Source organism: Danio aesculapii, chromosome 20, assembly GCF_903798145.1.
Source record: "Danio aesculapii chromosome 20, fDanAes4.1, whole genome shotgun sequence".
NCBI classification, from domain to species: Eukaryota; Metazoa; Chordata; class Actinopteri; order Cypriniformes; family Danionidae; genus Danio; species Danio aesculapii.
The window spans coordinates 9,914,135-9,986,223 of NC_079454.1; the positions used below are offsets into that span (position 1 = coordinate 9,914,135).

The following is a 72,089-nucleotide window of genomic DNA, read 5'->3' on the forward strand; positions in this document are numbered from 1 at the left end:
CTTAACCATACCCTGATGGTTTTGTAATGCTCCCATGCTATTTGTAATTGAAATGTGTACAGTTTTCTGTCTGTCAGAATCAAGTCAAGTAAAAACAGGTTTATTGGCTAGAGATTATTCAGTAACTGTTAAAATAAATCATGAATATGCATCTTTTAAACTGGCATTACTGGAAACAGGATGCATGTGTGCATCATTTGAAAAGATTAACCAAAATCACAAAAGATTGTTGATTTGAAGACTACTACATCCAGCAGATTTGTTTTTTTCTAAAATGTCTTCCAAAAGAGCTTCATCTTCAGGTAATAATCAGAAAGAAGTCAGTAAAACCAAAATTATGTTTTATTTTGTAGTGGTTGATTTGAATACTTAAAAATATATCAAAACTGCTGAAATTCAGATTCATCATCACATAAAAAAATTATATTAGCAAATATTTTCAATCTGTAAGTTTAAACTGCAATAATAGCCCACAGTATTGCTGTCTTATCTGTGTGTTTGATGAAAATTATGTAAATTTTGGTCTTTCTAAAAACATAAGAAATGTTAAAGGGATAGTTCACCTAAAAAAAATTACAATATCATAATTTACTGTTGTTTTGTTCTGTTGAACACAAAAGAACATATATTAAAAATGTTGGAAATCTAAAAACATTGACTTTTATAGTATTTGCTGTGAAAGTCAATGGTTACATTTACAACATTCAACAAAAATATCAACAGATGAAATAAACTCAAAGTGCATTTAAACAAACAGAGGATGAGTAAATTGGGATTTTTTTTGGGTGGGGGGGTGGGGTGGGGTTAACTATGATTTTAATTATTACATTTTTTTATAACATCAATTTTTTTCACTGTTGTCTCAGGGTTTTCTATTTACACAGCAGCAAACTCAAGCCAATATCTCCTGTCCAGCCATGAGCCCGACTGGAGGGCCTTGTGCTCCCCTGTTGTGTTTTGGATGTCCAACGGCAGATCTCATGTTTATATCGTCTCAGGTAACTGTACAGTGTTCACTGATTCACACCTACTTTCCCTCAGGCCTCTCATACATCAAATACTGTAATACAAATCATGGTTTTCTTCAGGCGGACGCTGCTCTTTGACCGAGCAGCCTGTCAGTGAGCAGTTTTGTCCATATGTGTACTCTGAGAGTGAGTGGAGGTGAGTAGAAATGATCCAATGTCCTGTCTTATACTGTACTTTTGGCTAAAGGGATAGTTCACCCAGAATAAAAGTTCTGTTATCATTTACTCTTCCTTCATTTGTTGACCCAAAAATTAACTCCAAATTACTTGTTCCAAACCCGAGGTTTTTTTTTTTTAGTTGTTGTTCCGTTAAATACAAACATTTTGAGTAATTTGTAACTGTAGCAATTTACTTAGTTGGGAAAATAAATAACGAAGTTGATACAGATTTCCAACATTCTTCAAAGAATAATATTGTCAGATTGTGAATAAGCAGGCCCATAGCCTTTTATGAACCCATTTATGTTACGAACTCCAATTTTTTAAGGCTTGTCTAGGGAAGTAGTTAGCAACATAAAAGGATACGCAACTCAAAAAGTACAATTCTCTATTTATTTAGAGACCAAAAACACGTGTCTATCAAAATAAAATGGCAACAAAAATATAAATAATTAATTTAACAATATTAACTAAAATAATTACTTAAATAAACAAACATACAAAGACAACATAGATGAAACATGATCAACAAAGATCATGCAACAACACCAGCATGGCTCCTCAGCATCTTTATAGATAGAAGACGGCTTTAAGATACATTTAAATTTTAATTAGAATTTTAATTAGGTGGGTTAATTCTGACTGAGGAAAGTTTAACGAGCTGGCCATTTTTTTTTTCTTTGCCCATAGGGTACAGTTTTTATTTTAAAACAAGTTTTACCAGATTTTTTTTAAATGATGGATTTTATAAATGCTAATCTCATAACAGTATTTATAAAACTGGATTAACTTACAGTTTAAATCCAAGTTTGTAACTAAATACTTCGTATTAAAATAGTATGGTGAGCACTTTGACAAAATTGTAGGAAATATTTTTGGTGCATCAAAAAAGTGTGGTTATGATCACCACCGACAAGCTGATCCAGCAAAGATTAGTTCTTAAAATGTCACTAAAATGCATAATTAAATAGAAAATGAGGCAAATAACAGCAAAAGATCTACTTTTTCAGAAAAAAAAAACCACCCATTTCAATAAGCTGGCTACTGGCCTGATAAGGTTTAATGGAGAATTCATATTTAGCGCCCTCTGAAGGGAGATTTTGTTTTGTCTCGAATAACCAATGTGAACATCAACAGAGGGCGCTGTCTGCAAACAGATTCACATATATTCTTTCACGTCACTTTAGTTTGTTTTTTGGGTAAAAATGTGTACGTTTCAGTTCGTCAGTACCAGCACAAGTGGCCTCACAATGCAAACACAAAACAAGATATCCTGAAGTAAAAATAAAAACAGCTACTGACTTCTATTGTTTTTTGTTCCTTCTATGGATGTCAATGCTGCTTTCCAACTTTCTTCAGAAAATATGTCTTATGTTGTGTTTAAGTTTAGAGCAACTTGAGATTGAGTAAATGGTGAAGAAATGTTATTTTTTGGGTGGGCAAACTATCATTTTATTATAATGCCTCTGTATGTTCAGCAGTTTAGAGGAGGTGGATCTCTGCAATGGTGTCTCCGCACTGCAGCTGCTGGAATCAGAAGGAAACGCAGAATATCCTGAATGTCAGTCTGACCACTGTGAATAAAGTCACTACAAAAATGATGCATAGCAGTAAATAAATAATAAGTATATGTTAATCTGCAGTTGTACATTTAACATTAACAAATGATTTAACAAGTTAGCAAAATGTTTGTCAAATTGGGGCTGAATGGCTGGAATTTTTGAAGTTAATGTTTTAGTTATTAAAGTCTGCAAGAATCAGAAGCTGCTGAGACTTTTATTTCAGTATGTCGATGTCCTTGCAACTGAAACAGAATATTGAGTAGAGAGCGGGGCTTTCTTTTTGCACATTATTGCCTAATAGCAAACCAAAGGTAAGAGGGGCGTGGTTAGGCATGTGGCTGAAGATGTCAAACTGACATCATCAGAGAAGGACTGACACTCCAAAGGCAGAAACAAATGGACAAACTTTGATTGAAGATTACCACAAGATTTTTTTTTTCCAGTAGATAACTAGCATGGATTAATTGCTCACCTAACGAATAAAAATCTGCATTAGCAAAATAAACATTGTAAATTATGATTTCACACAGACTTTTAATTTGGCATCGACTAGCTTCAGGTGAAGTCATCAGTAATCAGTAACTCTCACATGGTTGTCCACTGAAGCTAAGCAGGGCTGCACCCGGTCAGTACCTGACCACAAGGGAAAGCTATAGGTTGCTGCAGAACGTGGTGTTAGTGAGGCCAGCAAGGGGCACTCAACCTGTGGTCTGTGTGGGTCCCAGTATAGTGAAGGGGACGCTATACTACTCAGTGAGGACTGTCTTTAGGATAAGACATTAAACTGAAGTCCTGACTCTCTGTGGTCTTTAAAAATCCCAGGATGTCCTTTGAAAAAGAGTAGGTGTTTAACCCCGGCATCATGGCCAAAATTTGCACCCTGGTCTCTGACCATCCCCGTATCATAAATGGCTTCATCACTCTGTCTCCTCTTCACCAATCAGCTGGTGTGTGGTGTGCTGTCTGGCACAAAATGGCTTCTGCACAATGGTGGTGGATGAGGAGATTCCCCCCAAAAATGTGTAAAGCACTTTGAGTGTCCAGAAAAGCGCTATGTAAATGTAAGGAATTAATTAAAACACAAGATGCAATTGATTTGCAACATGCCACAATTTGCAATTTATTTGCAGTAAAAAAAAAATACAATTTGTGTCAGACAGCTCATAACACATTGCAAAAACAATGCAGCATTAGCGCTGACAAATTTTAGTGGAAAACAAATTCATACTAATTCAACACTGTAGAACATTAAACCAGTGACGAACCAAGGGACTTTCAGAAAGGTGGCCATTTAAGATGGCAGTACTCACTTTGGAGTGCCACTGAAAATGTCATTATGCCGACATGGCTCTCAACCAACCTTAAAATCCCTGAGAACCGGAAGCTGCAATCGTAATTCTTTTCGTATTGTAATGCAGTTCCTAGAGACACTTAGAATTTTAAATATGCAAACCGTGGGGATGACTTGTTTTTTTCTACTGCGAGCTGAATGGATGTAATAAAGTAGGCATTTTATTCAGAATGATCGGGGAAGGGGTTTTAGAAGAGTTTTTACAAGCTAACAGATTCTTCCTGCTCATCATTTCTGTTTATTGTCAAAACTGACAGGTGGAGCAGCGTTAGACACGCCCATTACCTCAAAATCACGTAATCTGATAAATTAACTGAAAACAATAAGGAAGAGCATTTTCACACTTCAATTAAAGTTTTGATTTCTTGGGGACTTTGAGTGAAGTTTTATAAACTAATTTTGAGAGGAGCACGTGATGTGATTGATCACGACTGGTCTCTCATCCGTAATCAGTAATAATCCAATCAGATTGATCCAAGCTTTCAATGAATAGACTGATTTCCCCCTACTACCTTATCTTCGCTTTGGAAGAATCCCCCTTCCACCCTATCTCCTCCTTTTTCTCCCTTTTCCAGGAGGAGCTCTCGAGACCTTCCTGAGCCTTGGGCTCAATTATCGCCGAGCTCAGGGTTCTCACCCGGGACAGCATGTCAAATCTGCTATTAACGCTAAGCATATCTCAGTGTGAACTATTGAAATTACTTTAAAAGTATTGTAAGTGCCCAAATCACAAGGATGTACTGTGCAATTGCTACTATGTTTGTTTAAATTAAAAGTAATGTAAAATTGACCAAAAAACGAAGTCATAATTTTGATCAAATCTATTTGATCAAATAAAACTTGAGAAGGGCGTCACGGTGGTGCAGTGGGTAGCATGATCGCCTCACAGCAAGAAGGTCGCTGGTTCGAGCCTCAGCTGGGTCAGTTGGCATTTCTGTGTGGAGTTTGCAATGTTCTCCCCGTGTTCGTGCGGGTTTCCTCCTGGTGCTCCGGTTTCCCCCACAGTCCAAAGACATGTAGTATAGGTGAGTTGGGTAAGCTAAATTGGCCGTAGTGTGTGTGTGTGTGTGTGTGAATGAGAGTACATGTTTCACATTGATGGGGTACAGTTGAAAGGGCATCCGGTGTGTAAAACATATGCTGGATATGTTGGTGGTTCATTCCGCTGTGATGACCCCTGATGAATAAAGGGACTAAGTTGAAAAGAAAATAAATGAATAAATGAATGAAAGAAAGAAAACTTTGAAACCAACATCCACACCTGCATTTCATTGCCTTGTACTTGTACATGTGTGATGACAATAAATTGAATCTAATCTAAATCTAATCTAATATCTCTAACTATTTATGGCCATAAAATGAAATCAGTTCATATAAATAAAACTTTCATTTTTAAAAAATCATAAATTGAGCTGAAATACACATCATTAGACTAATAAACAGTGGTGGAAAGAGTAATGAAAAATCTTTCTTCAGTAAAAGTTCCATTATTTGCCTAAAAATGTAGTACAAGTAGAGTAAAAAGTAGACCTTTTAAAAGTACTCAAGAGTGGTGAGTATTACGTTGTAAAAAGCTAATGCATTTACATGTAATTTGTGGATGTGTGTAAACGTAATATTCTGTAGTGCCCAGCAGGCTAAAGACGCTAATATTAGGCTAGGTTTAGGTTGTGATGTCAGGTGACCAAAATTCAAGTCTTGCCAGTGTCTAAGGACAACATTATTTTGATGTCCAATAACAACATCAAATGACATTGATATTTGGTTGATTTTGGAAATTATATTTGTTGTAAAGTGACCAAAATCCAACGTTGAGCCAACATCTTAAACCAACATCATATTGACATCAAATACTGACAATTATTTGTCAGGTATGGCAACCAAAATCCAACATCTGATAGACGTCATTGTGATGACATCCACACAACGTCAAGCTATAACATCATTAGATGTTGATATTTGGTTGATTTTAGATTGGACTTTGGACATTGATGTAGGCCTGATGTTTGGTTCTGATGTCAACCCAATTTTTATTTACAAACAAAATGCAACGTCCCCATGATGTTGGGGTATAACGTCAGTCTAACGTCATGGTGATGTCTTGTGCCTTCTGGGTTTTTAAGGCCAGTTCGGTCATCATAAAGTAAACATCCATCATCTTCTCATCAGTGACATGCATCTAAACAGTCTCTGGCTCATTGCGTGTAAAGATATTAGAAATCTTGGACACTTTTTAATGTTTCCAAACAGTTTGCTGCAATTATAAATCGCCCATGTTTTGAGATAGTTCATTACGATGCTCACATACCTTCTATGTGTGATTTGATTGGACAGGAATAGCAGGACTGATTTTTCTAATCCCCATAGACAAGAAAAAATTAAGTAGTGACTGCAGGTTGAAGGAAAGAAGTGGACTAAAAGTACTGATACAGCACCAAAAATGTACTCAATGGAAAGTTAAAGTACACATTTTTTAAATGACAGTAAATTACACTTCCTGAGAAAAACTACTCAATTACAATAATTTCAGTATTTGTAATTAGTTACTTTACACCACTGCTAATAAACAATGAAAATATATATTTATTTTTGATTTAGCTTACTTGAGATGTTCAAACTCATTCCATGTCACTTCAGTGGTTCAAACGTAATCATACGAAGCTCCAGGACCGTGTCTGTGCACCAAATAAAGTTAAATAAAAATGACTTTGTTCACCTATTTCTTCCACATCAGACATGGTGCACATTTACTAGGGGCTATATGATGCTTGTTTTTGACCGCTGACTCTAGTGCAAATACTGTTTGTTGTACTGCCTGTAGTAAATGTGCTCCCTGACCTGATGTGAGAGAGAAGATATATTTTCTGGTAAACAAAAGTGTACTTGGATCTTTTTATGATTACAGTTGAAGAAACTGAAGTCACAAGGAGTTTTTAAAAATGTTTTTGGTTCCTTTTCTCGAACATTTCAGGACCCCTGTGGTCTATGGAGGAGCTCTCAGAATTCATCTAAAATATCTTAATTTTTGTTCAGAAGATGAACGAAGCTACCATCACACTGAAATGACATATGGGTGAGTAATTAATAACCCCTTATTAATCTTTTAAGGTGCAGTGAATATTCTTGACCTTTGTTCCACAACACCTCTCTTTATGCTCTTTCTATTCTATTCATCACCATAACCGACAGATATAAGGCTCTTTATATGGCATGATACATGAATCATGAGATCTGATCTGCTGACTCAAACATAGCAGGCGCAAAGTATGGAAAAGGCCACTGGGTTTTGTTAGGTCATGGCCTGCTGTTCAGAAACAAATCAGATCACAACGTCATGGATGTGTTTCAGTCAATTTTGCATCATCACACCATATTTACAGGAAATTGTTCTGTTATGAAAAAATGTGGTATATTGTCATCAACAGCAGAAAAATATATGGATTATAAAAACGTTTAGAGTTTTTTGTTTACATTTTAGGAAGAGGCTTGGGAGTTCTAAAACATTTCAAACAAAGTCAATAAATGTCATTTAAATGTGTTATTAGTATTATTATTAATAAGACATTAATTAGACATTTAAATATTATTATTCAAATCAGAATTTAATGTATTTACTTACAAACAGAAAACTATTTTGTCCATTTTTTCTTTCTTTCCAGCAAATCTGTAATAAACAAAAGCACAAAATAAAAGCATAACTGCATGTATAAAAAAGCTGATAAAATCATCAAAGCATAAATATATAAAAACAATGAATGAATTCATTTATTCATTAATAAAAGCAAATAGATTCTTCTTCTGTCACCATGAAAAGCCCATTTTTTAAAACACGAATGCGGTTATGAATATATTAAAACACGTGCTTGTTTGTTGTAAAAATTCATCATAATGACAAAAATACTAATTTGTGGCTCTCCTTACTTCTGGGTGTAACTATCCTGCCGTTGTGGCTGGTGTATTCTGGGAAATTTTCTTACCTCTTGGTTTCGAGAGTGGTCCTGAAAAATCTCTGTTCGAAGGGCCCCTTCCCCTTAGCACTATGCCTTCAAGCTAAAGAGAATTGGGACACCCCCACTTCTTCACGGGAACGCGCAAAATGAGGGGTAGGGGGAAGGGCTAAGGGGTAGAACAGGGATTGGGCCTATGTTTCTAGTAAGGATTTGCATGTCGTAAGTTTCTCAAGCCACCATTCATTCATTCATTTTCTTTTTAGCTTTATTAATCTGGGGTCGCCACAGCGGAATGAACCGCCAACTTATCCAGCACGTTATTATGCAGCAGATGCCCTTCCAGTCACAACCCATTACTGGGAAACATCCAATCACATTTCTTCACACACATACACTACGGACAATTTAGCTTACCCAATTCACCTGTACCACGCTTTTGTACTTGTGGGGCAAACCAGAGCACCCGGAGGAAACCCATGCGAGCGCGGGGAGAACATGCAAACTCCATACAGAAATGCCAACTGACCCAGCCGAGGCTTGAGCCAGCGACCTTATTGCTGTGAGGCGACAGCACTACCTACTGCGCCACCGCGTCACCCTCAAGCCACTATAATAAACAATAAATAAATGAAAACAAATAAAACCATAAATAAATACCAAATTTAAAGCAAATAAAAGCATCAATAGCCCAAAAGTTATGAAGTAAAAAAACTGTATATGCATGACTTAAATTGTGTATGCATGTACACCCACACATAAACACAGACATATACAGTTGAAGTCAGAATTATTAGCCTCCCTTTGAATTTCTTCTTCTTTTTTTAAATATTTAAATGTTTAACAGAGCAAGGACATTTTCACAGTATTTCTGATGTTTTTTCTTCTGGAGAAAGTCTTATTTGTTTTATTTTGGCTAGAATAAAAGCAGTTTTAAATTTTTTAAAAACCATGTATATACACACACACATATATATATATATATATATATATATATATATATATATATATATATATATATATATATATATATATATATATACACATACACATGTACATATAAATATATATATACATATATATATACATATACATATACATATATACAAACAAACACACACATCCTTTTTATATACGTCAGGTAATAAAGAAAAAGTACCTTAACATGCTGCACTAAAATAATAATACAATATAACAGCATTTGTTGCCCATAGCAACACAACACCGCACCAGAAGCGCTGGTTGGCTGGTTGTAAGGGAAGGGAAACTGAGGAGTGGGTGGATTTCACACTTCAGCTTCTGGAACAAGTGGTTGGAGGGTTTTCCTGGTATGCGCGTTCTTCTCACACCAGAAGAACTACTCTTTGTTTACTGGAGGACTTGCGCAACTCACTGAGTCTCAGCGACACCCCTGAATAGAAGCCGGGTCGTGACTCACGGTTCAGGTTGAGAACAGGTCTACCCCAGATAAACACACAGCCCACGCTGATCTCTAAACCCTCTCAGACTAAGAACAGTGGGTCAAAAGTGTCGTCCCACAGAGAGATTCAAACCTGGACCTCCCAAAACTCCCTCCATTCAGAACAGAACTGAATCTTCCGCATGCGCAGGAAAACACTCATTCTGTTAAACAGCTCCAGCCAGACTTAATGATAAACCCTAGCCAAACCTTCCAGCTGGAACATAGTGTGCTTTAGAGCTCAAATGTTGAGCAACAATCAGAGGAATGTGCCTGTGTCTATTTTTCACTGAACTCCAAACAATGTGTGGAATTCATAAGGATCTTTGTTTCAGTGAGGTATTTCGAGTACCTGCATGACAAAGCATGCATGTTGGTTCAAGGCGAGTCTTTTCGACACACTTTTTGACGCACAGAGTTGAGTAGGTATCGCCATTGTGACATAAGAGCTGTTGGTAGAAACGGTTGCTATTGTTTTGGCTCCTCCTTTATGCAAACAGAGGCAGTGAGAATTTCAGGTGTAGGAAGGTGTTATAGACAGTATCACATTAGTTAAAACGTTATATATTTGGAGTTTTTTTAATTACATGGCCCGTTCACCTGACTTGCTCAGTTTGAAGGGATATGAAACCATGCAAACATTGAAGTCTTCTGAATGCATATTTGCTAGCATGCACAATTAGTTTCAGTTGATTGGTTGCATGTTTTTTGCTTTGAGTTGCATTATAGGCTGCTTAAAGGTGTAGTTCACCAAAGCTGAAAATTCTGTCATCATTTAGTCATCCTCCACTGATTCCAAACCTGTCTGAGTTTCTTCTGTCAAACACGAAGGAAGATATTCTGAAGAATGTTGGAGAAAACAACCATGGACTTCCTAATTTTGCTCCTATAGAAACTGTAAAAGCAAATACTTAAAACGTGAATACACCCATTGCCTTTAAAGAGCTGATTTTACTTGAAACAAATTAAGTATTTCTGATATAACTTAGAACTATTAAGTTCACTTAACTTAATTTTTTCAATTAGGCACTTAGTTCATTTACTTGATAATTTTAAGGGAAGGTTTACTCCATTTTTTTAAAAAAGTAATTACATTAGTAAAGTAACAACTAATTGCTTTTTCCCAGAGTATTATGGGTGCCAATAAATCAGAATACGTTGTTTTGTGTTCAATAGAACAAAATAAATCATTAAAGTTTAGAGCCGGGGTGTCCAAACTTTTTCATATGAAGGGCAAAAAAACAAATATCACTGATATCCGTGGGCCACAGATAAACCATTTTACGTTAAAATTGCCATGCGTAATTTCCTAATTCATTTCATAATATTAAAAAATAAATAGAAAGCATTACTTTGAATCATATTAACTAATGCAGTATAACTTATATAACTTAACTTAATGCAATAAAAACAATCACATTTACAACACAGTGGAGTTCAATGCTGAATACACTAGTCAAGCAGAATCTGCCTTGATTTGCTCTGCATTGTCCTCTCTCTCTGTCGTATGCACATTTTAAACTAAATCTGATTAATTTACACCATTTACATTAAAACATTTAATTTCAGATAGCTTTTTTTATAGCTTAACAATAAAACAAACAAGTATAAGTTTACATCAAATTTGAAATGACAATCCCTAAACCATTCTCAGATGGCACGGGGGGCCAAATTAAAGGTATGGGAGTTTGGGCATCTCTGGTTTAGAAGCACTTGGTGAAGTTTGTTCCTCGCCACTGTCACCACTGGCTTGCTTGGTTTGGGACTTGTGGAGCTGCACATCGATGGATTTGCTCTTCAGTGTTTGGATTTTCATTTCAGCAGTGAAAATCAAACCCCACTGAACTAAACTAAACTGAACTTTAACTCTGAAAACTGGACTGAAGCAGTTTTAATTTACTAGAACTTCTTTGTGAATCTGCTTAGACACAATCTACATTGTAAAAGCGCTATAGAAATTAACATGAATTGAGTGTGAGTAAAGAGTGGTGTTATGGAAAATTGTAAAAATTATGTGAAAAATGTCAAATATTTTAAGGGGGAGTCCTGTACAAAAGTGCAGGGGAATATAGTGGATCCCCCCCTAAACTTGTGGAACATTGTGGGGGCTTCCAGGTGGGACGTTTCACTTCAGTCACATTGAACTGACTCAGCCAGTTTTACCCTGTTCATATTCATAAGATGTCAGAAATTAGAATTTTGGGGGCGGTGGGGGGGGTTGATTAGATTCAATGTATTTAAAAAGGATTGAGATTTAAATGTTCAAATCACAGAAATCAGTTTAGTTCTGACACAATAAAAATGTAAAGTTATTTTTCATTTAAAAATTCGGACAATTTTTTTAAAACTTTGCATTATAACTTGCAGTTGCGATTCTTGCAATATAAACTGCAGAAAAAGCCAGTTTTGCATGATGTTAACTTAAATTGCAAAAACAAAACAAAAAAAGATCAATTTTTTAGGAAAAATTTCCAAAATGTAAAACCAATAATTCTTAGAAAAAAAGTCCCAAGTGCAAAATATCGAAAATAATATTTCAAAAACATTATTTTATCTCACACAATTGGGAGTTTATATTTAACAGCTCAGAAAATGGTCCGAAGAAAAAAAAAAATTAATAATAATAATTGTATTAAACCCCTGAATGGAGGAAATTGACTTCCATAGCAAAAACTTCCTTGATCCAAAAATCTGCATTTCTTTCATCTGCTCAAGAAAGTCCAGTAGAGCACAGAATGTGTGTCAAGGTAATTTTTGGTGGATAAATACAGTCAATTCCCCAGTAAATTCCCTCACAAGACCAGCCAGAGGATCAGTTCATAAACTACATGTTCCACTTTATTAGCCCATCACAAAATCTCCACTTGTATCTTTCACATCTTGCAAAATCATTTGCCTTTTTGAGATGTTATATTGATGTATTTTTAATTAATCATAATTGACTGTTTATTTTCTAAAAATACTCATTTATTTTAAGTAACTTCAAGTCATCGTGCCAAAAATGAACTTAAAAATGTAACAAATAAAAATCTGACATCCAGTGCTATTTCTAGGTGAGCGTAAATATATATTTCCTGCATTAATAATAGTCTCCTTCACATGACTTTCATTCATAAGCCACTCTACAGCTACTGTCATTCATTTTACCCCTGACTGCGGACTCCCAGGTACATTCGTACATGTGTAATAGGAAAATACAGATTTTCATTCTTACTTCGCGGAGTCATCTTGAGGGAAATTCTCTAAATAAAAGCCCGCGATGAGTTCCCCTTTAGGACTAGAGTCAAGATAAGTTAAATGTGGAAATCCCCCGAGGAACCGCAGGCGCAAATATAAAGCAGGTCCCGCCTCTCTCGGGCTTCACTTTCTTGCTGACAGCCGGAGAGAGAACATGGATTTACACAAAGCCGCAGTGCTGAACTTTGTGGATTGTAATGTTGATGAAATGGACACGAAAAACAGGAAAACGCAGCAGTGCGAGGATCGCGTCGACAGCGGCGTGGACTCGCTAAAAGAGGAGGAATATGTGGCGCAGCAGATTTTGGAGGAGATGGAGAGATTGACTATGAAGACAGAAAGCCTGAAGGAGACCATATGCGAGCCTTGGGCACAAGAAGTCACCGAGGACGGAGACACGTAAGTTTTATTATCATTTTAAGATTTCAAAATGTTTTGCAATGCAAGTTTTTAAGAGCATTTCAGTTCTGCATGCGCGTTTGTCAATTTAAGGCGAGGCAAAAAAAAATTTCATGCAGCTTTTGGTTTTAATTCAATATACTGAAAAGCAATTATGTAAACGTGTATTTATTTAGTATATTTATATATTTATATCAACTTAATTGTTTGCACTATAATTGGTGCATTTATAATTAAATATTTTAATTATAATTTCACATTTTAGAAACTTGCATTACAAAATAAAATGCAATTATGCTTGGCAAAACACAGCCTATTCTATATTCACATGCAGTGTCTTGCCTTGATACATTTTTTGAGAGTCTAAAAGTTGATTTTATTAAATGCAACAAAGTTGATCTCATTAATTTTAATGTCTGATTAAAAAAGCCAAGACAGTTTAAATGTTCTTTAACTTAAGCATACTAACTAACTTTCAACAGCTGAAAACAATCCTGTACTTAAGAAAGTTACGAAACGTTTTCTAAAACTTACAAAGTATTAAGTGCGGAAGTAAACAAACAAGCTTTGGAACGCGCCCAAACTGGGCGGAGCTTAAGAAAACAAAGTGCGCAGGCAGGAAAGTCCCTGGCGCGCGGCCAGGCGCAGATACTGTATCAGATGTGTGGAGCCACACTGGCTGGAAATAACCTTCAAAACTCCATTCTTGCGAAACGCCGCCTGCTTGTACTGTGTGTCTGCTCAACCACATCCTCTGAGTGTGATCTTAAAATATTCTCTGCCTCCTACATGATTTTCCAGGTATCTGCACCTTGCCATCATTCACGAGGCAGAGGATTATGCTGTGCAGATCATCAAACAGTGCCAGAACGACCCGTTCCTGAACAGACAGAATAACCAGAGACAGGTAAATCAACGAAAAATAAAAGCACAATTCACTATTGGTAGTCAATGTGCCACAAACAAACACGTTCACTACACTTTTAATATAATACAATTGTTGTTAATGATCATAATGGTACACATGTAATAAGTATAAGTATAACAGGGTGATTACATGCATACACTTAGTACATTTAGGGATAGTACAGACTTCTTACCTAGTTTATGTAACAATTACAATAATGCACAAATTAAACAAGAATATAATATAAAGTGCTACCAAAAGTTGAATGTCACACTCACCCCGTGAACCTGACTAACAAAAGTGCACTTTTCTGTCCTCAGACTGCTCTGCATCTGGCCGTTGTCACAGAACAGCCACATATGGTGGAAAGACTCCTGAAGGCCGGCTGCGACCCTCGGCTAGTGGACCAGAGCGGAAACACAGCCCTGCACATCGCCTGCAAAAGAGGCTCACTAGCGTGTTTCTCAGTCCTCACTCAGATTCAGACCCAGCACCTGCACTCCATTCTCACCTTCCCAAACTACAGCGGTGAGTTCAGTCTCATCTGAAAGTCAGAATATTTGAGTTTGCAGTATTAAAGTGCAGGTTTTGACGTATTTTGTTCCTTTCTTTATCACAGGACACACGTGTCTTCATATAGCAGCCATTAACGATTACCTGTTAATGGTGGAGAGTCTGGTCCAGCTTGGAGCGGATATAAATGCAAAGGTACGGTATATTTGACAATTTGCAAACACTTAAATTCAAGAAAAAAAATATAATACTGTTGAATTTTTGGCGATATAGTTCGCTGTTGATTAACTTTCAAATTACTTCATTTTGATTCAGTTTTTTAAAATATGTACGAGCTTGTTATTAAGCTGCATTGAACATTTCTGATGTTGTTTTTCATGTGTTTAGGAGCAGTGTAGTGGCCGTACGTCGCTCCATTTGGCCGTAGACCTGCAGAACCTGGATCTGGTGCGCATGCTCATAGCTCTAGGTGCCAATGCCAATAGTTTAACCTACGGCGGATACACGGCGTACCACCTGACCTTCGGCAGACACAACAGCGAGATCCAGAAGCAGCTTTACAGCCAGACGGCCCTCGAACACACAGTCATGCCAGAGAGCGAGTCTGAGGAGAGCGAAGATGAGCTCATGTTTGAGGATGATTGTGTAAGTTTTATCAGATTACAAAAAAACTATGATGTGTTCGATAATATTTGCTTTGATAATTGAGGAAAGTGCATCATTTAATAAATAATTCTGTTTTGTTTTGAATTATAGATATATGATGACATCCGGCTCTGTGGGAGATAGTTTGGAAATCAACACTACATCACCCACAATGTAAAGCAGCTGTAGGTGCTCAATGTATATGTCAAATCCCGGGATGCCAATCCATTTTTGGAACTCCAAGAAGTGGATAAATGCTGCCTCGTCCTGGGACATGACAGCAGTGGTGCTGTTAAACACGGATGAACTGTGTGGACCAAAAAAATTGTACCAAAGTGTTGTGAAAATGTGTATATTTTGTGAATATCCAGAGATATCTATTTTTATACGTGTAAATATGTCCAATGAAGAACACTTGTTAATAATGTGTATAGTCTCTATATAAATATATATTGCACAGTGAAATTTTGTTTTGTTAACATTAAAACCTAAAAGATGAGAAGTGAATTCTGGGGCTTTGAGTGTTTCTTGTGTTGACTGATTTCCTGGAAATCTACCGAATTGTGAAACTTGCGCAAAAAGCCCTGAAGGGGTGGAAAAGCAGCAGAAGGTTGTGATGTTGGTTCAGTCAGTTAAAAAAAGTCCTCGATGTGTACAGTAAAAACCATCATTTCCTTTCTGGAAAGCGTGAGTCAGGCTGATGCGTCACTGTAGTTTGAGTAAAATTCCTTGGGTCTGCTAAAGTGGAGTCATGAAGAACTTACTCAGTATAGAAAGTTCCCCACAAAGTGAGAGAAATGAGTAGACCACCAGTGTGATTATAAAGTGATCATCTGTAAAGAGGGCTCAGAGTAATTAATGGATTATTCAAATCGATTATTCGGATTTTAAGTCATCGCTTGCTTTGTTTAAAAGCATTAATCATAATGAATATAGCAGGATTTGTGAACCGTAGGGAAATTCAGTCTCTTTGTTCTCCTGACAATGAGTAACAGGCTATTTAAGCTACCGGGAAACAAAATCTGTATCACATGCATGTGTATGATGATCATCCTCATTTTAGTCACATGACGACTTGGTGAATTCCAACATGCACATGTACATCTGAAGAAATAGTTATTGGCCTTCCTGTGAAATTTTCATTATTTTTTCAAATATTTCCCAAGTGATGAAGAAAAAACTTCATAGTTATTTCCTGTTATATTCTATATTCATTTCTTCTGTGGAAAATTTCTTTCAATTAGATCTCCCCTGAAGTTTTTTTTTTCTGATTGGGTACAGAACAAGCCACTGTTGTGCAATGCCTAACTAACGTAACTCACCTAGTTAAGTCCTTAAATTGCACTTTAAGCTTTGTAGTAAAATATAATGTACTGTTATCACAGCAAAGACAAAATTAAAACATTTTATAAATGAATTTGGTAAAACTATTATGCTTAAAAATGCGTCAAAAATATCTCCATTAAACATCACTTGGAAAATACTTTAAAAATAAAAAAAGTTCTGTGTTTATTGGATTTGATAAGAAAAATGTATGGTTAAAATGGTAATGTTTGTTTTATATTAACATTTAGAAAGGTCTGAACATTTCTTTCAAAAAAGTTCTGTCATTTATTTTTCCAGAAAATTACGTTTCATTTAAAAATTGCAAGTTACAAAATTGGTACGTTCGAAATTTATTTTAAATAAATGTCTGAAAGCACAACACCTTTTTTCCATTTCATATAAAAAACAAAACATTTATCTAAATAAAATAGTATTTTTCTTTGAAAAATGTCATATGGCCCTGCAAACATTTTCTAAAGGCGATAAACCTTAAATCAATGCATTTATAAGAATGTGATAATCTTAATCTGATAAACTTTTGCTTTACAGATAAAGACATCAGAATATCAGTACATTCAGAACTCAACATCTTCCAGGATGTATGTTGTTAAAGGGACAGTTCACCTAAAAATGAAAGATCATTTATTCACACTCAAGTGGATGAAAACATTTATGAATTTCCTTCTACCACTAAACACAAAATAAGGAAAATGAAGAATGTGGGGGGTAAAAAAACATAGTGGGAAAATAATAAATTGCAATGCCGCATTCTTCAGTGCTTTCCTCAAACGCAAACATGTTTAGAACAAGAGGAGTATAAGGAAATGCCGAGTACATTTTTTTGACTGAATTCCCCCTTTAAAGTATTGTTTGCTATTATTTCCTTATTATCCGTAAAGCATTGCCTAAGAATGTCTTCGAATTTCCCATAGAAAATAATTCCACCGTTTCATAGTAATGACTAAACAAAAAGTTAAGTTCTTAATTTAAATCACACTGCAAACTTGCTGAGCATAAGAGAGTCTGATCGACATGAGTGTGAATGAACACAATAATAGTCCGCAATAATTATCTTGCATAACACATAAAGACGCTCAAAGTTCACCAAGTATTCCACGAAACCAAAAGCGGGTTGATGTTGATGATTTTCCAGTTATCAAACCTACGAAAAGCTCAGGACGCTGTGAAAATGAAAGACATACACACTGGGGTTTCCCACGCCAACAATGACATATATGAAAAAAAAAGAGAAAGCAAATGTCTTTTTTTTTCTCCAAATGTCTTTAATGGAACAGGAAATTTACATGAAAACAGCAGGAGACTTCAGTCCCTCTCGGACAGAGACACCAGATGAGTGTCCACCTCTGACTCTGACAGGATCCTGAAACACAAGCACTCATTTCAGCGGCTACACACATACAATGCCATCTGTAGAGTACGGGTGGGCGGTATGACCAAAATTCTATTTCACGTTATCAGTCACGGTAGGTGGACTTTTATTAATGGCGGTAATTCATATATATCTACTGAGAGACAAAAAAGTCTTGTATCTTTAGAGAAAAGCATTAATGTTTATTTTACCAAATGATCCAATTTACCAAATTATTTTACCAAAAAAGGGTCTTCAACCCTGATCTTGGATGCCCACTATTCTGCAGAACTCAACCATAATCAAACACATTAAAGAAGCTGGTCAAGCTATTTAGGATCATATAAAATACACAAGCAGATGTGCTGAAGCAGGTTGGCTATAAACCTTGCAGGACAGGGGGAAGAGTTCGAGACCTAACACAGTGTTGTGAGCATACATTGAAATGTTGTTTCTGTTTCATTCATACTAGCCGCTAGATGGCACCCTTGCGCACAATCTCCACATATAGATTACTGAAGAAAAGACGTCAGCTATCATTGCAGGACAGCAAAGAGAATAAAGATGATAGAAACAAATATATTATTAATATATTAATTAAACATGACGACAATAAACAAATGCGTGTACCATTAAGAGGTATTTTATGAGCATAAAATATTTTAATATTGCAATACTAATTGACCTAGCTTTCAAAACAGTATTAAATACTAACGCCCGTGTCACTTGGGGCTTCAGCATAAATGCTTGATAGAGGGCGTGTCTAAAGTCAGGGCTGATGCGTTCGTCTTAGCAGCATCGGCCAATGAAATTAATCCGCAATCGGCTACTGTCTGAGCTGGAGTATTTGAATGAAGCAATCTGATTGGCTGACACTTCTGTTGGCGCTTGTCCTTGACGTCAACCATTCAAAGTGAATGGGAAGCATTGATTCTGGAGCCCCGTGTGAATCGGGCATAAAGAATTGGCAAGATTTCTTCTAACACAAAACAATCGCACACATGCTAGAATAATAAAATTTTTTTTAACTAAACTATGAAGTAAACTCTGACATATTAAACCAAAAATAATCCTCACACATTGGACTAAAAACCAAAAGAAAGTGGAGAAGCTGCTAAAACGTGTCTAGGGTGGGCGATAAAATCGGTATCAAAATTTATTGACTGAACACCATTGTCAATATCAATAAAAAAAATGTAAAAAAAGAATTGGTATGTGGTTTCGTTATAAAGAGCTATAGTTTTATTAAAATGTGGCTGCTGAGCATGCGCCTTTGAACCACTGCCAATAAGCTTTGTCACTTCAGGTCAGAATAACAACATATGGCAAAATGAGTGCCGTATAGCAGCAGAGAAGAGATTGTAAATAAAAAGGGATCTAAGGCCAAAGTGGCTTTTTGATTTCTTTTCTTGTGCATCCCAGCCACTAGATTCCCATCTGATAGAGTTTTTAGCATAGGGGGTAATATAGTCATCCAACTTCACAATTTGTAATGTTGCAGTATGTATTTGAATAGTGATGGTTAGTTCCTTTACTTGAAAGCTCAGATTTGATTATTATAATTTGTGTTGTTGACAGAGTTTACCAATGCTTTACCATTGCACACACTTAACATTTTATTTATCAAGTTTAAGAGTCTCTTTAAAGGCTGGTACACACCGAGGCGCTTTTCGTTTGCGTTTATCGTCAGCGTTTTTTCGGATTCAAACCCAAGCGATTTTCACTAGTGTGGAATGAAAGAGTATGCAAAATCACTCTTTGACGTTAGATGGCGCAACACAAATTTAAGCTTCTGACACCTGCTTGTAACACAGAAGATGAAGACAGACAGTTGATACCAAGCGGCAACCTCCCGCTCTCCCTCGGGAAGCCAATACGGAAGTAACTGAAATTGCAATTCATCAAAATTCCGCTAGTCCTGGCTCCATAATAGCGCAAATTGCAATTGAGCCCACTGTTAGAATGGCCAACTTTACAGCAGAAAAAAGGTGTTTACAGCCTGGTACAAAGAACGATTTTGGTTCATATAGCTATTATTACCCTCCATGACAACTGTGAGGGGGGTGAATTATTTTATAACTCATCCATTTCCTTTATATTAGGTTATATTATGTTTGCATAATTAAGGGCGTGGCCACTTGAGTGACAGCTAGGTCTCGCTAGTCGCCATCACGTCACCTCAGCTGAATCCGGCAGATTAGCCACTGATCTCGGCATATTCGTATTTTTGTTTTGTTTTATGTGGCTTTACAGTCAGCTGCCTTTTGGACTTATTTCTTACAATTATCAGATGATATGGCATGCTGTGTGCACTTAATTGTGCTCACAAACCATTCATGTGGCCTTGTTTCCCATGTGAGTAAAGTACTTGTATACCATCCCTATAAATGTATTTGTTTTATTTAAGATCATTTATCATTAATATTTTTCTTTAGACCCGTAAAGCACTCCAGAATGTGACAGATTGATTAGCTGTAGGTTCTAGAGCAGTCATCTGAAGCGTTGTCATACAGTGTTGTGCTGGATTTCATCAATAGTCTTGCATTTACTAACACAGACTATATTTGAAGTGTTTGGACGTATTTCGTGTTTTCCTCCTGTTAAAAAACGTCATAAGAACAATGTTTAGTGGCTCAATGTATTACTACAGTGTTTTTAAAAGTCTAAACACTTTATTGATATAGTGTACAACCAAGCACATGTGGTCAGAACACAAACGAGTCGCAGGTAATAAAGTATTAAGCGTTTCTCCCAAAGTAAAGTCTGTCTGCCAGGTCTAAGGAAAGTGCCAGCAGGTGTCTGTAGCTCCGCTCACTCTTCACCTCTTTGCCCTTGTTTGGTATCCCGCCGTGGGTGCGATGACGCGCGAACAAAATGGCGACGGTTGGCCATGCCTACTTTTAGCTTTATTTGCGCTCTTCAGAAACCTATGGGTGACGTCACGGATACTATGTCCATATATTTTACAGTCTATCGTTGATACGCTTGTTGTTAAAGTTACTGGTGATTCGAACAAGCATGGATGGCTGTATCGATGAAGAAATGCTTGTATACTTCAGCAAGTTCTGACACAATAAAAATTTAAAATAAGCAAACATGCAGAAGAATTACATACAGGGGACAAAAAAAAAGCATGAGCACACTATCGATCAGTGTTCAATAGTCTGATTGACACCAGGATAAAAAAGTTCTTAAGTCTGTTCCGCTTCCAGCGGAAGGTTCTGTATCTTCAACCAGAAGGTAAAAGATCGTAGAATGGGAAGAGTGCATGAGATAGATTGTTCAGAATATTTTTCGCTTCATCCAGAGTGCATTGCTAGTAAAGTGTTTGAATACTAGTATAAGTTTCAGATCTCTTCACATCTTCTTCAATGTGCGCTCGCATTGACAGTTTTGCGCTTGAGCGCCTCCAAGTGCTGTTTATTGTAACTTCAGCAGCTCCGTGCACGTGAACAAAAGTGCCAATCTGATTGGTAGAGAAGGTTTTGACGCGGCGTGTCAAAACAAACAAACAAACAAAAAAAAAACAAGCATGAGGAGGCGTTTCTTTAAAAATGACGCTTTTACGCCTGCCGTTTTGGGCGTTGGTATGTACGAACACATTGCTGCTTTTTATTTAGTCACGAGGCATTAAACGTAGATGGAAAACGTGAGCAAAAAGCATCCCGGTGTGAACGGGCCTTAACACTTATGTTTATTTTATTATAAAGAGATCAGATATTTTGTTTAAATATTTTTTATTTTTTGACTAATAAAACTATTTGCCTTAGTAATGTCCATTCATTCATTTTCTTTTTGGCCTAGTCCCTTTATTAATCAGGGGTCACCACAGCGGAATGAACTGCCAAATTATCCAGCACATGTTTTACGCAGCGGATGCCCTTCCAGCTGCAACCCATCACTGGTAAACTTAGTAATGTTGGTATAAAGTGGTTAAATAATAAAAAAAATCCTAATATTCATAAATGTATTGTTAAAAGTATTCAATAATTATCAATATCGAATGACATGAAACAAGATATTGTGATTTTTAATTTTTTTTTGCAATATCGCCCAGCCCTAAACGAGACTGGGAAAATATTGACTTCAGGTTTGATGAATATGATTGACTGCAGGCTGACATAGAGCAAGAATGAACCAATAAAAGTATCAATAGTTGTTTAAATATAGTCATAGGCTGCGTTCGAAATCACACACTTCCATACTATATAGTACGCTACAAAAGAATGCGAGCTGAGTAGCACATAAAACAGTATGCGAGAAGTATGCGGATGACCTACTTCTTTTGGTGAGATTCTGAAGTGTGCATCTGATGGACGCTACACTATCTCATGATGTCACATGAGAGAAGCGATGCAGCTGACATGGGTAGGTAATGTGATCATGGCAAAATGGCAGATGTAGTTCAGTATGTCCATTAAGTTCCATTCATACTACTGACATTCATACTGTATAGAACATTCTTTTCTAACCATCGAATTGTAAATTCAAATGCAGTACTTACTGAGTAGTGGGCGATTTCTGACGCAGCCATCCTAACAGTTTTTCTGAACTTTATTAGGTTGATTGTAATCAATTGCATACTGCACATTTCTATCAAGGTGATATGACGCTATCAAGATGAGTTTATTTAATAAACCATAGCAAATAAACTGTGCTAAAGAAAAACATTTAGGGATGACTGTATGTGATCAGTGTGTGTGACAGTCATGAGGAGTGTTGCATCACTGATGAGTATCAAAACTGCAGTGATCCACTGCCATTCTAGATTTGATTTTCTGGATGATGAAAAATGTTTTTTTGCCGCCCACCTGAATTTCGGATCCTCTGCTGTAATGACGCCTATTTCCAGCTCCGATGGCTTGAAATCAATCGACAGTACAGTTGATAAACAAGTGATCGCCGTCTAGTGGATGAAAACATTTTATTAGTGCAAATCTACTTCATGGTAAATAATTACAAAAAAAAAAAAAAAACAGCAAGTTCTGGTTACACTTTGCAATTAGGTTTTGTTGGTTAAAAATAATTATTATTTATTAGTACTATGTAAGCTATGAGCTCAAAAGACCACTTGACACTTCACAGTTTCTCTGGATTTATATTTTTGTGATTTTAAGCACTATTTTAGTTTTATTCGGTAAACTACTGATGCAATTTTTTCCCCAATTCAAAATAAAAGCTTTTTTTTGCATAAGATAACAAAAGGTGAGATTTTTCAGATACATTTATTTAAAATTTTCACACAATACAACTCTATGAAACAAGTATAATTTACATTACTTCTGACTTGATTTGAGGCTGTAATTGCTGGCAAAGGTGCATCAACAAAGTATTGAGCAAAGGCTGTGAATACTTATGTACATTTAATTTTCAGGTTTTTTTATTTTAAATAAATTTGCAACAATTTAAAAAAAATTGCATAAAGATAGATTCTCAACTTTGTCACGTCGCTCGTCACGGCCATCTAATTGCCAATGGTCAATGTCACTTGTGTAGATGAAGGTCGCCGGAAGTCGCTCACTCTCTGTTGAAATTAACAGTTGATTGTCGATTTGCCGCAGCAAGTAGCTCGTAGTGTGAATGAGGCTTTAGAGAAACTGATTCCTATACAATAAATTGCCGTTTTGAGCCCCGCTCAGAATGGGTTTGGTGCAGTAGGACCGGTGAGTTACACGTGTGGGGGCTTGTCCGGGATGGGAGTGAGGTTTAGGGGGCTGAGTTTAACAGAGGCCAGCTAGCGAAGTTCTATGCTCTGGCTCTGACCTCTATTCGCAACGTAAAATGCAACAAAAAGTTGATTTTATTTGAGATTATTTGATGTTAAATGTTTTTAATGTAAATGTAAGTATTCCAAAAAACAGATTTCTGATATAAACTTTGTTTCAAAAATGTTGAAATACACAGATGTGCAATGCACTTCTGTAATATCATTAACTACATTATTGTGCAAAGAGGAAGTTGATATTTCCATTCCAAAGAACTAGCTCTACAGTGAAAAGACAATGATCTACTAAAACCACCATGTGACTATTTGCTTAAATATGATTACAAAATTAGTTCTTAGGAAAGTGAGCCGCATTAAAAACACAAGGGTGCTTTCAAATCTATTTTTTGATGCAGAGTACAAATGCAAATATCTGGGTTTATTTGTGCATCAAATTACAGCGGTCATCCTCGGACAGATGTGTGTAACGTAGGCTAAGAGTGAAAAACCATGTCAATTCTACATTTACCAGGTATATGATCTGATAAATCAGCGAAGGGCAAAAAAGGACAGAAGAAGAGTAGTATTAGCCCAGCGTCAGGAAACGTTTTTATTGATTGATTGATTGTTAGTTTATAAGGCATACCTAAAACACTTAATTAAGACGTGACTAATGTGCATTTCGAAACTAAACACTGTGCAGTAGGGGTGTAATGGTTCATGTAATCATCCTGAACGGTCACAATACATGCATTACAGTTCGGTTCATGTATACTAATGATAAATACAGTCAGGTTTGTTTTGCTTTTTACATCATCTCACTCTCCTAAACACCTCTTTTCCTTCCTTTATTCCTCTCTGCAACTTGTATAAATGCGTGTGTGTGTTTTGTGTTCATTTCGGTTTTATTTACTGTAATAATTTTGTATTTAAGGAAAGATGGCTGGTGTATATTTTTATTGATTTACTGCTTTAAACTAGATCTTGTTACCCTGCTGAAAGGGTTTTTACTATATTTTGGATAGCAATCATGTTAAGTCAGCAGTTAAAATGAGCCCTGTATGATTCATTTGTTCAGTTCAAAAGAGTTAATTCTTTTCAAAGTCACCTTTAAATTCATGTTAATCCCCTTTTGAGTAAATTTTACAGTTGATTCCCTACATCCCATAATTGTCTTCTGCATTACAAATTATAGGCTGCTTTTCCAATTTAAAAAAGTTCATTACAAAAAAATTTAAGCAATAAGGCTGGCCCACAAATAGTCCCTTTAAACAGGGAAAATTGGGTAAGAGGTACATTTGGATCTGTGCTTTATTTTTATCCATCATGAATATAACATTATGCATGGTATTTTACCGTGACATTGGAATCACAGAGAGAGTTTTGTTTTTATTGCCATATCAGCTTCTTTGGCTATTTCATGGCAAAAACATATCAAATTAAATAACATTTTATAAAAATAACAATTCTATAATAGAGTTTACAATAAATAGCAATTACCAAGAAGTCTATAAAAAAATCTTAAACTTTTTAAAGGTTTACTTTTGATAAAAATCTTTTTTAAGGATTAATATTAAAAAAATATTAGTTTAAAGACTCTTCAGAATAAAATCGTTGTCAGATAGCATTAAATATAGGTCAAAAGGGTGCATTTCATTGATATCACAAGCAAATCTGCTCTTTTGTGTATTGTGTTTTGCTCCTCCAGATTATTTTCTCTACGTATTCCCATACAGTACATTAACAGTTCAATATACATCTGCAATATCATGGTCTTGTTTAGTAAGACTAATGTTTGGGGTTAGTCTTAGCCTTGTTATATTTTCCCCAATTATAATAATATTTTTAATATTCAATAGATGAATTGTTAGGAGAATAATACCATCATGGTTGAACCTTTCCATGTGTAAATTTTAAATACTCCCATGGACCCCTTCTGCATGAGGTTTTAAATGTGAATATTATTTAGAGAGTATCAATATAATGTTTCCATGGTGATGCGTCAAGTTTATCATGTAAAAAAAAACCATTGCCTCACTTCTTCTGCAAATATTGACAAATATCCTAATAATTTTCTGAAGTATTTGATTTTCAGAATTGCAAATATTAGTAAAAACATGCATTTTGTAATTTAAAGAGCTAAAAGAGATCAATTTATTTGATCTATGAATGGGAGCTATTATAGTTATAGCTGCTGGGTTTACAACATGTTAAACCATCACATTTTCCAAAATTCATTAAAGTAATTGGCTGTTTAAATGTGAGATGGACATCATCAGATTGCTGCAAACTGTAAATGTTATGTTTTGCTAGTACTTATGTGTATATAAATATCTGAATATAACATAAATGCTACTTAGTTTTGAAACGCTGATATATTGTTATTTACGACAAGCTCTGTGCATGTCTTTCTCTGGCTTAGTGCCAGCTAAATTTTAATTAGAAAAATTATTCTGCACTTAACGTTCTAATCAGATCGGTATGATTGTATGATTCAGGAACCAGCCTGGACTACATTTGCATTTAGTCATTTAGCAGACGCTTTTATCCAAAGCGACTTACAAATGAGGACAAGGAAGCAATTTACACAACTATAAGAGCAGCAGTGAACAAGTGCTATAGACAAGTTTCAGGTGTGTAAAGTCTAAGAAGCAAAGCATTAGTAAAAAATGTTTTTTTTTTTTTTTTTGGAGAGAGAGAGAGAGAGAGAGAGAGAGAGAGAGAGAGAGAGAGAGAGACTAATCACACCGGTGTGATCACATGCGTCAAAAATGTTAGTTCACACAACGCATCATGGAGCATTAGATAATGGTGAATAGAAATGTCTTGTTGAACTTTGATTGATGTGATTTGCCAAACGGACTGTACCTCGACTGTCTGCTCAAATGTCCAGTCGAGTTTCTTCTTGACTTTCTTCTCCAGGAAGCTTGTGGCCTCTGTCTGCTTCACACCTGCAGCCGTGGCCTTAAAGCCGCAATAATAGCCTGCTGGATCACATTTATACACCTGCGGGCCTAGCTCCTCATCCAGACCAATCACAATCATGCCTGAAGGCAAACACAAACACAAATCAAACACTCACACAAGATACTGGAAAAGAAAAAAAAAATCACATATTGCAATATTTTGTTCTTTTATACTGTATTGAAACATGAAGAAACACGGGAATATTCATCAGATGACTTGAATAGATATATCTGTAAAGACTGAGTCACTGTGGAGTGAGTGGGAGAAAGTTCTTGTGCATTACCAAGAACGAACTTAAATAGTTTTAAGAAAGCCTACAGAAAATTCTTAGATTAGATTACAAGTCAATTTAATTTTTATGTATGTATTTTGTATTTATTTATTGGGCATATTTTCACTCTTTTTGACCAATTTATTGTAATTTAATAATTTATTTATTTAAAAAAACATTAATAAATATTATTTTTATGATTATTAATACAAACACGTTACAATAAATTACCAAAATGCTGTAATAATACTACAGTATGATAAACTAAAAAAGTGAATATTAAAAATTATTACTTTATACCAATTCAAGGACTTAATTTCTTAAACCTCAAACTGTAAAAAATTAAACCTTTATTAAATTGAATTGTGTATTCGTTTACATGTTTGCAGTCTGAAATAACTTCATTATTAAACTAAATCACTGCCACACAGTTTGACAGTACCAAATCAGCAATTTCACAATACAGATTTTTCACAATGTTGACTTGATATATCACGCAGGCTGACATCGCAGATTGTAAAACTGGGCATACGTAACCAATGTGTAATGTTACACTATAATGGTGCACAATGTTTGAATTTTCATCACACAAAAAGTAAAATCATGAAAATTGGTCTTAACAAATGTAAATATCCCTGTTAACTAATTCAGGCAAAGTTTGACCCAAAAGAAAGAGAAAAAAGCAAGGGGAAAAAACATCTTTAAGAGCCTCAAATATACATAACTGATATAGTTATATCATTAATAAATAATAATATATTACTCTATCAATTTATTAAGTGTGTCTGTAAAATGTAGCAAAATTGTCCACTTACAGCAGCCAAGTGGCCTCATCTCTGCATTTTGTGTATAAACCTGAGAGATGTCAGCGATCCTTTTACAAAGCATGTCTACAGGAATCTCATAGCCGTACTTGTACTTCCAGTTGGCGGCCTCATATCGAGCTCGCTGTACTTGAGACCGGCTGTCAGCTGAACATAAAAAAAGACATTAATGAGTGGATGAGCACATCCACTGCCGCAGACATCATTCACAGCATTCATCTGTACCTGTCATCCCGGACATCACACAGCCAATGTTCTCTGTGATTCTGAATAAGTGTGTGACGGTGGACGAATCCAGCAGCTTGTCCTGGAAAAATGGAAACCATGTTTACATGCACACCAACAAGTTAGGGTTAGCTCAAAAAATTTAAAACTCAAAAATTTAGCTTATTAAAATAACCTGTGATTCCTGGCTTACATGCAAACCAATCAACCACTAATGCAAGTAAAGCACATGCTGTATACAAGACTTAGATTTCTGAATCTGTACATAGATTTCCAGTAGTAATCAAAACCTAATAATTTGTTTATTAAAACTTCACCTCCACCTTTTTTATTTATTTATTTATTTTTTGAAAAAGGCCCATTTTATATGTCTCCTAGAGTTAAACAGCTGACTTGAACCTGAAATTCAGCTGATTTTTTGTTCTGGCTGAGTCACTTTTAGCTTAGCTTAGCATAACTAGATTTGACCATTAACATTTCATTCAAAAATTAAAAAAAATAATTTGGAAACTTTCCTAAAGTCCTCTGTAGTTACATTGTGTAATAAGTCTGCCGGAAAATGCAAAAAAATATTATTTTCTAGGCCAATATTGCTAGAAACTATGATCTCAGTCTGGCACAATAGTCAGGAAATGCTGCTGCTGAACCTGAGCTGCACGAGGCGGAGTGATATTACATGATTATAAGAATTGGCTGTTTTCAGAGGGCAACTCTGACTATTGCAAAACGTATGGTCATTTGTCAAGCCTTTCTCAAATGACCATTACACCGTGTCCTAATTACACACGACATGGCAGAGTTTTTGTCCTAACCATCTGCGATGTGCAAATTTCTATTTTAGAAATAGTTTGTATTTCCGCAACATCATGGCAAAACAACAGCATAAACTACAATGACAATTATCACCTCAGGTACTGATTATGTGCTTTATTCAGTATTAAATGCTGACAATGTGAATTTGACCACTGTTTATGTGACAATTACTGTCAAACTACTGAAGGCAGTTTTGAAAATTAAAAGTCAGAACATCAGTCACTCAGCCAATGTACTTTTATTAATGTTAAATAGGTTAACCACGGATTAATTAGATTATAACACTTACCACTACGTTGGGAGTGAAGTGGATGATATTTAAATGCATGGCTGTTATTGAAACGTTTATGTTGTGTAGCATCATGTTTAGTGCAGACAGCCAGACTGCTTATCGCTGGAATGTTGTCGCGAATGAATCAATCAATCTATCAATCAATCTATCTATCTATCCATCTATCCGTCTATCTGTCTGTCTGTCTGTCTGTCTGTCTGTCTATCTATCTATCTATCTATCTATCTATCTATCTATCTATCTATCTATCTATCTATCTATCTATCTATCTATCTATCTATCTATCTATCTATCTATCTATCTATCTATCTATCTATCTATCTATCTATCTATCTATCTATCTATCTAATAAACCACCAGAAAGCAGGTTCACACATTTAATGCCTTTTTAGAGGCGAAAATCTAGTGATGATTAGTGTATGCTATTTATGGCCTTATATTAATAGAAACAACAAAAGGTAAGGGCCTCCAATAAAGCAAAATAGATTAACTCGTTTACACGAGCCTATGAAACATAATCAGGTTAAGAACATGCATGCGAAAACACTTTAGATCCCATCTCATTTCAGCAGCACTATAAGAAGTCACCAATAACAATGAGCTGAGATCCATCGAATGACTGATCTGGGATTATTTTGTGCATTTAAACTACAGTATAGGTTATTCAATTACTGTTAAACTGTTGCTATTTATTTTTTTGTGGCCTTGTTCATTTTTTTAGTGTGAAGATGCAGGCTGATTGTGAGAGACTCTACGGCAGGCATGGACCAGAAGTTTCTGATGGTATGATAACCTTGCACAAAAATATCAGTTTCACAATGTCATGGTATTGTGATTGATGCTCTAAAAGAAGTCATTTTAAATGTCAGCATAAACAAAACAAAAACACTTTTCCCCCAATGAACATTTTATTTTACATTTTATCATACATTAAAATTATTCTTTTAGGAAACATTTATAATATTCTGGAACAATAAACATGTCAGGCTAAATAATTAAAATCAATTATTGATCTCTGCTCTCTGCGTTAGTTTCAAAAACACAGATTTTTTACAACACATAAAAAATACAAATAAAAACAATTACATATACCATAGGAACGGTTTAACAGAAAATTTTAGCGGTTTTAAAACCTTGACTTTTCCAAAACGTGGAAAAACTTGAAACTAGTTATTGTCCCATGCCTACTCTCCGGTCAATCAGTTTTTGGTGAATAATGGTATGTGTGCAGCAGACTTACTGGGACTTTTTTCTGTGTGACGACGATCGCACAGTCTTTCCCTCGAACAGCAACTGATGTCAGACCACCCTGGTTTATGGCCTTGAATGCATATTCTGTAAAAAAAAATTATTTTTTATTAAGTTGTAAATGTGAAAATTGTAATTTACCAACAAAGTCAACAAATAACATGACATAAAACCACCAATGACCACATATTCATTTATGAACAGATATAGAACAGATAGAGAGATAAACAAACAGAAAGACAGATAGATATTCACCATCAAAATAATACGTCAACAATTATTTTTACTTAAATTTATGTCAAAAATATGAAAAGCAAGATGGATAAAAACATAAAATAGAAATGGCTATTTACATTTTTTAAAGAACTATTTTTCCATAGTGCTTTCACGGTCAAAAACAATGACAGTAGAATGTACTTTATATGAGTTTATGAGTATTTCAGATGCTGTTTTTATCCTATAAAGAGCCCTAAATATATATAATTTAAAGTAATATGTAAGCAAAGGTCTATTTTTTTTTTAATCATTTATTTATTTTAACCAATTTATTATTTTTCCATTATTCACCAGATGTTGCTACTGCAAAGACACTGCTGGCATACTACTTTTCAATAACACTGATTTTACTTTTTAATCAACAAAGAAACAACTACTCGATTTAGGTGAGAAATGTAGTTGCCATGGTAACGTTAAAGTTTTATTATGAAATCTAATTAGCCCATAGACGCATTAATTCTACCGCTGCATTAGATCAACTACAACTATAATACATGTACAGATTTTAGGCTGCACAATATATCGTTTCAGCATCGATATCGCAATGTGCGAGTCCGCAATAGTCACATGAATCTGCAATGCGGTTGTGTTTATAGTTGACCAAACATTACAGTTACAACATTGTGGAGTAATTACACATTTTAACCTTCAAGTGAACGTTTATTATTTGCATGTTTTTAAGACCTGACTGTAGGATTTGAAGCAAACTTGAGCCACTAGGGCACAATAAATTACTATAATAATTTGTAGCCTAAAGATTAATTGAACATTACATATTTTTTACTAAATTAAAATAATAGCATTATTATTATAACTGTTGTTATTATCATTATTATTATTATAATATAGTGATTATTTAACTTCTGCTTCTGAATACTGTTCGACTTCCCAGAAAAAGATAAATTATTGTTTATTTGTATCTTTTGTCTATTGTATTTAACAATGCTTGTTGTTTTTTTAAATAATGCAGATCCGCTTCCCTACAAAATAATCCAAATCGATCTAAAATTATGAATTCTTTATAAGCTATATATATATATATATATATATATATATATATATATATATATACATATACATATACATATATATATATATATATATATATATATATATATATATATATATATATATATATATATATATATATATAGTGTGTTTGTGAATGAGTGTCCATAATATTAGGTAAATAGAAATATGGATTAACAACAAAAAACATTCATGTTGAGCAGCATAATTATTTTATCCTAGGTTTACAGAGCTTTAATAGTAAGGTTGTGGATTAAGCACCACTTTCTCAATAAATAATGCCACACTATGAACACAAATAGTTCCAAACAGTAAGTTAACTTATATTGCATTTTTAATCAGCATCATAAACTAATGATATTTGACTAAATTGGCCCACAACAGAAAGACGTCTAATAGGAGTCAAGTAGTGTAACCAGTTACATCGCTTGACATTTCAACTTAAAATCTATTTTGACAGGCATTATCTAAACAATGTAAGCACATGGTCTTGGTGGAAATATTTCAAATGTAATTTATAAAGATAACACTTATTTTTATAATAATGATTAATTATCAGGGTCCCACATTTGACATCTATACCTAAGAATAGCTGACCATACCTTAAAAAGGTCAATAGTATCTCACATTTTAAAGAGAGTTAATAAACTCCGCATGCAGAAATGAGTCTTATCAAGGGTACTTCTCTGTGATACACTTTACTGTGTAACGGTCTTATGCACAATATTAACATAATGGCTTAATAAATGGTGGTTACGTCATCTTGACGCTTCAGGAATTTGAGTTGACAGACATAACTCCCCAATCAATTATAATATTTAGAACAATTGTGGTACATTTACATGCCAAGCTGATAAGATGTTTCATTGAGAATTTCACATTTGTGAAACAAGATAAACTATTTGGTACCAATTTTTTTGGGTTACACCACATTGACACACTTGCAATAATTATCTAATAAATGGAATAAAAAAAAAAGAAAAAAAAAAGAAAAAACAAATTACTTGGTTCTCAAAAGAAAAAAAAAATTGTAAAAAAAGTAATTTGCTTATTCGTTTTGATACTGTAACCTTTTTGAATTGATTTAAACCACATGGACACAAAAAAATGAGCCACATATACATATACATATATATACATATATATATATATATATATATATATATATATATATGCCTGATAATATTTTTTCATCTGGAGAAAGTCTTATTTGCTTTATTTCAGCAAGAATAAAAGCAATTTTTAATTTTTTAAACACCATTTTAAGGTCAATATTATTAGCCTCTTTAAGCTATATATTTTTGATAGTCTACAGAACAAACCATCGTTATACAATAAATTGCCCAATTACCCTAACCTGCCTAGTTACCCTAATTAACCTAGTTAAGCCTTTAAATGTCACTTCAAGCTGTATAGAAGTGTCTTAAAAAATATCTAGTCAAATACTATTTACTGTCATTATGGCTAAGATAAAAATAAATCAGCTATTAGAAATGAGTTATTAAAACTATTATGTTTAGAAATGTGTTGAATGAAATCTAAAAAACAGAAATTGGGGAAAAAAACAGAGGGGCTAATAATTCAGAGGGGCTAATAATTCTGGCTTCAACTATATATATATATATATATATATATATATATATATATATATATATATATATATATATATATATATATATATATATATCTGTTGATGTGTGGAAAAAACATTAGGGCATAAAACATTACCGACCCTGTTCAATACTATTCAATCTCTGCTAGTGCTAACTGTTTAGCTGCTACGCTAAATAAGAATGTATATGAACTACATAAAAACTAACGCACATTTAATTGAAATACATTTTATTAGACAGAAGGATATTATCAGTTGACAATAAAAGCTTCAGTAACGGACAATGAATAGGAGCTCACTGTAGTCAACATGACAGTGCACTTACTAGGTGTAATTTAAGTCCTGTAAAGTCAGCCGTACTCACCTACTTGATACAGTCTTCCCTCCGGAGAAAAGATAGTGATGTGACGGTCAAACCCCGCGCTAGAGCCCCGGGACATCTTTATAACAAATGTATTAAACGTAGAAAAGTAAAAGTATTACAGGCTAGACTGAATAGCAACATGCAGAACGAATGAACCGGAAGCAGACTTCAGAGAGCAGGGGTTGTTTTTCCGGGCCAACACCGAACACGAAATATATATATATATGTTTGTATTCGTTTGTTTTAAACAAAACAGCTTTTAAATGCATAAATATTGCGTAATTTTTTGCTTAATGTTTTCTAATGTGTACTTTTTTTATGTACACGAATCGCTGATGCAAATACAAATAAAAAAGCGGAAAAACAAGGATCTGTTAAAGACTTGCGTATGAATATATTTGAGTTGACATTTAGAGGTGAAGTCTATATTTAGACAACAACATTTAATTATAAAATAATGTAATTACATGAAATGGGTTGTTCTTTCATCAAAAATGTACTTTAAATGTGGAATTAATGTATACAAATTTGACAAATAAGGCTTTTGGTGTTAGCCTAGGTTAGTACTTTTTAAAGCTACTTTGCAACGTGTGTCATCTTGAAATGATTTAATAACAGCACTTAATTAGAATATAGATTTTGATCGGATTGGACCAACTTAATTCATGTGGGTGTGGTTACCACTCCAGTGGGAAAATATCTGAAACAATCAGCCACCTTGTTGCTAGATCAGATATGGTTGCGGCTGGAATTTAACGAGAATTATTTATATTATTTATTAAATTTCCCATTTATACAAAGTTGTACCCACCCCAACCCTAAACCCAACCGTCACAGTACTGTAAAAATATTAATTATTGTTATACAGTGTCATGCTACTATAATTAATGTACATATCGCACTTGGATTTTTTCAAAATTTCGGTGAATTGTTTTATAACTCCGTTTCCTTTATATTAGGTTATATTACGTCTGCATAATTAAGGGTGTTGCCACTTGGGTGACAGCTGGATCTTGCTGGTCGCCATCACTTCACCTCAGCTGATTCCGGCTGATTAGCCGCTGAACATCGTATTTTTGTTTTGTTTTGTGTGGCTTTACACAGTCAATTGCCTTTTGGAATTATTTCTTACAATTAGATGATATGGCATGCTGTGTGCACTTTATTGTGCTCACAAACCATTCACGTGGCCTCCATTTCCCAGGTGAGTGAAATTATATACTTATATATTATATCTATAAATGTATTTGTTTTATTTAAGATCATTTATATTTTTCTTTAGAGCTGTAATGCTCTCCCGAATCTGACAGATTGATTAGCTGTAGGCTGAAGCATTGTCATACAGTGTTATGCTTGGATTTCATCTATAGCCTTGCATTTACTAACACAGACTATATTTGAAGTATTTGGAAGTTATTTGCACTTTTCTCCTGTAGAAAAACGTCATAAGAACACAAATGAGTAGCAGGTAATGAAGTATTAAGCAAATTGCTAGCAGGCATCTGTAGCTCCGCTCAAGCGCCGCTTTGCCATTGTTTGGTTTTCCGAAGGCGGTGTAATGACACGCGAACAAAATGGCGAAGGTTGGCCACGCCTACTGGTAGCTTCTTTTGGGTTTTTCAGAAACCTATGGGTGACGTCACGGATACTACGTCCATACATTTTACAGTCTATGGTCTGAAAACACACATGGTCTATACACAGTTATTGCAGTCTGTCGAAATAAGTTGTATTGTTTTTTAAAACATTTTAGAAAGACAGTGAAAGACTTTTTATTTACAAAACATGTCAGGCAAAACAAAGAAAGACATAGAAAAATGAAAGGGCCTTAGTGAGTAGGCTACATAGATATATGCACTAGATATCTCATACGGACCCTGAGCATGAGGCAATACTGCCGCCATATTTGTACAGTGCTGCCAGTACAAATGTCATTCAACTGCACTTAGTCAAGACCAAAGCTAATCTGAAGATGCTGGACTTTAGCTCTGCGTACGGTTGTAGTAAAGAGCAAACAAAGAAAACTAAGCACAAAGGCAGAACATTTCAGATTTAGTTTTTTATGTGTTTGTATAATACAAACTTTGTCAAGTTAAACGTTATTGATAATAATACAGTCTCTTACTGCACTGATTTTTTAATATTTAAATGGACAAATTCTGACCAAGGAAATGAGCTGACCAGATAGTTATTTGTCTATAGACTACAGTTTTTAATTTAAAACAAGTTTTAACAGATTCACAATTTTGTGTTGTTTGTTTGTTTGTTTTTTTATGATGGATGATAACAAATTTGCATTTAAAAATTAAGTATTTTTTCATATTTCTAAAATTCTAATCTCATTACATTATATTTAAAACTGTAATAACTTAGTTTAAATACACATTTGTAAATAAACATACATTTTTGTAAACAAAAAATAGTATGATAAGAACCTTTATAAAAATGCAGGCAGCAGGAAGTATTTTTGATGCATCAAAAAGTGTGGTAAAGATAACCATCCGACAAGCTAATCCAGCTTAAAATGTCACTAAAATGCAGTATTTTAGCCTTGAATATCTGCAAAACGGTCCACTTTTTGAGAGAAAAGAACCATACCTATAATAGGCTAGCTACAGGCCTGGTGTCTTACTTTCCTACTTTTTAGTGCAGGTGTAGATTAATCTGTATTTAATTCACAGTTTATCCTGCAAATAAGAAAATATTAATGAAATAAATAGCCACTTAAATGTATGTAAAGTCTTTCATGACAGTGTTTTTAACACACTAAAGTACACTTTTAAAAATGTATGTCATTGGTGAAGTCGACTCATCGCTGTATAGTAAATGACATTAAAAAATCTGATTTTGACAGCTAAAAATAGCATATTGGTTTTGGTTAAAGGAGAAAATGTGGTCTCATACTTCCTTTTTTTTAGTCATCTGGCTTTTTTAATTCATATAAAAAATGCCCCATTATAAAACATTCAACCACTAAAACCCTAACCCACTTCAAACTCCAAAAACCTCATATAAACATTTGTTGCCTTACATATTTTCTTTTTTAATTGCACAAATACACAAAGAGCATTTGGCTTCTTATTAAATGTATCAGCGTATCTACTCAGACGTTCATATCTCGCATATGTTGGTTCTTGTAAAGGATTATTCAGCGTATCTGAACATGAGGTGAAATGTTCTTGACCCCAAACCTCTGCCATGACTTGGTGTTTCAGAAGCTGTTGACCACATGCTTGCGAATGCTCTCTATCTTATCTATTAGCCTGCTCTGTTTCAGAGAAAAGGCTTCAGATGTATCTCGAGTCACATCCTTTATATCTAGGTATTTGATTCTTAGAAGCAGACCATTCCTGCAGAGAAATCACATGCTTTAGGAGATTAGACTAAAATGTTTTACTGTTTTTAAATTAATACTATTATTATTATTAGTAGTAGTAGTAGTAGTAGTAGTAGTAGTAGTAGTAGTAAATGAAAAATTATTCATTGGATTTACTATTTTTTTAAGATAAGTGGTTGCAAATTGGCTAAATTAAAAAAAATTAATTAAATTTAGTAATGTTTAACTTAATCTGTTTAAATTCAGCCCATATAAATAGTTTGCAACCACTTGCCTTAAAAAAATAGTAAATCTAATAAATATATATTTTTTCAGTGTACTTATCTCAATTAATTAGTAATGTAATCAGAGAGGTAAAACAATTATTTTAAAAAGGATCTGAAGTGCAGAAATTTATGAGAAACAGGCCATTTCTGAAATACCTACCACACTGAAATCCCCTGTGTGACCCGGTTGAGTTTTGGAGAGTTGAGCCGTGGGAGTGTGTGTGCTCTCTCTCTCTCTCTTTCCACAGGTTGCACCGCAGTCTCGCACTGACTTCTGTGTGGTGCTGTGAATCTGGAGGCCTAAAAAACCAGAACACTCATAATAGTCGCAGTCCAAAATGTAGCAGCTATAAATGGCAAACCGATGACTATTAGTAGAAGGAGTGTGAAAACTGGATGCATCAAACATCAATGACATTTTTAACAATCAACTTGAAATCACAGAAAGGAAAAGTCCCTGTCAGCACTTCCTATTTTATTAATCTGTGATGAAAATGTGAATGAACTCTGTTAGAGCAAGCTATTTTTTCCCAAAGAAACTTTTTATTCATCCATCCATTTATCAATCCTTCAGTCCTTCATTATTTCCTAATTCCACCTATTCATTCATTTTTATATCACTCCATCCATTAATCTATTCTAATATCCATCCATACCATCAATCCTTCCTTCCTTCCTTCCTTCCATCTATCTATCCATACTTTATTATTCCTTAATTCCATTTTTTTCTACCATTCCATCGATCTGTCTATATCTGTCTCATCCATACTTCCGTCCATCCATTTACAGTATTAATCTACCCTTCTATTCATCCATCCATCCATCTATTTTTCTACTATTTCATCCATCTGTCTGTCCATAAATCTATTAGTTTATCCTTCAACCCATCATTAAATATATCCATCCACCCTTAATTCCATCAATTCTTACATTTTTTTTTTTACAATTTCTTCCACTTGTCCTTTGGTGCATCTATCCATTAATCTATTAGTCTATCCTTCCATCTATAAATCCATCCATCTTTCATTATTCCTTCATCCATCCATTTCAGTCTGTCCATCCATCCAGTTAGCAATCCACTTATCCTTCATTCCATCCATCCATCTATCCCTCAGTCCATCCATTCATCCAGCCATCCATATCTACCCTCCCATCTATTCATCCATTAATTTGATTTTTGTCCATCCATCCATCCATCCATCCATCCATCCATCCATCCATCCATCCATCCATTTTTTCTATCACTCCATCCATCTATTAATCTATCCTAACATCCATCCATCCATCCATCCATCTTTCTACTATTTCTTCCACCTGTATGTCCGTACATCTATTAGTTTATCCATCCATCCATACCTCAGTCCATCCATTCATCCAGCCATCCATATCTACCCACCCATTTATTCATCTATTAATTTGATTTTTGTCCATCCATCCATCCATTAATCCACCCATTCATCCATTTTTTTCTATTACTCCATCCATCTATTAGTTTATCCTAACATCCATCCATCCATCCATCCATTTTTTCTACCATTTCTCCATCCATTCATCTGTCTATCAATCTATTAATCTAATCTTCCATCTATAATTCCATCCATCTATCCTTCATTATTACTTCATCCATCCATCCATTTTCTGCCATTCCATCTGTCCATGCATTCATCCATCTATCCATCCATACTTCAGTCCATTCATCCATACATTATCCTATTCATCCATTTATCATCCTCTTCCATTCGTCCGTCCACCTATCCATACATCCATGCATTCATCCAGCCATCCATGTATCTAATCTGCCATCTATATCTAGCCTCCCATCTATTCATCCACCCATTTGATGTTTGTGTCCATCTATCTATCCTTAAAGGTGTTGCAAACCCACTTCCCACATCAAGGTAATTATCAAAAAGATCACATTAGCTTGATGTTTGATGAACGTAGCCATGAAAATAGAACCTTTCCTTCGTTGACCAAGGATTTGTTTCTCCCATTCCAGCAAAACATTGCAACTGTCTTTGCTCTATTACGTGATCTTGAATTTCACTTATGAAACATGACAAATGATGTTATGCTTTGGTGGAGTCAAGTATGAGACAACTTCTGTTAACTGAAAGCCTTTGAAAAAAAGGTGGACATGTGTCCTGACATGTTGTGAATATGACATGGCAACGCTTAGTAAAGCCATCACGAGTGAATCATGGATATCCCAAAATTCCCCTCACACAGTCAACATGAAGTCATTATTGAAGCTGGAATTTTGTTGACCGGCAGTGAATTGTGCCAAAAATAAATGTGTGGTCATTTTGTAAAGAGAAAGAAGGAATATATGGGGATCTCTGTCATAATGGAGTATTCTTTGTTTGTTCATATATTTATTTATCTGATTTTTTGGATGCTATATTCATATATTTTTTCTTGTCTGTGCATTGTTACCAATCTACCAATTCATGATCTGGTCAGGCAAGTACCCAGTTAGTGCTTTACTGAATTTAGATAATAGTAATCAGTAGATAGAAACACTGAAATAGGTCTATGCTGCAAAAATAAATAAATAAATCACGTACACATCATTATGCAAGGCGTAGTTACTAAGTTTATGAATGCGAAGTGAATAACATTCACTCCTAAAATTCAGCTTCCCCTTTAATAGTTACATTTCCTCTTTTATAAAATCCCCTGAAGTTTCCCTGTCATGTTTGGTCCAGGTGCATGATAATGCACAATCCCAAAACATCATTCAAGCCTGCTGATGGCTTCAGCAAAAACAATGACATTGCCGAAACAGGACTCTGAATTGATCAAGAGTTTGTTGACCCATCACTGGTGAAAACGAGAAGCATTTTTCAGATCAGCTGCCAGCTGCTTCCCAGGGCAGAGCGAGGACATTGTGCTGCTGTCAAAGGCAGGAGATCTGCGGAGCACATGGAGTGGGGATTTACACATCTGTAATTGTTCAGCCACTCTGGGGAATTCCCTCGCGCATGTATCTATTTGCTTTTTAAGACCGAGGCATATAATATAACATGAACCAAACCACAGCGGGCAAACGTTTTTTTGTAGTCAACATCTGCTACTTCATTTACACCTTCACACTGATGTCTGAAAAATTGTATGAAGTTTGTATCTTCACAAGCCTTCAAGTCGATTAAAACTTACAGCACGCTCTGCAATGTGTGAAACTGGGTTTTTGAGTTATGGGAACGGGGCTTTTGATTTATGCAGCACACAATGTAGCAAGAGCATTCACCACAAATCTTTGATGTGGATAGATCTTTTTTTCCCCCCAAAGACATGAAACAAGACTCTTGCCTCTTTATGTTCCCCATGTGACACAATGTAAGAGGAACCAGGCCTCTATAGGGGCTCTTTTAAAAAGGTATTCTTCTAGTGGCGTCAGCAGTATATAAGCACACATATACCACATTAGAGATAAGGGGAGTTCCTTGCTTTCTTTTTTTAAAAACGATAGGTGACTTCTTTTCAGCAACTTCTGTCTTAAAAAATTAAGAACAGTCAATTCTCTGAATGCAATAATGGACGATTTGTGCATGGACTGTTATGACGTGGTTTAGGAAGTCCTGAGATTACGATGGAGAACATGTGAACAGACGATGTGTTTAAATATGCATACTTCCAAATAATGTAGGACATTGAAAACAGCAAACTTATGGCATTTGAAAAAATGTCAGCAAAAAGTAGAACCAACTACTATTGATATGCTTGAAAGAAAAAACTTTATTAGGCAAATATTTATTTTGTTCAGTGTTGGGGAGGTTACTTTGGAAATAGAATAGATTACAGATTACAAATTACCCTATTTAAAATGTAATAAGGAGTGTACCTTTTTGATTACTTTATAAAAGTATAGTAACTGATTACATGGGATTACTTTTTCATTACTTTTAAGTTTCTTATAGATATATTCAACTAAATTATTTCAAGCATTTATACCAAGCTGGTATGACCTTACAGTAGCTTTGTTTACTGTTAGAATTTCAAAATCTCTCATCACTTCAATTAGGATTATATGAATTTATTTTTAAGTACAGCCACCACAAAACCAAACCTTATTACAAAAACATTGTTCAGTTCAGTTATTTACTGTAAATAATATTCTGTACTAAACAGAAACAAATTGTAAAATTTAACAGCAAAAAAAAAAAAAAAATCCAATAAAACCAGGTGTTAATGTGTTACTCATTTTTTCTCAGTAACTATAACGAATTACTGTTACATTTGTTTTGTAATTAAATTACGCCACACCGTTACATGTAAGGGTTAACACTGATGCCGTGACCTATTGAGAGTATATATGGACAAACATTTAAATATGGACAAGCCCAACACAAGGTCGCTGGCTCGAGTCCCAGCTGGGTCAGTTGGCATTTCTGTGGAGCATCCTGGTGTTCCAACACAATCTCACTGCAATTCGTAACTTTTGGATTTAGTTGCTAATTTGTATAAATTCGTACGATCTAATTCGTACATTTTCATACAATTTGCTCATCCCCCAATGACGGTTGGGTTTAGGGGTGGGGTTAGGTGCCACGCCTCCTTTTTAAAATTGTACATTTTCATATGAATGAACTCGTACGAATTAGCCACTAAACTGACAAAACGTAAAACACTTACGTTTTCTCGTGAGATCAGACTGAGATAAGTTTCCCCCACAGTCCAAAGATGTGCTAAAAAATTGCCCCCCTCCTCTTCAGTTCGCGATCGCCATTCAACCCCACCCCCAACATCCCCTCCCGGCTCTTCAGTTCGCGATCATCAAATCTACAAAACGTAAAACACTTACGTTTTCTCGTGAGATCAGACTGAGATAAGTTTCCCCCACAGTCCAAAGATGTGCTAAAAAATTGCCCCCCTCCTCTTCAGTTCGCGATCGCCATTCAACCCCACCCCCAACATCCCCTCCCGGCTCTTCAGTTCGCGATCATCAAATCTACCCCCCCCCCCCCCCACACACACTTTTTTATGTGCCTCGAAAGGTCTCTGCACAGCCCTGTGTTTGAATGTTTCCCAGTACTGTGTTGCAGCTGGAAGGGCATTCGCTGTGTTAAACATATGCTGGATAAGTTGGTGGTTCATTGCTCTGTGGCGACCCCTGATGAATAAAGGGACTAAGTAGAAGGAAAATGAATGAATGAACTTCACCCAATGTTGGAGTACAACAACCCAGCATTTTTTAGAGTGTATGGTTGAAAGGGTCTGAAGGTGGTCTGCTAGTAGGAGCTGTATGAGTACTGTAATTCTTATTCTCCCGGGCCCTAGGAGGCACAGCAGAAATGATGTGATCTATAACATCACTTGTAAGTGTGACGCCTATACATTCTGGATTGGGGAGAGTACAACAGAGGACTTACACATACGGTCTTGCAAAATTTCACCTATTTGAATGCAATCAAAGCTGAAAACTGATAAGAAAAATCCACATAAAGAACCAGTCAGATATGCATATGTAGCATAGGAACTCCACACAGTTCCTGCACTACACTTTACAAGAACTAAACTTTCAGGACTAAAAATAAAAAGTGGCTAATCGTATGTGTAGGATGGCAGTTTTGCTTGGATTTGCATTAGTTCATGTTTACAACTCAACGATGCAAATATGTCATGTGCTTTATTGTTTGCTGGAAACTGGAGCACTTTTAGATGTGATTCTGACTAAATTAAAGGGTCACACTTTATTTTGATACTCCGTTTGTTGAATTTAAGTTACATTGCATCTACATGCCAACAAATTCTCATTAGATACTAAGTAGACTGTTAGAGTGGGGTTAGTGTAAGTTAACATGTACTTGCAAAGTTTATTGTAGTCAGTTAAATGTATGTTTAGGGAGCAGTATCAACAGATATTAAGCAGACAGTCTACTAATACTCAAATTGACCATCAAAATAAAGTGTTAGTTATTAAAGTATTGAACATTTTGTATTTGCAATTTATCACAAAGTAGTTAAAATGAATGTTGTATTAAATAGAAGTATAAGCTAAGAGCAGTAAAGAGAGCAAATGACTAAAATAATAGTGAGTAGCGTCTAAGTTTGCCCATGTCTCTGTAATTCTTCAAGTTAATTGGCATTGCTAAACAACTGTGAAGAGAAGAGAAGATTGCATTTTTTTAAAATAACACTCCACCTTTTTTGAAAATAGGCTCATTTTACAAGTTTCTGTGTTAAACATTTGAGTTTAACCATTTTTAAATCCACTCAGCCAGTCTCCTGATCTAGCAGAAGAACCTTTAGCTTAGCATCACCTAAATCAGATAAGAATATTAGCACCTCACTTAAAAATGACCAAAGATTTTCAATAATTGTGCTATTTAAAGCTTGACTCTTCTGTACATTGTGCAACAAGACTGATGAAGAATAAAAAGTTGCTGTTTTTATTATGTTGTTGCTATTTTGAGCAATGATCTATGCTAAGCTAAAAATGCTATCGCCATACCCGGCATCCCCCATCTTCTCAGTGAATTAAAAAAATGGTAAAACTCAACTGTTTAACTCTAAATGAGCCTATTTTCAAAGCTTAAGGCAACTCATTAAGATACACACTGGAAAAAACGTGTTAATGGTGGTTATTACAAGACTTTTGAACTTTTCTAATATTGTAATTGATGTCATTGAAGTTACAATAAATGTGATTTTTGCGCCACCATAAAGCAATGTGTGTAATTTCCACACCAATATAAACTGTGGAGATTAGCTAAAATAATGATGTATTAATGACTGTACAGTCAGTCCCACACCAAAGTCATTAGAGTAAATGTAAACACAGTAAAAACAGCTGTGTTGGGCTGGTCAGGACATTCAGACAAACACAATACTGTGATAGTAGCATACTGCATTTGCATTTATGATGCATATTAACCTTATTTTTAGCTTTAGCATACTAAGGTGGGAACTATTTGATCATTAAATAAATGATAAACTTCACCTTTAAAGCACAAAAACAAAGCCTTCCTGTTCTTATAAAGCATACACGCTGTGCTGTGCTGCTGAAAGCAATAGGTTAGACAGGAAGAGGAAATGCTTATTTAAAGGGCTGGTACTCTGTTTAGTGCTGGACAGAATGTCCCTGAATTTCCCCGACTAACAGTGCTGTATGAGTGAGATCATTTATGTCTGGAGTGACTGCAACGCCCTGTATTCGAGTTTTTGATGAATGCAATGCTTGTAATTTATTGTGAAATGTACTAATTAAGTATAAAAGTATTTTTTTTCAATGCATAGAAAAAAGTGGAATCCTGCTGTTGCTACTTTAATAAGCAATTTGTACCATATTTAACCCATACAAATGGAGTTGTTATTAAAAGTTTAGATATTTTCAATTAATTCAGTTCATGTTCATTTATATAGACCTTTCACAATGAAGATTGTGTCAAAGCAGCTTAACATAGTTCTAGTAAAGTCCAGTTTTCAGAGTTGAAGTTCAGTTTAGTTTAGTTCAGTGTGGATAAAATTCACTGCTGAAAGTTTAAACACTGAAGAGCAAATCCACAGAAGCGCAGCTCCTCAAGTTCCGATCCAAGCAAGCCAGTGGGGACAGTGGCAAGAAAAAAAAAAAACCTTAACCACTTAAAAAAAACCTAGAGAGAAACTAGGCTCTGTTGGGCACGACCATTATTCTTGTGGCCAAACTTTCTGTGTGGAGCGGCAGTCTAGGTGCCGGAGGATGGAGAAGCTGGACGTCCATCGTGGAGAAGCTGCAGGTGTGAGTAGGGCACCGGCAGGAGGTCAGGCTGGAACACAGGACCAATGCGGTGACTCGTTTTTCACAATGGTCTTTCAGGAATCAGTCTCATGCACTCCATTCCTCCATGACCACCACAGCATCAGTTCGGGATATGGCCTGGTCCAGGATTATGGATACCTTGGGATCATCTCTTCACAGGTCTTGGATCGCATCAATGGTGCTGCATAGTCTCTAGGGACCTCGGAATGAATATCCCCAGGTGGAAATAGAGAATAAAGAAATAAATTATATTATTACAATATTCTATATATTATATTTTGGTATTATGGATGGCAGAATAGATAAATGGATGGATGGACAAGTGAATGGGCTGAAGTATGGATGGATGGATAGACTGAAGATTGGACAAATGGATGGATGGTAGGGGAAGATAAATAGATGGATAGGCTGATGGATGGAAGGATAGATTAATAGAAGTATGGATGTATGGACAGATGAAAAGAATAGTAGAAAATGGATGAAGGATAGATAGATGGATTTATCCAAACACTTTATTTTAAGGTACAATTGTTGCCATTAACAAACATTGAAACTAAACTATGCAGGCCTGCGGCCCTCCAGGAATTGAGTTTGACATTCCTGCCCTAAACTGTAAAACCCAACAGTCAACTTTATCAAATGAAATGAGTGTAGTTAACTCAAAATTGACTGAAAGTTAATTCTACTCATTTGAAAAGAGTTTTGAAGAGTGTTGAATGTAATGAGTTAATTAAATACCTCATTATTTCAACTTAAATGGAGCAAGTTCACAGTACTCATATACAGTAGATTAGTTTTTTTTAACTCAAATGGTTTGTAGCAATCGGTTTCCTCAAACGGTTTGAGTTGCCTTAACTTTTTGGGTTTTACAGTACTCGGTTCGAGTTCTCTTCAATTATTGGGTTTTACTGTGCTCAAATTGCTTCGTTTACTCAAATGGATTAATTTCAAAGTACTCATTAGGATTAGTTTTGAACTTAAATGGTTTATGCAATCGGTTTCCTCAAATTGTTTGAGTTACTTTTTGGGTTTTACAGTGTCTAGGAGACTGTGAACCATTTGCCCATATGTTGAAATGAATCCATAAGTAATAAGTTGTCAAAACCAAAAATGCATTGATGAATGCTGCAAAAAAATCTCTAAGTGTATATCTGTTGTGTGCCAAATATTCAAAAAACTTGAAACGTGGTGTGAAAAAGTGTTTGTCCCTTACTGGTTTCTTTTTTTTTTGCATGTTGTCACACTTTGTTTCAAATCATCAAACAAATTTAAATATTAGTCAAATATAACACATGTAAAAATGTCATGCAGATTTTAAATGAAGGTTTCTATTATTAAAGGAAAATAAAACCTAAACTACATTAAAGTGTGACAAATATGCAAATCAATAAGGGACAAACATATTTACACGCCACTGTTTTTAATAGAGCAAAGAGAAAAATAGCTAGTTAGAAATAAATCCCTAGTCAGTATTCACTTTTAGAAAAAACGTTTTTAATTTAAAGATTATTTTTGCATTTTATTTTAAAGCTCGCCTACTCTCTCAGCTTTGTGGTTTACTCTGTGGCTCTGACCTCTTGCCTTTGCAAAAGTTTTTGTTCTGCGCTCGAAAAGCAGACGGTGTCTGGTTGGGACTTTCCGGGCTCAGGGAGAAACAGCGTTTTATCTTCAGTGCTGTCTTCCCACAGCATGATATAAAGCAAGTAGCATATATCACATCAGAACCAGACACATTAACAATAAAGACTTTAACAATACTGTTCACCCACAATGATAATTGAATGTTTATTTACTTTGGGCTATCTAAGATTTTGGTGACTTTTTTTGCAAACTATAACATTAAGGATTTTTTTTGTGTTGAAACTCAAACTGTAAAAGATTGCTGTGAATACAGTAAAATATTGTAAAAAAAAAAAAAAAAAACAGTAATATTCTGTAAAAATAAAAACACTGCTGGCAACCAGTAGTTTATTGTAACACCCCCCCCCCCCCCCCCCCCCCCAAAAAAAAATAGTAAAACCAGAGTCAGATTTCTGCCATCTCCTTTATGCATTACTCCTCATAAAGGAGATTAGAGCCAGATTAGAATACTTATATTTCCTCATGAGATCATGCTGAACAAACGTATTAAATAGAGTTCAAAATGCTTTATTTCAGTGTAGATTTGGAAATAATAAATCTTAGTTTCTTGTGTTTCATATCCTACAGTACATGTAGATTTTTGCTTTGAATCTGCATTTTTATTCTTTATAAAATGACTATGCATGTTTGTCATTGTTATTTTTTTTTTACAGTCCAGTAAATTTGAGTAATCATGAAATGGTAGAATTTGATCTGTTCTGTTTGAAAACCCAATTGGCATTTGCAGTAAAGTTATAGAAGATTGGGAAAAGTCTGCGGTGTGCTGAAAGAAGAGCTTTGGGTTTTTCGGGCAAAGCAGCAGGAAGGAGGATGGGTGGTGGAAATCCCCGTCGCAGAGGATCTGCACACTCGCTGAAGAATCCAGCTGCATTTCTGGAGTGGTGAAGATGTCTTTTGTTAAAACCAGTTTTTGTGGTTTCTCCTGTTTGGAATGGGATAGATTCATTTTCAGTTGCTCATTTTCAGTTGCTTACAAAGTGTTATTATATATATATATATATATATATATATATATATATATATATATATATATATATATATATATATATATATATATATATATATATATATATATATGATTAGCTACACTTCTCTTCACATTCAAAAGATACCTTCACTCCCAATCCTGCACAAAAAAAATTCAATTTAGCTTGTTTAGGCTGAGTTGGGCCGGCGTGTTTTTAGGCACCGATGTTCTTCTTGCCAACCAAAAATCAAATCAAATCAAAGTAATGTCTGTATTTCCACTTGAACAACCGCTCTCGACAGCAGCTATTTCAGCTCACGTTCTCCAGCAATTTAAAAGCGCAGGCTTATTAACTGACATTGCAGCAGAAAATGTGATTTACAAAAAGCTTTTTTTTCTTCTATAAACTATATTTGTAACGTAATGCAATTACATTGACTTTAGTAACTGTAATCAAATAACACTCATTTAAAATGTAATTCAAGAGTTCACACTTAACTGATGATTGATTATAAAGCTTGTTTGGCATGCTGTCCTGGGAGAGAGCCCTGAACTCATAAAGATCCTCGAGCTCGGAGCTCCCTCTCGTTTGCAGGGCGAAGGGGAGATTGAGCTCAGGTAGATCTCGAGAACTCCCCTGCTGTAGTAGCTAATGAGCAGATAGTGATTGCTCTTAAGAGATACTGTAACTACTTACTAAGAGCATGTCTGTGGTGCCAATTTGGATTAGTCAATTAACTTAAGTTGCATGTTTTTGGATGTGGGAGGAAACCAGGAAACCCGGGAGAAACCCACGTGAGCACGGGGAGAATGTGTAAGCTCCGCACAAAAACGTTGGCTTGCTTTGTAAGGACAAAAACCAGTGACGTTCTTGCTGTGAGGCAACAGTGCTAACCACTGGGCCAACGTGCCACCCATCTAAGAAAGGAGGAGGAGTAGGGGTGGGAGGGGGGAATTCTTCAAAACCAAGATGGCTGTTATATGGAACTTAGGGTAATTATATTGGCTTCGGAATCGTCTGATTGGTGTATCATGAATTGGATAACACAGGACCAGCTGCAAGCAATCATAACCACATTATCCTCTCGAAATTAGTTTATAAATAAACTACTTCATTACTGCTTTCCCCTAAAATGTAATTAGAATACAGTAACGTGTTACTGTGAGACCCGTTAGACCCAACTCTGGTGGTGAGTGAGAAGTACTCTGAAATGTTGTATGTGTGCAGCACTAGTTTCCCTTTCATGGAATGACAATAGACACTGCCATCTGCAGGCATGGAAAGACATATCCTCTTAAGCAGACGCTTTAGTCAAGTGTTGTTTGTTTGATGTGTTCACGTGCACCACTTTGGTTCAGACAGGACAAGACTCCAGACATAAGCGAAGCGAGGCGACAACACAGTCTGTAACCACTAGTTCTTTGATGTACACTTCTGGGGTTTGAGCCTTTTTGTTGAAACCCGCAGTATACAGCACACCAGGAAACCTTATGTATTATTACATTTGGTTGAAAACAAAGACTCATCTTTCATATTCTGTCCACTTTATCAGGAAAATCAGACAACAAAAAGGTTGTTTTGACAGCTGTTTTTGAGGTGTTGTGACCGATCATAAATGTCTCATGCGTGAACAACAACATTCTTTTGCCTTTGTTTACAGGCTATAGCTGCTAATAACCATAAAGGGACAATTCCCATCACAGTTAGTCCTAATGAACTGGCCCTGGTTCAGTTTCTGTAACCACCAGGTACAAAAGCCTCTATAATGCAGTATGACTTTTCGTTTTTGTCTACACTTTGTTTAAATACACTTATGTTTTAGTTAGAAATGCCATTCAGATGCAATTTATTGATGGCACACACAACACATCATTATTTTTGTCAGTTATAGAGGTAGGTTAACTTTTTTAACATTGTTTTTTGAAGGGGAAATACTTTAAATTCAGTACAGTACAGATATTACATATTATATTACTTTGCTTTATTATATATTATTTAAGTATATTATTACATTACTTTGGCATCATCTAGACAAAATCCAGACATCAGTGTGTGTGTGGGATCAGGATTTTAATAAAAGGAAGTTTTCCTAATCACACAGCGGGGGTTAATGTTTGTGTACAGCAATTTTAAGCTGTGGAGTCTCTGCACCGTTCATTCATGTCTATTTTTTCTTGCTTAAAAAAAAAAGCCCAGAATCACCTACTTTTTTTGCAGCTGTCTGACGCAAAGCCGTGGCGGAAAAGGTGAACAATTTGGTGTGTGCCGAGTCTAGACGGATGTAAAAAATAACCCAGAATCCCTCTGCTAGTTTAGAAACAAATCTTTGCAAAGGGCACAAGGATGTGGTGTGTGACCTATTTTTGGAAGCTAGTGAACTGTGGTGTGTGATGCATTCTGGGGATTTAATGCATGTATGTTTACTGAAGAAAAGGGTCAGCTCCATTTAAACTGTGGCATTAAAGCAGATTTTGTTTTCAAGATAATATCCAAAACCACTAGAACAATGGTCTATATTTTGCTGATTATGTACTTATATTAATCCAAATATTTTAAAGATTGTTCAAATCAAGAGAAATTAGCAATTTTAACTAGTGAGACAGATTTTTATTTTGTATTTTTAAGATTGTTTCTGTGTGTGTTTTAGCAAAGAAACATCAAAGATGCTTTAATAAATTGTGCTTTATTAGACTGCACAGAGCAGCATTATAACAGAACTGTATAATGTATTTACTGTGATAAAACATCACTGCTTCTTCAGCATGTGATCATGAACAGAAAAACCATAAGAGGAGGACTGTGGCATAATAAAAGCTCTGCTGCTTTCTTTGACAGCTTTCAGCCTTAAGGCTGATTTATTCAATGTGTTTGCTAGTTCGCTTGAGTGCGCGCGGCGACTGTGACGTCATCGTGGTGCTTGCGGAGGTTCACTTTGTGTGCACGCGACATGATTTCGGCATTTCATTTGAGTTGAATATGAAACACTTTGGAGACATTTGGTCTGAAACAGGTACGACTACACAGACATCTATGATCCGTCCATGCGTGATCATAGGGAGAACCAGATGAACAATAATTCTTGGCTAGAAATTGCAACAGCAGTGGGAAAAGAGAAAAGTTTTTATTAAAAGTTTAGAAAAACTTGAGGGATAGGTTTGTTAAAACTTAAAAAAAAGGTTTTAAATAAACAATTACAGACAGTGGCGCCCCCAGAAAATGTTCTTAGGGGTGGCCAGAAGAGGCCACACCAAATCTTGGGGTTGCACACAAAAAAATTATGAATTTGCATGCACCATGGGTCACGCCGATCACTTGAAGCAGAAGTACAAACCAAGCTTAAATTGTGGAGTGGACTCAATCTTAAAAAAAAAAAAAAAAAGTCTCCAAAGTGAGTTTAGTAATTTACTTTTTTTTGCTTTTATTCTTTTCATAATAAAAAAATATATTTGTAGAACAACCCATGTCCCTGTCATTAATACTTAAAAAAAATATAATAGGTAAAACTGTTCGAGATATGAACAAAAGCAAGTGATGCATCAAAGTTTGATTAAAAAAAAAAAAATAATAAATAAATAAATAAATTCTTAAATGGTTATAAAAATCTTTATAATCATTCGGCACTAGGTCAAAGTAAAAATCAGCCTTTACTGTTACTTTTAGCTTTGGAACTATGCTGCAGAAGAGTGATCCTTTAAATAGAAAAATGATAAAAACTCTTAATTTTTTATTTTAAGCAAGATGCTAATGGTCTAATCTGATTCAATGACTTTTGCTAAGCTAAGCTAAAAGCATTTCTGCCAGATCCAGAAATCAGCTGAATTATAAAAAAAAAAAAAAAGGTAAAACTCAACCGTTTACCGCAGGTGACTTTTAAAATGAGCCTATTTGCAAAAAAAGTGAAGTGTTCCTTTAAGAGACTATTGAGTTTGGTCTAAAGCAGTTTGTTTTTCCCACTGTAAGAAAACACAGATTTCACAATAGCAGATAAATACTGCCATCAATGTTACTAAATACTATAATTAAAAGATTTGTGTAATCTGGGTTTTCCCACTGATTATAAACCGTTGCCAATGACAGTGTAATTGAGCACAACTAACTCACAGGCTAACTAACCAGAGATCAGCAATGGAGGTTGTCAAATCTGCAACAGAAGAAAAGCTGGTCTGAAAACAAAACTTGTGTTACCTCTACGTTGAACAGACACTTTTACATCTTACTCATGCAGTGTCTGAGAGTATGTGTGGTTTAAATTAACTAAATTTAGTCATTTTTAGCCATAATTTAGTTTTGTTTGAGGCTAATCTAACAGAAATATTGTGTTATGACTTTCCACATCTTTTGAGAAACCTTTTTAAAAATCTCTCAATACAAAATTCTTATTCAAGATTGGATTGTCTTTGTAAAATAATGTTTGATCATGATGAATCTTGTTCTGTATTTGTGTGTTCATAAAGAACAGCAACACATCCTATGTCCAATCACATTTCTGCTCTGTAGTTCCCAAACATTAGGACCAATTAAATGAATAAATTAAATCTGTTTATCAAGGTCTGTGTATTTGTATATATTCAATGCATCTATATTTTTAATTATTATGTGTCTTGCCTTTCCAAATCCTTTTGTTGTTTATTGAAACACAGTAGATTTACTAGCTATTTTTTTGTTTTGTCTTTTTTTTTCCATTTAGTAAAAGTCAATGGCCATAACCCTGGCTAACGTTCTGCATTTTAATCTTGTATTTAATGATTTCCCAAGTAAACGTAGAGACAATTAGAGAACCTTTAAAGAAATAAAAGACTGAATGTATTTTCTTCTGCAGATCTGTGGTGTTATATTGCACATCAACCACGACATGGGAAAAAAACGACATGTGTACCTGTTTCAGTATATTTAGAGAGCATTCAAATCTCATAAAAACTACAAAATTATTAAAGGGAATGCTACATTTGTTCATAACTGAATGTTAACATCAGTAAAACATTTTTCTTTTAGGATCATTTTAACATCGTTTAACATTTTTCAAACAGATTTTCTTCTTATTTAGATTAGGCCGTAACAAATGCAGGATGAGCTCACCAACCTAGAGGAATGTTACCCTTTTAAAGAAAGCCTGCTGCCAGACCCACCAATCATGTGTCTCCACACACACACACACGCACACGCACACGCACACACAGACACACACACACACAGAAAACAGCAAACCACACAAGAACACAGATGGTGAGGATCCAATGACCCTAAAATAGCTAAGGATTGTCCAGAAATGAACATAATAGCTTAAATGTAGAATAGCTCAAAATGACCATAGAAAGTAAAGTATTATAGAAGCCTTATATTTAAATTAAAAGTGTTAATAGTGTTAATGAGAAATAGCTTGAAATATACATTTTTACATCATTTATTCATTTTTAATAACATCATTAAACTAAACATTCATAAAAGATCACAGACAGTGATGTGTGTTGTCTTCTGTTTTATTGATTTGTTTACATTTTTTTATTGAACAATGGATGTTTAAATCTATGGTTCGTTCATTATTGAGGAATACAGCCAAAATCTTAAATGTTTTGTTTTGCCCATAATTGGCTAAAGGTCTTTAATACACCACTCATGCTGCTACTTTGTAATATGCTATTTTGAATGCTGTGTACATGCATTGGAAGCACAGAACATTCTCACAAGTTATATTTTTGGAAATTAAATATTCTCTGTAGACTTTTTGTTTGGGAACCCAAAAGCAAGTGGTTCCCAAAAAATAAATAAATAATAATAATAAATAATTTTAAAGGTTTATAAACAGAACAAATATGAAATTATAATAATATTCACAATACCTGGTTGCTGCTGGAAGGGCATTCGCTGCATAAAACATGACAGAATAGTTGGCAGTTCATTCTGCTGTGGCGACCCCTGATAAATAAGGGACTTGGTCGAAGGAAAATGAATGAATGAATCATAATAATAATTGAACTAAATAAATAAGTGAACTGTCCTTTTAATGAGAATGTTCTGGGAATGTTATCGTAACCCAGAGGAAACATATTTATGTAAAAAAACTAATAAAAATAAACTCTTTTCTGGCAAACCAACAGTGTTAATGGACGTTGATCTCTGCTCCGACAAATATGTTGTTGGAATGTTAAACTTACAGTTTCTGAAAATGACTTAATATTGTATTAAACAGTTTACATTGCCATCTGCTGGCTCGTATAAGAAATACATTTGTATAATTTCATCAGTTTCGGCTCATTGACTGTTATAAAGTTAATAAACTTCAAAAACAATCATATATCTGGTATCGTTGCAGGAAGGGAAATCTGTTTCTCCGCCATTTCCGGTTATTTTTTCTAATGCATTCGTTGCAGAGCCTTTCAGCCAATCAGCTGGGAAGAACTTAATTGCCACGACAACAGAACACCGCGGAATTCTATTTTGGCGCACATTCCATTGAATGCTCCTGATACTGACAAGAAACAACACACAAAACAACTCAAAACTCTCTAAATCTTGCCTTAAGTCTAGCATTAATAGCCAGAGTGCTGAAATTTGCATCTCGCCAGAGGTAGAGCAAAAGTGCCATCGTGTGGCCAGTTCCGGTGTGATCTAATGTAACGTTACATGTTTGATGAAAGTACAGATTTCCCCCTTCGTTATTTTTATAATTATAGAAACAACACACAGGAATACAGGAGATGAAGAGTGAGGAAAATTTCAATTTAAATTTTCAATTTCAGGTGAGGAAAAAAAAACAAGTTTAGCTTGATAAGAAAATTCTGAATTGACATTAGCTATGTTTCCCCCTCACCATGAGTATTGAAACATGCTACATTTGAATTCAGCGTTTTTGAGACGATCTTAAATTCCAGGTAAGAAAAAAGACCATTTTTAAAGTTTTTACAAGAAAAAAAAACTAGATAAAATGAAAACTATTGTGTTTTATAATGTGTACACTGAACTATAACATTAAAACATCCTAATGTAGTCTGAATCTTATGTTTGGATGATTTTCAGTTTTTAGTAAAGAAAAAACACCAAGTTAAGGTTTGTAGTAAAACCTGTGTGTCGTTAAATATACTACACTAGAAATAGCTTAAATGAACCATCTTAAATGCTTTTTTTTTTTTTTTAGATCATCTTTAATAAAAAGTTAAGAAGATTTAAAAAAGATTTTTGTGTACATGAAATTACAAAATTTCAAGGTCCCCATGAAGCATCCTGAATCATTTTTGATGATCTTCAATTTCAGGTAAGAAAAAATACAAAGTTTGGTTTGTAAGAAAATTCAGAACTTACACTATTAACATAATTGTGTTTTTCCCCATGTGTATTGATACGTAACATTTGATTAAAGCAGATTGAATCTTTTTGTTATCTTCATTTTCAGCTAAGAGAATTACAAATGTTTAATTGTTAAAGATTATTCAAAATAAATACTATTGGGTTTTTTTTTCATGTGTACATCAAACTACAAAATGTCAAAATCCCAATGATGCAACGTAAAAAAATTTTTGTGATATTCTTTAATTTCAGGTAAGAAAAAAATAATTACTTTTAAGCTATTTTAAAATTAACACGATTTTTCAGGTAAACGTCAAACTACACAATTTCAAACTTAAAATTAAGAGAATTTAAGATTGACACTTTTTCATGCGCACATCAAACTACAAGATTTTAACTCCCAATGAAGTGTCCTGAATAATGTTTTTGGATGATCTTCCATTTCAGGTAAGAAAAACACAATTCAAAGCTTTATAGAAAATTTAAAATAAAATTTTTTTATATCGGGTGTACATTGAACTACACATCACGATAAATTGTCCGGCGTTGTTTTTGTGATTTTCTTAAATTTCAGGTAAGAAAAAAGTACCAACTTTATGTTTAAAAGAAAATTCTAAATTGATATTGTTGTGTTATTTTCCCCATTATTGTGTACTGAAATATAAACCTACAACATTTAAACAGAGAATTTTAAATCATTCTTTTGAGATTATCTTCAGTTTTAGGTAAGAAAACATACTAAGTTTACATTTGAAAGAACATTCTAAATTGACATTGTTGTTTATTTTTCCTCCATGTGTACTGGATTATGGACTTACAACATTTGAATGAAGCGTCTTGAATCAGTTTTTTGGGGGATGATCTTTAATTTCAGGTAAGAACTTTTTTGTTTGTTTTAAAAGATAAATAAAAAATTAACACTTTTTTTGTATTGTGTACATTGAACTAAAAATTTCAATTTCCAATGAAGCGTCCTGAAAACTTATTTTGGATGATATTCTATTACAGGTGTATATCGAACTACACAATTTCAACATCCCAATGAATTGTTTAGGTTTGTAACAAAATTCAAAATTGACGTGTATTGAAACATCGACTTACAACATTTGAATGAAGCATCTTGAATGTAGCTTTTCTTGTGTACATCAAACTAGAAAATTTCAGTGTCGCCATGAAGCATACTGAATCTTTTTTTTTTTTTTGACGATGATTTTCAATTTCAGGTAAGAAAAAAAAGCTTAGGTTTGCAAGACAATTAAAAATTTATATAGCTTTTTTCCCCATGTGTATTGAAACATCACAACATTTGAAAAGTATCTTCTATCTTTTTTTTAGGATGATCTTCAATGTTAGGTAAGAAAAATACAAATATTGAATTTAAGCTAATTTAAAATTAACACTTGTGTTATTTTTTTTATGTGCACATCGAACTACAAAGTTTCACCATCCCAATGATGCGTCCTGCATTTTGTTGGGATATTCTTTCATTTCAGGTAAGAACAAATACAAAATTGTACTTGAAACAATGTGAACACGAAAGAGACTGTGTGCCCGAAACAGACTAAGTGGGTTCATGAAACCAATTGAGAGCATTCGTGAAACTTACAGGGAGTGCGTGCGTGAAACTGACTAGTTCCTGCATGAAACCGAGTGCATTCGCGAAACCGTCCTAGTGCGTGCGCGAAACCTTCCAAGAGTTCATGTGAAACCACAGTGTATGCACGAAACAGGCCAAGTGTATGCGTGAAACCGTATGAGAGTGCGTGCGCGAAACAGGCCCAGTGCATGTGTGATAGAGACCGAGTGTGTGTGCGAAACCCATCGAGTACGTGCGCAAAACCGAACAAAAGTGTGTACGTGAACCGGTCAAGTACGTGTGCGAGACAGACCGAATGCATGTGCGAAACCAACAGAGTGCATGCATCAACCGACCAAGTGCTTTCGTGAAACAGCCCGAGTGCGTTCGTGAAGCCAAGCCGAGAGCATTCATGAAACCGACCGAGGCTGTTCGTGAAATCTACAGTGCATTCGTGAAACGCGCAAAACCAACCGAGAGTGCGTGCGTGAAACCAACCGAGTGCGTTTGTAAAACCGACCAAGTGCATTTGTGAAACCGGCCGAGTCCGTGCACAAAACCGACGAGAGTGCGTGTGTAAAACCGACGAGTTTGTGCACAAAACCGAGTGTGTTCTCAACTTGACTGCATGCATGAAACCGACCGAGAGTGTATGCGTGAAACAAACCAAATGCGTGCGTGAAAAAGCAAGTGTGTGCGCGAAACCGACCAAGTGCATTTGTGAAACTGGCCGACTGTGCGCAAAACCGACGAGAGTGCGTGTGTGAAACCGATGAGTTTGTGCACAAAACCGAGTGTGTTCTCAACTTGACCATGCATGAAACCGACCGAGAGTGTATGCGTGAAACAAACCAAATGCGTGCGTGAAAAAGCAAGTGTGTGCACGAAAGTACATTTGTGAAACTGGCCGAGTCTGTGCGCAAAACCGACCGAGTGTGAAACCATGCTGAGTGCACTCGTGAAACTGACCGAGTGTGTTTGTGAAACCGGCCGAGTCCGTGTGCAAAACCGAGTGCGTTTTCAAAACAGTGCGTGCACGAAACCGTCTGAGTGTGTTTGTGAAACCGACCGAATGCATTTGTGAAACCGACTGTGTTCATGAAACTGGCCGAGTGCATTCGTCTAACCAGGCTGAGTGCATTTGCGAAACCGGCCGAGTCCAAGCACAAAACTATTGAGAGTGCGTGCGTGAAACGGATGAGTTTGTGCACGAAACCGAGTGCGTTCTCAATACGAACGTGTGCGAAACCGCCTGAGTGTGTTTGTGAAACCGACCGAGCCCGTGCGCGAAACCGACCGAGTGCATGCGTGAAACCGACTGAATGTGTGCACGAAACCGAGTGCGTGCGCGAAACTGTCCGAGTGCTTTCATGAAACAGCCCAAGTGCGTTCGTGAAGCCAGGCCAAGAGCATTCATGAAACCAACCGAGGCCGTTCGTGGAGTCAACCGAGTCCATTCGTTAAACCGGCCAAGTGCATTCGTGAAACGCGCAAAACCGACTGAGAGTGCATGCGTGAAACCAACCGAGTGCGTTTGTGAAACCGACCAAGTTCCTTCGTGAAACCGACCGAGTGCGTGTGCGAGTGCGTGCACGAAACCGACCAAGTGCATTTGTAAACCTGCCCGAGTGCGTTCGAGAAGCCAGGCCGAGAGCATTCATGAAACCGACCGAGGCCGTTCGTGGAATCGACTGAGTGCATTTTTGAAACCGGCTGAGTGCATTCGTGAAACGCGCAAAACCGACTGAGATTGCGTGCGTGAAACCAACCGAGTGCGTATGTAAAACCGACCAAGTGCGTTCGTGAAACCGAGAGTGCGTGCATGAAACCAACCGAGTGCGTTTGTGAAACAGACCAAGTGCATTCGTGTCCGAGTCCGTGTGCGAAACCTTCCGAGAGTGCATGTGAAACCGTCTTGAGTGCATGCGTGGAAAAGACCGAGTGCATTCATGTAACCGACCGAGTGAGTTCATGAAATCGACCAAGTCAGTACGCAATACCGTCCGAAAGAGCGTTCGTCAAACTGGGCCAAGTGCATTTGTGAAACCGACCGAGTGCGTTTGTGAAACCGGCCGAATCAGTGCGTGCGTGAAACCGAGTGCGTTCTCAAAACTTGACAGTGCATGCATGAAACCGGCCAAGTGTGTTCGTGAAACTGAGTGCGTTCTCAAAATTTGACTGAGTGCATGCATGAAACCGGCCAAGTGCGTTCGTGAAACTGAGTGCATGCGCAAAAGAGACAGAGTGCGTGCACGAAATCGCCCAAGTACGTTTGTGAAACTGACTGTCCTGTCTAAGCGCGAAACTGACCGAGTGCTTTCATGAAACCGCCCGAGTGCGTTCGTGATACCGACAGAGTGCGTGCATGAAACCAACCGAGTGCGTTTGTGAAACCAACCGAGTCCGTGTGCAAAACAGTCCGTGTGCGTGAAACCGACAGTGCATTTGTCAAACCGAGCCGAGTGTATTCGTGTCCGAGTCCGTGTGCGAAACCTTCCGAGAGTGCATATGAAACCGTCTGAGTGCATGCGTGGAAAAGACCGAGTGCATTCATGTAACCGACCGAGTGAGTTCATGAAATCGACCACGTCAGTAAGCAATACCGTCCGAAAGAGCGTTCGTGAAACAGACTGAGTGCATTCGTCAAACTGGGCCAAGTGCATTTGTGAAACCGACCGAGTGCGTTCGTGAAACCGGCCGAATCAGTGCGTGAAACTGAGTGCGTTCTCAAAACTTTACTGTGTGCATGCATGAAACCGCCCAAGTGCGTTCGTGAAACCAACCGAGTCCGTGTGCAAAACAGTCCGTGTGTGCGTGAAACCGACAGTGCATTTGTCAAACCGAGCCGAGTGCATTCGTCACACCGACGAGAGTGCGTGCACGAAAAAGACTGAGTCCGCGTGTAAAAGAAACTGAGTGCATGCGCGAAACCAAGCAAATGCATGTGCGAATCCATCCGAAAGTGCGTGCGTGCGTGCGTGCGTAAAACCGACTGAGTGCATGCGCAAAAGAGACAGAGTGCGTGAACGAAATCGGCCGAGTGCGTTTGTGAAACTGTCTGAGTCCGTGCGCGAGAAAGACCGAATGCATGTGCGAAACCGACCGAGTATGTGCGTGAAACAAACCAAATGCGTGCGCGAAACTGACCGAGTGCTTTCGTGAAACCGCCTGAGTGCGTTCGTGAAACCGACAGAGTGCGTGCGTAAAACCGAGTGTGTTCTCAAAACTTGACTGAGTGCGTGCATGAAACCGCCCAAATGCGTTCGTGAAACTGACAAAGTCCATGTGCAAAACAGTCCGAGAGTGTGTGCGTGAAACCGACCGAGTGCATTTGTCAAACCGGCGAGAGTGCACGAAAGTGCGCGCGTGAAAGAAACTGAGTGCATGCGCGAAACCGAGGAAATGCATGTGCGAATCTATCCGAAAGTGTGTGCGTGAAACAGACCAAGTGCTGGTTTGCGCGTTTGTGAAACTGAATGAATTCACGCACAAAACACAAGTGCGTGCGCAAAACCGGCCAAGTGTGTGTGTGTGAAACGGACTGACTGCAATTGTAAAACTGACCAACTGCGTGCACGAAACCTTCAGAGAGTGTGTTCGAGAAACCACCCGAGTTTCTTTGTGAAACATACTGTGTGTTCGTGAAACCAAGTCCGTGCGTAAAACCGACCAAATGCTTATGCAAAACCAACCTAACCGTGTGGGCGAAACCGACTGAGTGCTTTTGCAAACCAACCGGGCACGAAAGAGACCGAGTGTGTGCGGCAGAGAATGATATCGGTGTATAATGTGTTATTGAGTTTGAATGAGATCAGAGCTGGAGATGCTAAAAATATGTAATTGATCCTATAGTGAAGGTCAAACTGGAAATTGGGGGTGTAAACAGTAGTAGTCTCTTTAGAAAATTCTCTCTTATAAGCAGGCCTCAATTACTTGAGCAAAACTTTTTCAGAGCAGCTAATTGTTGATTGGCTTACTTGACATTGCTGGACTTCCCTGACTGACACCACAAGTGAGCTGTTTGGAAAGCACAGATCCCAAGACAGATGACAACAGCTCATGCCAGTATCTTCATCTGGTGGCGTGAACAAAATAAAAAATAAAAGCAAAAAAAATGAATTAAACTTTGATTCAGTTTCATCGCCTTATATGAATCTTGTGTTGAAGAGTGAAAATGAGATTTGGGCAGTATAAAGAGTACTAATTCAGAACATGTCATAATGAGTGTGTCTGTCTGAATGAGAACAGCCTTACTCATATGAGCAGGGTTACACTAAGGACATGCTCAGCTGGCCTTCAGTACCACACAGACATTGAGACCTTTGTTGCCCAAGACAAAACAGTATCTATCAGAGGAAGAGCGGAGTAGAATAGAATCTACCCACACAACATATACAAACACATCCAACTCACAGAGTTCATACGAAGTGAAAACATGCTTTAAAACTACATGTCTTTAGTTAACTTATTTATGTAAATGAATTAAAGTCAGTTATTGGCAACATATTGCAAAGTCCTGCCAATTCATGATCTCATTCAATCATTAAAGGGCACAGACTGGTGCCCCCACAACGTGAAGTGTGCTGTTTGGCAGACAGTTGCCTATTTTCCCGAGCCCTATGTCTCATCGAAGTTGACACCAATAGCTCATATGTCATCTTGGATAACGTCCATCCACCATTTTGTTTTTGGTCATTTTTGGGGTCGTCATCCTGATCCATTTTTTGATCCATACAGTATTTGGCAGTGTTCCTCAGTCCTGGTCCTTGTGATCCTCTGCTCTGCTCTGTGTTTTTTTAACTGCTTCAAAGGTTTGTTCCATATTACTGCAAGTTCCCTGTGAAGTGGACAGAGGATATTCTGCCATGAATCCAGTTCAAAAGAGGTGTTCAATTTAAAGAGTAATTTAATGGTTTTTTTAAATAACTCTTTACACTTCTGTATTAAGTTTTATTTGAAGACCCTGCAGTGTAGCGCAATTTTTTTAAATGAAGTATACATTCCCGTGTGCAGGGGTCAGGAGGTCGAGAGCAGTAAAAACTACATAGGGATTGTATCAGAACACAGTCGGAGCTCTCTTCTAACGAGCCGTTTATACATATCAGCTGTGTTAAACAAAAGATGCATGCAGAATGTGCAGAGCCAGGTGTTGCAAGGACCAGGATTGAAAACTGCAGGCCTATCCAACCGACAGGACATTACTGAAGTTTGGTCAGACCCAGCATCCACTGCAACATGTGAATCTCCACTGTGTTCACTGCCACTTCCTGCATTTTCATGGTAGGCCAGTATTTGGTACCACAGCACTTTCCCAGGCAACTGACTGATTTGTAGATCTTAAATATAAGCAACGGCATAAGATGTGGAAGAACTGAAGTATTTAAAGGCAGCAAGCCTTTGGCTATAATTCAACGGTGCTCAATCTTTGTAATTGTCAAACGGAGACAACATTTTGACAGGTCTTTCAAGTTTGTCCTGGGCTACCTTCTTTAGGGTATTCCACACACAGGAGTGTCCAAGTGGACAGTGTTTTCATACATTGACATCTTAAGCAACTTTGGTGTAGGCCAATATTTGTCACTATCGTACTTCATTGACCAAATGACTGACTTGTAGGTCTAGTGAAATGATTGCTGCCCTATGGTGTTTTGAAAGTGCTCTCTCCTTGCATTAAATTGAGGTATTTGATGGTGGTGACAGTCAGCTGAGGGATGTCCATGGTGATTGTCTCAGTTTCCGAGGTTATGCTTTCAAGACTAAAGATCACTAGGTGCCCATCCTACATTTGCTTCTTCCTTATGAATTTTTGTCTCACTATGTTAGGGTATCTTTGTCAGCGCAAACAAATCACATACACACGCACGCACACACCTCTAAGGGGGTGACGGTGATTCAATATTGATCGATGTCTGTCTTAGCACCACATGTCAGCATCACCGCCGGGGCTCTTGCATCTATTTTTATTAGATTGTGGTAACTTCAGAAACCTCATCTTGATTAAGTTCATTGCCACCTCATAATTATTTTGTGCATTGCCACAGGCTAGCATTCAGCATCAGGGAGTTTTTATCTGACACTTGTAGATATTAGGCACTGCAAGAGCAGTGGCAAATGTCTTGAAATGATTAGAGTGAGAACAGAAGTACTTCAAAACTTCTCAGGTTATGGCCACCCATAGTGACTGCACTTGTTCCTGCTTCATGATTCAAGGTGCTCCATATTTCAAAAAGCATCTTTATTATTTTTTTTTTAGCATAATTGTTTCAAAAATAATTGCACAAGATTATAGGATATCATAGGCAGCGATGGATACACCTAAAACATCTACAATGTTCAGACAGAGACCAAAGATTTCCAGGCATACAACCCCACATTTGCATCTTCAAGCTTGACCTGGGTCTGCTTCGTTAGGTCTATTTTAGCCCAACTGTCTCTAAATTGAACGTACAGGATTGTGGGTTTGTTTACGAGCAGGGGAAAGATTATACCTACTGTATGTAGCCTTCAAAAATTGAGATGAAGGAAACGTAGTAGGAAGGAGGGCTTCTCACATTGCACTTAACTCCAGGCCATTGTTGTTCTAAACAACTGTTTTAGCACCAGGTACTTAACTAAAAAGGTCAAGTACATGTAATTGTACTTTAGAAGTGGGTTATGAAACCCTGCTCTGGAGCTTTGGTAACCCAGTATTGTGAGTGCAAAAGTGCAGTGTAAAAGAATCCAATGTTTAGTATACTAATACAATAGTTGCTTAGATGTGTACCTCATATTTGCGTTTTGATATTTATTTACGTTTTACATATTTAAGTTTTGGACAATCATGGAAATACCGTACGCATAAAATATAAAAAGTTGGCTTATTGTTTTTCAAGGGAAAAATCTTTGGATTTCCTTGTGGCTGTTTTATGTGAATTGCGCAGGGTTTGCGGTCTGACTTGATTTGGCATGATATTTAACATTTGATAGTAATAACTCTTTGATTGTGATGTGCATCCAAGTGAAATTGCTTCTTGAACACAGGGCTACGTCATCTTTCAAAAGATGTTGAAAAGAGAATAAGAATATACACTGAACTTTGAGGAAATAACCTGAAGCATTATTACGGACAATATTCAGAATTTAAGTATATTTCAGATCTAAACATTGTTATGCAGTCTAATAAAAAGTAATACTCAAGATACAATACTGTAGAATTTTATTCATGTTTAACACAAAATGGTAAATAAAAATATATATATATTTGTAAAATCAAGTAATGGTTCAGTACAAAACAATAGCATTACAAATATTGAGCATTAAAGGTATATTAAATTAAAAAAAACTGTTTGAGATATGTGTCTCTATTAACAGTAAATAAATCCATTAAATACTTCATTGGACTACTAATAACAATAAATAAATAAATAAATACATACATAAATACATGTAGAGTCAAACAAAAACAATGTTTAGTGTGTTCATGTTAGTGTAGTGGCACATCTACACAAATTCCTTTTTGGTCTCCTCATTAGCACCATAATCAGTATATACAATATCATTTCACTGGTCCAGGATCAGTGCATTAAGGGAGTCAAAGACAGAAGTAAACATTGAGACATATGAAATTTGTTTCAGAACCTGATTATGTCTTTGTGGTAAGTGCTATAAAAATTAATAAAGACTGTGGTGTTTAAACCATAGTTGTATGGCAAACTACAGCTGCAGTTAAGTGCTAGTAACAACAGCAGGGATCTGATCGGTGTCGTGCACTAGTGAGGGCTGAAGGTGCACCTCATTGGTCACCTGTACTTCATGTCTGCTGGTCTCCGGCTGGTCGGTTTTAGGATCCTCGTCTTCATCGTTTTGCTGCTCTTCAAACAGGTGCTCTGCCTCTTCAGAAAGACGCGTATCTTCATCTCGGTCCTCCTTCTGTTAATAAAAATCAAACAACATTATTTAAATGAAAATTCCCTTTTGTCTGGTAGAATTATATTATAGCCTTTATTTCATCCACAACATAACTCAGGCACAAACTTGCTACAGATAGCATTCGTTCCTAGCTAACATGAATTTCTCTACCACTTCAGTTTAAACGATTATCATTTGCCAATGCAACTACTCAACTTGCTTAAATAGTTTTTGATAAATAAAGTATGATTGTGACGTACTCTAAAATACACGTGTGCAAAACACTGTGTGACTGTCAGTGACTGACATGAGCTGCAGGCGAATCAGAGCTGAGCTCATCAATATTCATGACCCTTCCAAATATGGTAAAATCAGCATTTCATTCCAGGGCGAAATCCAAGGATTGTAAATGGACAGGACCTTCTACATAGATATCAGAGAACAACTTAAATATATTGTAATCTGTGCATTTTACAGCGTCTTCATTTTTAATATTTACAACTTTAAAAATCTTTATTTTGCATTAACAGGAATATAAAAGAATTTGAAGAGAACATGTGTGTGTGTGTATGTATGTATGTATGTATATATATATATATATATATATATATATATATATATATATATATATATATATATATATATATATATATATATATATATATATATATATATATATATATATATATATATTCCTAAATATAAGATCTCTTTTCGTTAAATAGGTTTCAAAATGTATTAATTTGAGACTTTTAATTGCAAAAAAATATTTTAACCATCAAAATTAGACCAGAAAATTAAAAACTGTTAGAATTTTGGGTACAATTTTTACTGAATTTAATACAGTTCATTAGAAATGATACTACAGAGAAAACAATAACAAAAGTGAAGAGGAGAGTTGGGGAATGCTTAGGTAGCTAGCTTGAAACCAGTGGTGCTGTCGGCAAGAACAGAAGTCTAGTCTAGTCACTCTATTTAGTTGTGTTAAACAGTCCACAAGGATTTGTACTCAGGAGGAAAGGTGTGTGTGTGTGTGTGTGTGTGTGTGTGTGTGTGTGGTGTTGTTTCTGCAAGGAAATAACAAAAATACAATGTTTCATGTGGCAAACATATGGCAAACATGAAACATATGAGCACTTACGTGAACTTAAATCAAACAAAAGCCACTCACATGGTCAGATACACGAACACACAGGAAAACAACAAAAGAAATCAGATTCAGTCCTCTGCATAGTTCAGCCACGTGCAGCCAGAAAGAACAAACTGTGGACACAGGTGCCATTAATAAAGCCTTTAAGGCAGTCCTGATTGGCCAGAGAATGAGTGGGCGGAGATTGGAGTGAACCATGAACTGAACAGGGGTGTCACACTATTTTGAGTTTGAAGTTTAGGAACACAAAACTTCTCAACAAAAACAACAGTAAAACAGTTTACTTTATACATTACAAACAAAAACATAAGACATCTTTTTTAGAGCCTGTCCAGCTGGCATTAACCCCTGAACAAAATCCCATCTTTGTTAAGCCATTATTTGTGATAACTCAGACTTGTGTAAGGGTCGTACCTCTCTCTTTGACCGGCTGTATTCATCTATGGCATACTGGTATTTAGCTGAGGTGATGCCAAAAAGCGATGCCATCCGCTCACCGAGGTAGTCACAAGCTGAAAGATAGTAAAGGCAGAATTTAACACGGTTATTTGAATCTTTGCCATTATAAACAGTGATAATTAAACCTTTCTACATTGTTTTTTTTTTTCCTTTTAATTCTTGTAGATGTTTGTGTATGCGTTTAGAGTATAGTTTTATAGTGGTTTAAAAAGTTTAATACTTCACTGGACAGCCAGAATATTTCAAATGTTTTCTGAAAATCTTATGAAGGGAAGCATAACAAAACAAACCAAGTATACAAAATGGAATCATATTTAGAGCTTGAAGAGGTTTCAGCTGTTTTGCATATCTGAGTAAAACATCAAAGCCACCATCGTGTCATATTCATTTAACATTATTCGCAATGGCCCAAGGATGAGTTCATTGCAAATTGCTCAGACACAAACATTAACACAGAAAACGATTTTGTAATCCCCAGATATGATTACTTATGCACATCTTGGTTTTATGCCTGTACACTGAATATGATTTGTAACGGTTTTGTTTACAAAAAGTCAAGAGTACATTTACATGACAGCAATGTGAAGACAACGTCTTCAAAATGATCCCAGATTACAGCGATCTGCAAAAATGGCCAAACCAATGTATTATGCATGTTACTTTGCAGAGAAACTGCAAAACATATACAGACCTGTATTCGACCATTGTTGTTTTGTCAAATACTTGTGCATGCTGCAAATACATTGAACATTTAATTGTGTCACCATTTTCATGATGCTACATTTTGTGGTTTACACAGTGATGCAGTATCGTTTTCAACAACTTAGACTTTTAAACCCATTTTTAAGTTTGTTTTCAGGCCCAAAGCAATACAAAGAACACAAACACACACAGATTCTATAGGTATAAGGGACGTTTTACCAGAAACAGAACATTTTCACTTATAAAAATGTGACAGAACATGAAGCTTGTCCTGCTCCTCAAAAAAAAAAAAAAAGAAAAGCAAACAAAAAACAGCCATAAAATCATACAATTCAATTATAGAGCGCATCCTTGATCACTGTCAGATTCTCCTCCGTCAAATGATGTCACTTCCTCTGAGTCATAGCCTTAAAGGTGTATTGCATGCATTTTATGTTAAATTTAATGAAAATGTGACAGGACTGACCAAAACATGGGAACAACTGTAAAATATTATTTATTTGTAGAATTTATTTATAATTTTGTGTTTTTAATCAATTGATGTAAATGATAACAACTTAAACTTGACATTTCTCATGTTTTTTTCTTCTTCTAAATAACATAACATAACTACTAAAGCTGTTCAATTGGGCTCAGGACAAGGGCAATGACAGAGTTTGTAAATTTGTAATGTTTTTTTTTTTTTTAAATCTGAGAACCAAATGAATGACATATTCCTTTACAGAACAACTCACAGAAATAATAATAATAATAATAATAATAATTCCTTACATTTATATAGGGCTTTTCTAGACACTCAAAGTGAAATTGAGGGGAAATCTCATCCACCACCAGTGTTCAGCATCCAGCTGGATGACGTGATGGCAGCCATATTGCACCAGACCACATACCAGCTGATTGGTGGAGAGGATACAGAGTGATGAAGCCAATTATGATATGGGGATGGTTAGGAGGACCTGATGGATGGAGGCCAGTGGGTCAATTTGGCCAGGATGCTGGGGTTAAACCCCAACTCTTTCTCTTGGGATTTTTAAAGACCACAAAGAGTCAGGACCTTGGTTTAACGTCTCATCCAAAAGACAGTGCTCACTGAGCAGAATAAAGTCCCCATCAATATAGTGGGGCGTTAAGACCCACACAGACCACAGGTTGAGCACCCCCTGCTGGTCTCACCAACACCACTTCCGGCAGCAACCTAGCTTTCCCATGTGGTCTCCCATTCAGGTACTGACCGGGCGCAGCCCTGCTTAGCTTCGGTGGGTGAGCATCCAAAAGTTGCAGAGAGCTAGCAGCCAGCTATCAACCATCAGTCCATTTTAGAAATCTTTTGGGATGAAATACTTTTTATTCACTGTATTTATGTTTTTATTTCATGGACAGATAATGTACGTTTCTAGTAGATTGTCCCATAAGGCTGCTATTACACCGTAAAATGAAATGAAATTTAACAATTTTACAGACCACAGCAGAATGGTAACTAAAAACAAAGTTAAAAAACAAAACAATCAAGTCAAAAAGTTAAAAATCCAAAAAAAAAAAAAAAAAAAAGTTAAAGAAAAGTAAAATATGCAAATAACATATACAAAATTAAACATATTTTCTTTAAGCACAGTCTTTGCAAAAATTAATCTTGATTTGTTTCTCATTAAAAGAAACAAAAGTCAATCAGTCAAGAGCTGCAGGTGAATTTTATTATTTAAGAATGTTAAAAACAGCCGGCAGGAGGAATACGGCCCACTGTCACAGATCTGACTTAGTGTTAAACATGCATTTTCATTTTCAACTCTAAGAACAGATTTTATGTTCCAGGATTTATTCCTGAAAGTTTTGTGGAAAAACAAATGCAGACTACTGGAAAGTAGTTGGGATATGGAGCAATAATTGTTTTATCTCAATTATTGTTTTCTCGAAATCGAAATTGAATTTTCATTAATTTGCACAGACAGCCCTCGCTCAAGCCACATCAGTTTTCAGACTTTCTCTACCACTTCAGTTGAAACGATTATCATTTGACAAGGCATCTACTCAATTTGTTTAAATATTTTTTGACAAATGAAGTTGACATGAGCTGCAGGTGAATCAGAGCAGAGTTCATTAATATTCATGACCCTTCCAAATAAGGTAAAATCAGTTTATTTCATCCCAGGGCAATTCCAAGGATTCTAAATGGACAGGACCTTCTACATAGATATCAGACAATTTTACATACCACAGAAAAAATGGGTAACTAAAAGTAAAAAAAATAAACCAAACAAAAGTAAAATCCGCAAATAAAATATACAAAATTAAACATATTTTCTTTAAACACAGTCTTTGCAAGAATTAAACTTGATTTGTCTCATCAGAAAACTGACTTACCAGATATAGTAGATGTAGCTGCTCTCCACATCTGAAACCAGACATACGGGCCCCATGTCAACTTTGACTTCAACACAAACGTGAAAAAAAAAGAAGTTACATTGATGTACTGTACGATTTTAACCTTTACAATTTTTATTTCTGACTTCGGACAGGGTTAAAAAGAGTGAACTGTCTCTTTAAGGGTTATCGAGATGATTTGTTCAAGCACACGTACTGCGTCTCTGGAGGACAGAAGGTCTTTCTTTGCGTTCTGCTTGTTGTCCTCCTCCTCCTCATCTGTACTGTATTCTTCCATGGTTTCGCCACTGGAGAAATGAATAATGCGACGAGGGATCTTCTCTTTTCTGTCCAGATCGCCAAGCTCCACACACTCATATTCCTTCTCTTTTCCAGAGATCTGTCCACCGACACAAACACACAACATCTAAATTAAGCATATGTTAATTAGAATGTAACGCACTTTTAAATGAGGGAAGAAATTTGCTTTTGTAAAAGAAACGAATAGAAGTTTTACAAAGACCCTAGTACAGTTACTGTACTTAAACTCATAATTAGGGTCAGATGGAATCTGCGGACAGTTTTTGCTATTTCTGCACAGTATTTTGTAAAATTCTGCGGATTTATGCGGAATGATTTTGGGAATATTCATTCATTCGTTTTCTTGTCGGCTTAGTCCCTTTATTAATCTGGGGTCGCCACAGCGGAATGAACCGCCGATTTTGGGAATATCATAACTAAAAACTTAATAAATGAAGTAAAAGGTAACACCTTTTTAACTTTAATGTTTACAATAAAAATCTAATTAGTTCCACTTTATTTGGTAAAAAAAAGCAAGTCTCTCATATAATATATCTACTAAATATCTACTTTACAAACTGTATCGTAAATAAACCATATGAATATTTCATATTAGTCAATAATACTACTGAAATTAATTTAAAAACTGAATAAGTATAAACTTACACAAGTAAATAAACAATCAATGATGGGCTACAAATCTACGCGTCCAGATTCTGTGTGGGCCTACTCATAATATAACTATAAAAGCACATTCCAATCCATTTTGACTATACATATATAAATTCTAATAACTGCTTAAAGTTTAGTTAGATAGGGAACAAAACTTTACAGGAGCATCACTTTTAAAAAGTTTAAAAATGGCTTTACCAAGAAATGGTAAAAAAATATATATTAAGGCACCGCTTGGAAATTCTGTTTCTCTAAATGTATTATGTATATAATTGGGTAAAATATTATTATTTGTTGTATCTATATAGGCATGTTTGTATTTGTTGTATTCTATAAACACAAGTTTTCAAAAACCATTGAAATTTAGAGCATTTGTCTCTAAAGAAAATTACAATTTGTCATCAAAATATTTTCATTTGTTGTGATTGACAGTCCGGTTTATTCTATCAAATATTAATTTCTCAACTCTTCTGAACATACAACATTTGGCATTGTTTTGTCTAAAAATGTCAATAGATTTCTGACATTTTTTGATACTTAACACAAAATAAAAATGCTCTAAATGACAAGGTTGACAATATGTGTGTGTTATTTGAAAAAAAATTTTTATTTCCTCACAAGTTGTTAGAGGTTGACAACAATTAAAAAAATGTTTGTACGTCAAAACCTACTTACATTGTTTTATTACTCTAACGTAACAGTATACACGTAATATATATTTTAATCTCTGGTAAAAAAAAAAAAAAAAAAAAAAAAATTGTATGGTGGAAACAGTAAATAAACAGTTTGGTAGGTTTTGGACAAAACAGTTTAATGTGCTTATAATTGTTTGGCGTTAACTTAAGTAGACTGCAGCAAGTACTCGTTATTCAATATTATAATTAAAACCATAACAAACTTTCATTTGAAATATCAGGACTTAGATGGAATTAACGTTATTAGTTGATATATTATTAGACATATAACATTCCGCGTGATTTAAATTGGTTAGATGTATAGCTGTTTGATTTACCTTGTCAGGCTCCATGTCCTGCGTGACAGTTATACTGACGTTAGAGAGAAAAAAAGAGATTTCTGCCATCGCTATTGTGTGCAAACTCCTCTTTCTCCAGAGCAGTAACATCAGACTCACCGGGTGGAGCTTTTATCCATCACTGTACGTCTCTCCGGGAGGAGCACGTCATAAAACATTACTCTTGCGCCACCTGTAGTTCCGGAGCGTGAAGCTACGCCAACTTCCACATTAAGTAATACTAATAAGATAATAGTAATAATAATGATGATATTGATAATAAAAAATGTAATACAGAATTACCTTGCTTGTTTTCCACCATATATCATATATAATTATGTTTAAAAAGAGATTGTATACTAAACTCGCCTCTTTTGACGCTTTTGCTTAAACCGTTTTATTAAATGGAAAATGTGGTGTTTACACTCTTTTTTCCCAATCCAGATCAAGTGTAATTCCCTTGTTTGTGATGGTGTTGTAACCTATATACATTAATAGAGTCACAAAATGTTAACATTTATATAAAGCAAAAATTAATAACGAATCCCAGTAAAACATGGCATCCACAATTCCAATACTGAGTAAATCTTAAACATTCATTTTCTTTTCGGCTTAGTCCCTTTATTAATCTGGGATCACCACAGTGGAATGAACTGCCAACTTATCCAGCATATGTTTTACGCAGTGAATGCCATTTCAGCTGCATCACAGCTTATGCAAAATTATAAACATATAAAAATATTTTTTAAATATTAGAGAAAAGTCATAGTATTTTATGAACAACTTCCCCTTCAAATCTGTCCAAAACAAAGTGAAAAATTAGCACAACCAATAAAACCAAACAAATCAGGAATATTTGTGAGAACAGCATTTATTTCAAAGTCATTGTTGAATTCACCTTTGTCTCTCGCTTCTTGAGCAGGTCAAGAATGATTTCACAATACTGCTTCAGAAGGCCCAGTCAAGCTTTAAAACAGAAAAGAGAAAGTACACATTATTTTATCTCTTCCCAACAGTGAACAGTGAAAACCACCAACAATCATAAAAAAATGTGCTTATAATAGAAGTCAATAGGGCAAAAACAGCCACCAACAGTAAAATAGGAGAAAAAAAAAGAAAATCGAACAATGCATCAAAGCCAATATTGTTACTAATCGTTCACATGTCCAGAACTGTGATAAAAGGTGAAAAAATCCAGTCCACAATTCTTTT

The 72,089-nt window shown here is 35.7% G+C and overlaps 3 protein-coding genes and 1 long non-coding RNA gene across 4 annotated transcripts; 2 read left to right on the plus strand and 2 right to left on the minus strand.

The window, feature by feature from the left end:
- Positions 1-878: 878 nt before the first annotated feature.
- Positions 879-2,767, plus strand: LOC130247732 (uncharacterized). The gene is made up of 3 exons (XR_008839573.1): positions 879-998; positions 1,089-1,164; positions 2,669-2,767. It is a non-coding gene; the product is annotated as an uncharacterized LOC130247732 (long non-coding RNA).
- Positions 2,768-12,850: 10,083 nt separating this feature from the next.
- nfkbiaa (nuclear factor of kappa light polypeptide gene enhancer in B-cells inhibitor, alpha a) lies at positions 12,851-15,714 on the plus strand. The gene is made up of 6 exons (XM_056445444.1): positions 12,851-13,142; positions 13,944-14,049; positions 14,370-14,577; positions 14,669-14,757; positions 14,950-15,207; positions 15,319-15,714. Exons 1-6 carry the CDS (start codon positions 12,898-12,900, stop codon positions 15,349-15,351), a joined length of 939 nt encoding a protein of 312 aa, XP_056301419.1. The 5' UTR covers positions 12,851-12,897; the 3' UTR covers positions 15,352-15,714.
- A 2,071-nt stretch (positions 15,715-17,785) lies between these two features.
- psma6b (proteasome 20S subunit alpha 6b) lies at positions 17,786-33,702 on the minus strand. Its single transcript, XM_056445271.1, has 7 exons — positions 33,528-33,702; positions 30,239-30,333; positions 27,894-27,975; positions 27,660-27,815; positions 26,475-26,653; positions 22,714-22,808; positions 17,786-17,914 (listed from the first exon to the last, which is right to left on the minus strand). The coding sequence occupies exons 1-7, from the start codon at positions 33,601-33,603 to the stop codon at positions 17,857-17,859; spliced, it is 741 nt and encodes a 246-aa protein (XP_056301246.1). The 5' UTR covers positions 33,604-33,702; the 3' UTR covers positions 17,786-17,856.
- A 29,889-nt stretch (positions 33,703-63,591) lies between these two features.
- Positions 63,592-71,007, minus strand: zgc:153383 (uncharacterized protein LOC751751 homolog). Its single transcript, XM_056481549.1, has 5 exons — positions 70,878-71,007; positions 69,111-69,293; positions 68,894-68,960; positions 65,789-65,886; positions 63,592-64,245 (listed from the first exon to the last, which is right to left on the minus strand). Exons 1-5 carry the CDS (start codon positions 70,986-70,988, stop codon positions 64,042-64,044), a joined length of 663 nt encoding a protein of 220 aa, XP_056337524.1. The 5' UTR covers positions 70,989-71,007; the 3' UTR covers positions 63,592-64,041.
- Positions 71,008-72,089: the final 1,082 nt, after the last annotated feature.

Coding starts and splice junctions, on each gene's coding strand:
- nfkbiaa (XM_056445444.1), top strand. CDS start 12,898: ATGGATTTACACAAAGCCGCAGTGCTGAACTTTGTGGATTGTAATGTT. Junction 14,050..14,369: donor GACAGAATAACCAGAGACAG/GTAAATCAACGA, acceptor TTCTGTCCTCAG/ACTGCTCTGCATCTGGCCGT. Junction 14,578..14,668: donor CACCTTCCCAAACTACAGCG/GTGAGTTCAGTC, acceptor TCTTTATCACAG/GACACACGTGTCTTCATATA.
- psma6b (XM_056445271.1), bottom strand. CDS start 33,603: ATGTCCCGGGGCTCTAGCGCGGGGTTTGACCGTCACATCACTATCTTT. Junction 26,654..27,659: donor GATGAGGCCACTTGGCTGCT/GTAAGTGGACAA, acceptor GTTTGCCTTCAG/GCATGATTGTGATTGGTCTG. Junction 17,915..22,713: donor GCAGAGGATCCGAAATTCAG/GTGGGCGGCAAA, acceptor CTTGTGTTTCAG/GATCCTGTCAGAGTCAGAGG.
- zgc:153383 (XM_056481549.1), bottom strand. CDS start 70,988: ATGTTACTGCTCTGGAGAAAGAGGAGTTTGCACACAATAGCGATGGCA. Junction 68,961..69,110: donor TTCTGTCCTCCAGAGACGCA/GTACGTGTGCTT, acceptor TTTGTGTTGAAG/TCAAAGTTGACATGGGGCCC. Junction 65,887..68,893: donor AGCTACATCTACTATATCTG/GTAAGTCAGTTT, acceptor ACTATCTTTCAG/CTTGTGACTACCTCGGTGAG.